The sequence below is a fragment of the Amblyomma maculatum genome, chromosome 2 (genome assembly GCF_055883805.1).
Source record: "Amblyomma maculatum isolate TAMU_Amacu chromosome 2, ASM5588380v1, whole genome shotgun sequence".
Lineage (NCBI taxonomy): Eukaryota > Metazoa > Arthropoda > Arachnida > Ixodida > Ixodidae > Amblyomma > Amblyomma maculatum.
In genome coordinates, this window is record NC_139345.1 from 156,667,834 (window position 1) to 156,739,922 (window position 72,089).

The 72,089-nt window shown below is 48.4% G+C and overlaps 1 protein-coding gene and 1 pseudogene across 1 annotated transcript; both read left to right on the forward strand.

Moving 5' to 3' along the window:
• Nucleotides 1-5,219: 5,219 nt before the first annotated feature.
• On the forward strand, nt 5,220-34,144 carry LOC146200248 (uncharacterized; annotated as a pseudogene).
• A 4,914-nt stretch (nt 34,145-39,058) lies between these two features.
• LOC146200249 (solute carrier family 22 member 7-like) lies at nt 39,059-40,624 on the forward strand. The gene has a single exon (XM_084592308.1). It carries the CDS (start codon nt 39,059-39,061, stop codon nt 40,622-40,624), a length of 1,566 nt encoding a protein of 521 aa, XP_084448434.1.
• Nucleotides 40,625-72,089: the final 31,465 nt, after the last annotated feature.

Below are 72,089 nucleotides of genomic sequence, written 5' to 3' on the forward strand. Positions count from 1 at the left end.
TGCCCCCCCCCCCCCTTCCCGATGGTAAGATGTTAGGGTATGGAAGACAAAGCGCATGGAAGAGTGAGCGTGAGGTAGAAGACGATGAAGCCGGTAGTGTTCAGCGAGTGACTGCATCAGTAAATGTGTCTGTAATACTGCCTCGTATGCGTCTATCCTCTGCGTGTCACCCTACCCCGTAACAATAAACAGCGCTGTATACAATTTTCCCGCTGTGATCGCACAAAAGCGGTGGCCCGTCTAAGCGTACCGAAGCACGGTCATGGTAGGGGTTTGGGAGATTGACGACTCAAGGCTGACTGTTAGCGAAGAAATACACTGGCAAGAAGAGCATAAACACGACCCCGCACACCAAAGAAGTTTCTCTCATAACGGCGTCGAGCAAGTCTGCCTGCCCGGGTCACTTACGTGCAGCCAGACCGGTAGGGAGTTTTCAGTGGCGCCTGTAGCGGCACGCCGCAATACTCAGGCCTCCTATAGGCATGCCTTCCAGTTTCCACCTTCTTACCATGTCTAATTTTCTGATGATTAATTTCCAGACCTTATAAATCTAATGCAAAGGCTCCTGAAGCAATTGCGCACAAATGCGGAACTTACCTATCGTTTGCTTTAATGAGGATGTGGATTTATTGCCCAGAAGGCATTTCTTCCACTTCGCAATGTGACTTCGTAAGCACGTCCCGTTCGGAAACATACTTGAAGCAGCAAAACTTGAACACCGCTGGACCCTAGGCGCTGTTGAATGCGTCAAAGTTCGCCAAAATGTTCGAAAGGGGACTTGCCATGGGACTGAGACCGGTCCAACAGAGCTGACTACGAACGCCAATAGTATCTCAAGAGGTGTTGACAAGCCCGCTTTAGAAATTTCAGCTGGCCCAAAGCCGCGAAAGGCAAAATCCGCGAGGGCTAGCGTTAACACTGTTCAATTCAAAACTTTATGACTGTCAAAAGGAGTGTGAACATCTTCCGACTGAATCGCGAGAACAAATTTTATGACAAAGAGAGTTTTACAAAATAATTACACCAGTCGAATGAAAATCGAAGCAAGCAAAACAATTTTCCCCTCATGAAATGCTGACGCCTTTTTGTGCGAATAAGGAGACGTTTTGAAGTGGGGTTTTCAGCTTGTTTGGTAAAAAAGCTCTGGTCTGGACGTCATCATTGAACTGCACTGTTTCCACTATATAGCGGGTGGATATGCAAAGTTCTAGCCAAGTTCTCATGGTGGTGTAGTCTGTCCAACCATGATATCAATGCCACCAACACCATTTATCTCGATAGTTTTCCCAGTGTTCAAGTCGAAGTTTTGAGGTCCTTACAGCCCTTTCAACCAGTCGTGACATTTTATCGTCAACCACATCGCCTTCTTGCGGTTTTCTGAAACGAAACATAGTCCCAGTATGGTGGCGTAGTATGAAAATTTGACTAAAACAAAAATTGAAGTATACTCTAATTCTACACGTCGTTTGTAAACACTGTGAGCGGTCTGCAAACGTTAACGGTTAGAACCAAGAAAGCAGTCTTTCACGCGTTTTTAGCAAGTTAAAGTGGCGTAACATGCACACGAGCAGCAAAAATTAGGAAACAACAGTTTGCTGTTACATGCATTGGTACAACGTCATTATTATATATAATTGATAATTTTCAAAATTTCCAAATATTTCCGGGAAAAATTCGCATTTTTTCTCTAAAATAACATCCCTACCTCTAATATTCTTTTGCTATGATCTGGCTGCATTTCAAAAGGAACGCTCTTTCACGGCCACCATAAATAATCTTGCTACTTTTTGACAAGCATTGTGGTTGCTCGATTGTGTCAGCCTCTTTCTGGTAATATGAAATAACATCCGCCGCCTCGCCGCACGCATACTGCAGCCGATAAGCACTGCGTGAGTCACATAGAACGTGTTGATTTCTCAAAGCATGCAATTAAGCAACGCGCCAGATGACCCCAGGCTCATCTTTGGTTCTGCACCCTAGTTTATACGTCGCTGCACCTAGTTCGTCAAGAAAGAAAGCCCTTCGCTGCCGCACATGTACTCTCATGCCTCTGTACGCCATAATCATTCTCCGAGACCATACCAGCCAAGAGGATGTTTAGCTACGGAAGATCTCTGTAGGTATTACCACCACTCTTCGCGTGACTTGGATGTGGTCTCAGTTTCACATTTGTTTTCATTGAGTGCCCTATAGGTAAGTGCGAATATATTAAAGCCGTTATGAGTTGCTTTCTATCACAAAGACCAGCACAGAAGCCTACCAGAATCCAGCATCTCATCGAAGATCGTCCGGTTCTGCGTCTACTATCGCAAATTGAATAGTGTGACAAACAAAGATTTCTACCGTTGCCGCACATAGATGACTCACTGGACGGATTGAGATGCGCTAAATGTTTTTCATCTATGGATTTGAAAACGGCTTTTGGCAAATCGAATGGACAAAAGATACCTAGAAAAAACCACTTTTGTCACTGCGAATGGCCTTTATGAACTTTCCTTTTGCTTTAACCTTTGTGTGTCATGTATTTTCTTGCATATTTCCGTGTCATCATATTGTGATCATGTTTTTCCTAATTGCTTCTTGTATATTTAGCACTTTTACATGCCGCCACGTTACTGTTCCGATTTGTTCATTGTTACGTTACCCCCCCCCCCCCCTATGTAATGCCCACTTGGGCCTTTAGGGTAAATAAATGAAAAAATGAAAAAAAAAGAAAAAAAGTACTCCAATTTCGCTTGTGCTATGCCCCAGCTACATTCTAAGAGATGATGGTCACCATCCTCACTGGTCTCAAGCGACAGAACCGTCTTGTGTACTTGGACGACGTCGTGGGTTCTTCAGAAACGTTTCAGCGACACCACCGATGTCTTCGAGCTGTCCTGGTTCTGCCTGACCGTACACTGAAGCCCCAGAAATTCTCCTTCGGGCATACAGAACTCGTGTTTTGGTCATGTTTTGAGCGCTGATGTGCTGAAATAATTTCTGTGGGACTGACCAGCACAGAAGCCTGCAAGAATCGAGCACCTGAAGGCAGCGGTTCTTGTACAGATCAATCCTTCTTTACCCCGCCAGAGCAGTGGTTAGGGCGCTCGACTACTACACCCAAAGATGCGGGATCGAATCCCGTCTTCGGAGGCTGCTTTTCAGTGGTGGAGGCGAGAAGGTAGGCAACCGTGTGCTCTGCGATGTGAGTGCGCTTTAAAGAACCCTAAAGGGTCGAAATTTTGGGAACCCTCCACTACGGCGTCCCTCAAAGCCTGAGTCGCTTTGGGACATTATAACAAACCTATTCTTCTTCATATAGTCTCTCGACGCAGGGACCACATCATCGCTCACTATGGGGCTTTATGAAATCAACGTTTTGTAATTTCCTGTTCATAATATCATTCTTCATCATCGATCTCATTCATGCCTGAAGCAATACTGCTCTAACAAGAGACACGGTTGTTGTTGCGGCTCGTGGCACTTACCCAAAAACCCCAGGTGGTCGAAATTTCCGGAGTCCTCCACTTCGGTTTCTCTCATAGCCTGAGTTGCTTTGGGACGTTAAACCCCTCAAACCAACCAACGTACCCAAGTGGGGGCTGGACAGGCTCAGTCAGGAGGATACTCAGATAACTAGATTCAAACAAACGAGTGCGGTTAGTGTTATGCATCATTAAATTAATATACAGCGAAGTCGAAACCTTACCCTTTTCGTCTTCTGTACAGTGTTGGGCGATGGGTTGTAGGTCCCTTAATGGCCAGTGCATGCCACATTCACCAGTGCCAATTTCGCCAGAGTATGGCACTCCGCGGCGCGTACTTATTATATCGGGAACTGCGCTGTCAAAAGGAAACACCGCAGGCAAGCGCGCAGAGTTGACAGATTGCACTTTCGCAGTTGGTGGCGATTAACAAGGCGTGCTGCAGCCTAGGCCTGGGAGGTAGGGTACGGATAGTGCTAAAGGGACTAAGGTGTTCAGGCTAAAACTCATGTACTAAATATCGGACAAACGCCTTGCCGTCTTGGTCGAATCTGTCCGGAACCGGTTCAAAGAGGCGGTTTCCAGCACAAAGTTAAGGCACGTGAAATTAACACTACATAGAAACGTGCCCTCAAAAAATTGTCCTTCCATGCAATGTTTTTCCCTGATAGAGTGCCTTCGAATGTTGCAAAACATATGGTACCGTGGTTGTTCTGCTGCTATCAACATCAATCCCGCATTACGCTTAGTAATGGGCGCGTGGTTTTACAAAGAAGAAAGAAGCCCTCGCAATGGCTGCTCATCAGGGACGACCACCCTTGCGACCTTTGCACAGGAACAGTGATAGCACTAAAGCTGCAAAATCACCACCAACGACGGAGAGGCAGCTGCCCTATGGAAGTGGTATGTTCCAGCACTTGATTCTCTTCAGTACGACCATCACACTCGGTACCTACGGCCTGCACTGCGATAGCTTCAGTCTGACCGCCGGAGTCATGGACCACTGGTGCGGACGGCCCGACGCCTTCGCGAACCTCAGCCTCCTAGAGTGGAAAAATATGGCTATCCCCCTAGACGAACGAGGACAATTGAGCCATTGCTTGATACGCGACCCACCAGACGCTGGAGATGCGGCTAGGATGGTCCCGTGCTCTTCATGGGAGTTTGACGTGGAACATTTTGGCAAGAACATCGTGAGCGAATGGGACCTCGTGTGCGACAGGCGCTGGCTCATCGAAGTAGCTAGGCTCGTTTGCACCGCCGCTACTCTGGCTTCACTGTCTGTAGTTGGAACGCTCGCTGGCAGACCGCGTTGGCCGTAAGATGACCGTTTTCATCACCATACCTGTGGTACTCATAGCAGGCACTGGGAGCAGTGTACCAAATGATTTCCATTTCTTTGTCCCCGCTCGCGCCGTCGTCTCGGCTTCGACGATCGCCCTAATACCACCTGTGTTAGCTCTCTTTTACGAAGTCACACCTGCTGCAAGAATTCCTGCGTACGTTACGGTGGCCACGCTGCTCTTGGTATTGATGACTCCTACCACGCTGTTCTTCGCAGAGCTCTATCGAGCCGGTTCGGCGGCACAACAGCTTATTCTGATAATTCGAACCTGCCTACTTCTCCGCATGTACTACTGCGTCGACGAGTCACCGGTATGGCTTTCAGCGACAGGGCACGTGAATGAAGCCGAGCGCACTGCTTTGCGCGCAGCAAGCCTCAACAAGGTGCCGCTTCAACATTGCCGCGACATGATGCAGAAGTACCTGCAGGCCCAGACCGAAAACCGGGACTCACCCGGAAGTGACAGGCTCTTCGACTCGCATCTCGGGGCACGCACAGTTCTTCTTGTTTATATGTCCACAACATTATGCTTTGCCTATGACACATTTGTTATTAACAGTTCAGGAGGGCCCGTGAGTGATACCGTCATGGCCATTGGCTACGTAGTAACATTTGTCGGTCTCTTGCTAGTTATACCGTGTCTTGTTCGTTTCGACTTCAGAAGGACCGTCGTCGCCTCAGGATTCCTGTTTGGAACACTGTTGGCAGTTGTCTTCATCGCGCTTAAAGAAAACGAAACATTTAAGTGGAATAGTCTCGTAGTCCTGATGCGCGCGGCGGCAACCATCTGCTTGTCGTCCTTTCTCTCACAAGCGGCCGGCGCGTACCCCGTCACAGCACGCAGCAATGGTGTGGCTTGAACTCTCGCATTCAGCCGCGTCGGTAATACTCTGGGCCAGACGAGCACGGCACTACTCAGAGGCCGACACACTGATGTGAGACTGGCCATCGCGGCTATGGGGATGGCGCTGTTCGCCGTCTGCACCCAGGTTTTGCCGTACCAGGAAACTTGGGTGCTGCAAGGGCTACGCAGTTCTGGCATCCGATCTTACGCCATTCCTGCACCAGACACCGCGTGCCTCATGCAGTACATATTGCTACAGCTACCAAAAGAGCCCGTCAAGCATCGAATTACAAATGAACCGGACAAGCTATCCCCGCCTCCCGCAACGCACTTGAAGTACTCAATACGGAAGTCGCTGACGGTTTCCTTGGGATAATCTGCATACTGTTCTTGTTCGTCTATGAGCGTGTCGTTTTATTCTTATTCAACTGTAGATGCTTCTATTTATTCCTTCAATGTGAGCCACTCATTCTGTCTCACTTTTTACTACTGGCCGATTTTGTCGATGTTTTCTATTCATCCCTGGTGAAACATACCGTATCGCACTAAACGGGTTTGAACTAGTGTTGTATTATTCCGTGTAAATTTCACGCCGGTGTGACCAGCCCTGTAAGAAGCTTAAACAGGTTTGTGCCGGACAGGTCATGTCCGGTATTAATCTCAATCAGGACGGTCCGGTCTGGTATGGAGCTAATACAGAATGGACCATTTACAGTATCCATCTCAAAGTAAAAGATCTCAGTCTGATATGGATAAGAAACAGGGCGGACCAGTCCTAAATTGAGTTCATATACAGGACTGGTCACGTCCGGTTTAACTGAAGCCGGACAAACTCGTCATGAATGTAACTTGTACAGGAGAGATTATTTCCGCTTCTCAACACAATTCGGGCGGATTGTGAAGCTCAAGCAGAATGACCACATCAGAACATGCCTGCGCGCTAAATACGTATGCAACCATATATATATTACGTTACAACGTTTTTGTATATGTGGATTACGCGTTGTTTCGCAAATACCTAGAAGATATGAAGCCGTGGATGTGTGCCCTATCAAGTACATACGCGCATCGCATTGCTTTTGCACTTGCAACAGTCGCTGCAGCTTCTACGATCTTGCGGTGCATCTCGATATCTGCGACCGAAGATGAAAAAATGTAAGCAAGAACGTAGCGTTTCGTTAGCGAGGATAACAATACGCTCGAGAATAAATGAAACACATCGCTCACCATCGTAATATGGAGAGATTAACCGGACATCGGGCGTCGCTTCCTCGAGTGTTTGCGTATGCAAAACGCTTGGCCGGAAGTGAATGCATTGACGTCGCTGTTCCGCTGGCAGTAGGTGAAGCTAAAAGAAGCAGTATTACAACTTTTGGTGCACCGTGTATTTCTGTATGTAGGAAAAAATTACATGCGTTCAAAGACGATGACAAAACACATTAGCACTAGTAAATTTCGACAATCTGAGGTTTGCCTGCAAAAAAGCGATGCATTGTAAAGTTTTGGGAGACGAATAACCCTTCATGATAGCCAGGAAAAAGATTCAGCGTGCTTAAAGGGCGATCGGTGAATTACAACCACAAATTCTACACCGCACAAAAATACACAAAGTCCTAAAGAGCAATGTCGACTGTATAAACAGAAATACAACCACCGCGACCATACCCTGCCGTGAAGTAGTGGCTAGAGTGTGTGCATGTTTATCGTGATGACCCAGGTTCGATTTACAGGTTGTGAATATAAAGATTCTTACTTGAAAGCTTTTTTTGTTTCGTTTTTCAAATGTAGTAGTGTTATTTTATAGCTCTGTATGCTTTTTCCAGGCTGGCGTCCAGTTTTTGTTTTCCCAAACGAGGGCCGCGGACCATACAGGAATTTCCGGAATCAGAGCTCCGCGTGGTTCCATGGCGGTTAAGGCGGTATTAATGAACCAAAAACATGACGAAGCCATAATTTCTGGAACTGATTCCAGGCTGAGTATTTTCGCTACTGAACAGAAGCCGGGCTGATCTGTGAAGCTCAGCTAGAATGACCATGCCAGACACGTCAGCGCCCTAAATGTGCATAAAACCAAACTTATCATACAACTAATCTGTATATAAAAAGCACGCGTCCTCCCACAAATACCTCGAAAATATGAAGACGCCGAAGTGTGCGCTACAAGTATATAGTCTCATCGCGTCGCTTTTGGGCGTACAACAGCCCGTACGATCTTGCGGCACGTCTTCACATCAGCGACTGAAGATCTGCCGTCTTCGCGAAAGTGGAAGCACGAACGTATCTTTTCGCTAGCGAGGACAAAACTATGCTCGAGAAAAAATAAAGAAACATCGCTGGCCATCGGAAGGTGCACAGATAGTCGTACACCAGGCGACGTTTTCTTGAATGTTAACATGTTGAAATCACTCAGTCGGAACTGTATTCATTGACGTTGCTGCTTCGCTGGTAGCACGCGAAGCTATAACACGCAGTATTACAAGTATTAGTCCACCAGATATTTCTGCATGTAGGAAAACTTACAAGCGTTCATAGACGATGCCAAAACACATCAGCACTAATAAATTATGATATCTTGAGGTTTGACTGTAATAAAGAAACGCGTTATAAAGATACGGGACATTTGTGAACCCTCATGATAGCCTGCAAAATTATTCAGCGTGTTAAAAGGGCGATTGCAGAATTACGGCCACAGATTTTACAGCCACGGAAAAATACATAAAGTACGAAAGAGCAAAATTAGCTACATATACTGCATCAAAATCACTTCAAACATAAAACGCCGTGTAGTAGTGGTTAAAGCGTCCGATGATTACATGATTATTATTTTTTAAATGTATTTATACTATTTTATATTGTTGCATGCTTTTTCCAGCCTGGCGACGCTTTTTTTTTTTTCCGGAAACAAGGGCCATCAACCATACATGATATTCCGGTATCAGAGCTCCGCGCGGTTTCTTTCCGGACTATCCTGGGCAGTACTGGAATTTCCTTAAATAACCAAAAATTTTGTATCCCAGATCCTGTGGAATAAACCTGTTATCAGTTTCCTGTATGAATTTTATGCAGGATTTTTCAGTAGGGATTCGTTATATAAAATAGTTTCTTTTGCTGCGATGTGTTATGTAGTTAATGACGCGTGAGCATATTGAAAGTATTCCTGCTATGTTGACCGAAAGCCTTACGAAATTGAGAGTGAATTGTTTGGGGCAGAATCCGTGACTGGCGTGATTCACGAGCACGTCGTTGGTGTTAATGGTACATTGAGATGAGATCCGGACATTTAGGACAATAAAATATATCATAGTCATTCTATTGTTAATCCCATATTGGAAACGTGTTTCCCCTTTAGGAGACAATGGACTCCTTCGAGAGCATGTACCGACTGCTCTACTAAAACTGACTTTGCAATCGGACAATAAATCTGAGCTGAGGAATGTGCCGCGTGCAGTTTTTCCAGCCTTCATCTGGAAAGCGCCTCGAAATAAAATTCTTCACCTAGGCCTAGTGTTTAAACCGCGACAAGAGCCTATGTTCATAACTTTGCACTTAGCCTCGTCCGAATAACGTATTTTGTTGCGAACCGCTTTTGCGCATTGATGCTGGCATCGTTAACCACGGCGCACTCCGCTCACAATCAGTGACAAACCGCGTCATCGCCCATTCCTTTTAAAACGCATCATCAACAGATATCTGGTCCATGTTCATGTGTACGGAGCGCCTTGTCAGCGCTGATTTATCATAAACTGCCCTCTGCAAGGTAAGAATGAGATTGTGGCACGCAAAGTATTTGCCGTTTGTAACTCATTTCCTTGTCGCTCAAGGTTTGTTTATTTAATTTCGCTTTGTTTTTAGTCGGTGTGACACAACTGTGGTCCTGACGAGGTTTAACTTTTGAAAGCAGCGGTAAATTTGCTAAATTCATAAAATAAATTTCCGAGGTCACTGCAGAATCTGCACTGGAGAAATGCGTAAGCCACAGGTTTGCTGTGCTGTCCGTGACATGTGTCAGTAATCGTCGATTCCGCGAGTGACATATATCAGGCGTTACCTTAAATCTACTTAATTTGCTCTAATTAATTACCTAAATAACCCACGTCAACCATTTTGTCATTTGCACACCATTTATTGACAATCTTCCGATGGTAACATCCTTTTTTCCGATATACTGACTAGTTCCTCTTTTATAGCTCCCACCAGATCACGTACATGAGAAAAGCGCTTACATAGCTGTACAATGCTTACGCATTAATAATCGAAGCGGAGTGGATTCCAACCCACAAATGTCTCTTGAGAAGCGGGTATTGACTCCCGTAGCTATCACTACAGCCGATAAGCCCGATTTAAGAATGGCATGGGTCCACCGACAGAAATAGATATCAAATTCTGAAAGAATAATAATATGCACTCATGCCCGGTATTACAACCACCGTTAGCATGGACAACTCAGATCATAGATGGTTATTATACGGACCAGAGTTATTAATTTATTTACGCCACATTGTTGACACGAAAGCTTCACTGGGCTAGCTGCGGCCGGTTTCGCGTGCGCCGAAGTTTGACATTCAGCCGGTCTTCAGTAGGTGCCTATAGCGGCGCGCGGCCTGCTCGGCGGTTCACGGATCTTGCGGTGCTTCATTTTTCTGCTGCTGTTTTTCACACAATTGCTTCTTCTCTACACACCTGGCAAAGATCATACGTACTGTACGTATTGCCGGTCCCTTCGGAGCACCGCGCGTGACATTGTCACTTAGCTATACATGCGCGATGCTCTGCAGCTGCTGCGCCCCAGTGGAAGATGTAATTTATTTATTTATTTATTTATTTATTTATTTATTTATTTATTTATTTATTTATTTATTTATTTATTTATTTATTTATTTATTTATTTATTTATTGCAGCCCTTGCAGGGGCTATTGCAGGGGTGGGGTTAAAAAAAAATACATACCAAAATGGCAAGATACAGAACGAACATAATTAACATGCTTTTACACGTAGTGGATATAATATCGTACAGACACTGAAAAAAAAAAAACGACAAAGACAATGTACTAATTCGTAATAAGCACAAAAAAAAAACAATCATGTTGCAGCGATGGCTGTTAAAAATGAGCACAGGGGAAGAGACCGGGTTGTGGTAGGAATTGCGTTCCAATTTTCAATTGTCCCGGGTGAAAGCTGTTTTTGAAACATTAGCACGGGCGAAGTATGGCTTTGAATTAAGGCTATGATGACTCCTGGTTGATTGGGGAATATGGGGGGTAAGCTGCTCATTAGGGGTACATTGTAAACTCAATTAAATGTAATAACGTCAATGAATCCATGTGACCGCGCATGGACAGGGGGTTAGGTTCAAAGTGGACGCGACACAAGGAGGTGAGAAATGCGATCGTGCCAATGGTACATGAACCTGATTGGTTTTCTTTGAATGCTTTCAATAATGTGAATTTCACAATGTTTATGAGGATTACAGACTGGAGATGCGCATTCAAGTGCCGGCCGAACTAAATATGCGTACATTAGTATCTTAGGAGCAGTAGGCAATGTTGTTCTCAAGTACCAAAGGCTGCTGTGGAGCACCGCTCGCTTGTGAAGGCGTATACATACGCTAAGAATTGCGGCGAGTCTGTAGTGATATGCCATGAATGAGGCAACCAGGCTCTGTGCTAGTGCTCGCTTCGCTCTTCTACAAGACTAATCTATTCATCCTGCCGATATCGCTCACCATGATGAAGCTGCACTTTGAGAAAATGAATTTGAGAGAGCTAGACGAGCGATTGAAACTTTCGAAAAGCGAGAAGAGAAGAGACTTACAAAGCGACGCAGGAAGGCGGCAAAAAAGGGTGCATAGGAACAATAGAGAAACGATTCGGTCTCATCCCCAACTACTACTGTTTTCGCTTTGTAGACCTTGACTTAGATGAATCAAGACACTGGAAATCTGGCAGTCAAGACAATGAACAAGTACAGTCCGTACAAAGCCAATTCGAGTGCGTGTATTTTTGTCGAGTTATTATGAATAGTGATATGCTGCAAAATCGGCTGCAAAGCTTGTGCTGCAATATATAACTGTTTTTGGTAGGTGTACAACACAGTGACCAAAGATAAACATACGCACACGTGATACGCAATACGCACACTGTCAGTCCCGATAATAATATTATACTAACACCAAGAAAGCACAAAAACAAGAATTTGTACACTATCTACGGAGGACAATGTGACAATGACTACCTAAAAGCAGGGTCCATGTGTTGTGCAACCTGGAGGACACCTCATATTAGTTTTCACTTGTTTCGCCTTGAACATTTATTACATGGTATAATAAAGATGTTCATATTAGTGACGATAATAAAAACGGCATTGGTTTATCCCACCTGAAACTTGGTTAAAACGGAGATAACTCCCGCCGGTACGCATTACTGATTTAGACCCCCGGATAGTGAGCCTGAGTGCTCGCGTTCGGACTCACTACACTCTGACGTTGTTCTAAATGCGAAAGCATTGGATGAGGATTAGCTAAATAACCACAAAAATAAATAAATCCTGCTTTGACCTTGTGAGACCTTGAAGTTATTTTGCCGACACCCGGCGTTCTTCGTTTCTTTCTAAAATATCCTTATACCTACTCAGACACTTAAAGTAAACAAGAGGATGTGGAACGTAGTGAAGAAAATATTCAAGCGATAGCTTCACTACGCGAAGTAAAGCCAAGGCCAACGTGTGTTTCAGATCGCCTTCAAACATCTTCGAGGTGAAGTTGGAACTTAAGCTGCAGTCACTTTATGTATCTAAGTTCCGGACAAAGGTGAAGGTGAAGGTGAAAGTCAAACATCGAATTCAAGGTCATGGTCAAAGGTCAATGAAGAACTGACGTGGTGATGTTGTTGTCGTTGTTGAAAACTTTTATTGTCCAACAGAGAAGGACCACACCGCCTGGGCCGCTCTGTCTCAGCCCCCTTTAAGGGGGAGGGGACTTAGGGGCCCAGCCGCACGGGATGGTCGCATTAGATGCTGGCCGGTTTGGTTTTGCCGGCGGCCTCTGCTGCCAGTTGCATGGCGGTGAGTTGGAGCTCAGGGTCCGAGATTCGCAATAAGGTTTCCCAGGCTTCCCTACTGCTAACGTTTTGCGCCCTGCCTGGGGAGTAAGCGCACTCTCAAATTATATGGTCGAGGGTTCCTCTCGCCCCACACTTTTAACATTTATCGTCCTCGCAGTCCGATCGGATATGTTTATTTAGTACTGGGTTTGGGTATACTCCAGTCTGCAGGCGTCTCCACGCCATTGCCTGACCTCTATTTAACGCCGTGTTTGGTGGGGGGAAACGCCTCCGGCATTGCCTGTAGTGTTCTGTAATGTCTTGATACGAGATTAATCGCCCTTCTCTATTATGTTCTGCCTGAGCCGAGCCATCCTGTACAGCTCGGAGGTAGAGATCTCGAGCTGCACTGTGGGCCGCCTCGTTACCGCTGACAGATTCGTGCGCCGGGGTCCAGATGATGTTGATCGTCCTATCAATCACTCCTTGTGTTAAAATTTTGGTGGTGAGGGGGTTTACCCTCCCCCTACTGAAATTTTGGATTGCAGTTTTACTGTCGCTAATAATATATCTAGCTTTGGTGCCAACGCAAGCGATCGCTATCGCAGCTTCCTCCGCTATATCGGTTTCTTTCCCTAGTATGGTAGCCGCCGTGATGAGGGTGCCTCCCCCATCTACCGCCGCTATGGTCATGTATCGACTGTGTCTGTTTCCTGCCGCATCTACGTAGGCAACTTCATTTGGGGGTTTGCTCCGATATATTGTTTCTATCGCTTCCGCCCTTTTCTGTCGCCTTTCCCTATTAAACTCAGGGTGCATGTTTTTGGGTAGGGGAGGGATTCTTAGGTGCGCCCTGATTTTCCTGTCAATGTCAACCCTTTCCTTTTGCCCCTTGTCTGTGGCTTTTCCAAGGTTACTTAGCGTAGCTCTTCCCACTCGCGTCGTGCTGAGTCTTTCAAGTTGCGAGGTTGTAACCGCTTCCGTGATTTCTGAAATCGTATTGTGCAGTCCTAGGACCAGTAGCTGCTCCGTCGATGTACATGTTGGGAGGCCTAGGGCCTTTTTAACGCATTTTCTGATGAGCGCGTCTATCTTTCTCCTCTCATCTGCCTTTAGGTTCAGATATGGCGTGGCGTAGCCAACTCTGCTAATGATGAAGGCTTGTACCAATCTCAGGAGGTTTTTTTCCTCGAGGCCGCCTCCGTTACGTGAGACCCTCCTGATGAGGTTTAATGTCTGGGTCGCGTGGTTTTCTAACTTTTTAATGGTGATCGTGTTCCTTCCGTTTGTTTGTAAGTGGAGTCCCAATATTCGTATTGTCTCTACTTTTGGTATCTCCCTTCCTTCCACGTACACCTGTGGGTCAGAGGGAGGTTTGTTCCTGAGTGCCTTGTCATTTTACACGAAGATTTCTGATTTTTCAGGCGAACATTTAAGTCCTCTGTCCGCCGCGTACTTAGAGATGACATCTGCTGCCGCCTGCAGCGTTTCATTGGTATCTGCGTCGCTCCCTCTGTTGATCCAGAGATTGATGTCGTCCGCGTATAGGCTGTAATTTAAGTTGTAATTCCCAATTTTCCGCAATTCCTTCGGGAGCCCTCTCATGGCCATGTTGAAAAGTGTGGGTGACAGTACCGATCCCTAAGGTGTCCCCCTGTTACCTAGTCTGATCACCCCAGATTGTATTTCCTGGGAAGTTATAACCGCCGTGCGGTCCGTTAAGAAATTTCTGACATAGCGATAAGTTTTTAGCCCTATTCCTGCCTGCTGGAGCCCTTCCAAGATGGCTTTGTGCTTGACGTTGTCGAAGGTCCTTTTTAGGTCCAGTCCCATAATGACTTTCGCATCTTTGGTTCTGGAATTAATTATGTCTTGCTGCAGCGGCAGCATGACGTCCTGTGTGCTCAGATGGGGCCTGAAACCATACATCTCGTCTGGCCATTTCTCTTTTTCCTCCATATAATTTGAAATTCTAGTCTGAATTATGTGTTTTATTAATTTTCCTACACATGACGTGAGCGATATAGGCCGGACATTTTCCAGTTTCGGTTGCTTCCCGGGTTTTGGGATCAGGATCACGGTAGCCTCTTTCCACAGCGGTGGGATCTCCCCTTGTTCCCAGTATTTCTGCATGTAGCTGGTACGGGCCTCTATCGAGTTGTCATCTAAATTCCTGAGCATCTTATTCGTGACTCCATCTGGACCTGGAGCTGACTTGGTTTTGAGTTTCGCTATCTCCGCCCTTACTTCAGCTCTCGTGTTGGGCGCATCTAACTTCTCATTTGGAATTCCCTGGTAGTTGGGTAGCTCTCTAATTTCGGTGTCCCCTATGTATGTCTCGACGAGTTTCTTCATGAATATGTCATCGTCCTGCTCTTCGCATGCGTGTCTAACCTTAGCCATTTTGACTCGTGCTTGTGTTTTGGACGTTTCAGGGTCTATTAAATGTCTTAGGATATTCCACGTCTGCGGGAGGTTCATTTCCTTTCCATGTCGCCACATTTGTTAGTCCAAATTTGTTCACATAGTTTAAAGGCGTAATCTTCTATTTCTTTGTTATGACGCGCCAGTCTTCTTCTGAGATTTTTGTTGTTTCTGCCTTGCCTTTTAAGTCGACGTTCCATGCCCTGTTTGGCCTCCCACATGTGTAGGAGTCGGGCATCCGCTATTTCCGGAGCTTTTTCCCCTTCTAGCGTCTTAGTTGTTTTCCTGGTGTCTTTCTTTACTGCTTCGCACCAGTCCTCTATATTTCCTATCTATGTTAGGTCTCTGTTCCCCCTAATCTCTCTAAATCGGTCCCAGTCTGTGATTTTCGTCCGGAAGCACTTTTTTCTTTTGACTTTACTCCTGATTTCAACCGTGGTTTCCACTATTGAGTGGTCGCTCCCCAGGTTGAGTTCCGTATTTAGCCATTGCGTTGTTTCTACGTTTTTAATCAGGGTCAGGTCCGGTGAGGTATCGGCGGTAACGCTGTTCCCCGCCCGCGTGGGGGGTTGTGTGTCAGTCAGCAATGTTATCCCCAGGTTATGCGTGTCCTCCCACAACTGTCTGCCCTTTGCGTCTTCCTTAGTGTACCCCCACTCCGGATGATGGGCGTTAAAGTCCCCCACTATAATTAGCGGCTGGTTCCCTGCTATCTTAAGTGCCTTGTTCATTATCGCCCTGAAGCGGACCTTCCGTTGTCTCGGTGGGCTGTAGATATTGAGTAGGAAAGTGTTTGATTCCTCCTCTTTTCCTGTTAGAATTTCTACAAAGACGTTTTATATGAGGTTGTCTTCTAATTCGTGTTGGATTGTTGCAATGTTTCTCTGCACCAGTGTTGTAACTCTCGATTTGTCCCCTTTCCCACTGTGGAAGGTGCGATACCCTTGCAATTTGGCCGGGCCGCCGGTCTCCTGCAACGCTATAGCAAGGGGGGCTGATTCGCGGAGCGACAGCGTGCTCTGCAATACCGGTGGCTTGCGTCGATACCAACGACAGTTCCACTGCCAAATTTGGATGTTATTGGGCGGTCTGTCCATTATTCAACTTTGTTTTGTTCTCCTCAAGTATAGTGGTGAGACACTTGATTGTTGACGTCAGTCACGAGTATATATAGAGGTGCTCCCTGCGCCTCTGGCGGAGCTATTGCTTCACCGCTTTACCGAAGCTAAACCACAGCCAACTTTTTCTTCTCGCTCAGAGGCTGAATGAGAAGATAAGATGGCCTCTCGTGAATATCTCAAGGTCATTCACAATTACGTCTAAGGACATGGTCATCATCATTCGCCGGCGGCAAGTGGACTGCCGCCCGGTCAGCGGAGCTCCCGTTCTAATACGCAGTCTGATGCGACCGTACAAAGGTAGCCAGCTGATGTAAAAACCAATAAAATCTCGCTAACAAAGATTTACAATTAAGGCAAGGAAATTATAGTATTTGAGTCACCTTAATTCTTCCTGCATTTTTGTTTGTACCCAACAAAACAATATTAAATTTATGTAAGAGAAAATACTCCTTAATTTGTTGGTAATGGTTAGATTTGGATACAGATTCATGAATAGTATTCTATAGTTGTTCGCATGACTGACCAGAAGTCTGTACATGTCTTTACAGGGGAATGTTTGAAAGGGACTGAATGTGTGCGATATGGTTACTGAAGCGTAACGTAAAGGGGGTTCACTATGACCTACATGCATGTTATATTGAAACGACGTCTGCAGTACCCCAGGTGAAGTTTTCGCGGATCCTTGCAGTTGTGCAGCGGTAAGACGCCCGGCTACTGTGCCGGAGTACCCGGATTCGATCCCGACTGCGGCGGCTGCATTTATGCGGAGGCGAAACGAAGAGGCGTCCGTGTGCTGTGCGATGTCAGCGCACGTTACAGATCCTCAGTTTGTCGAAATTACTCCCCATCCCTCCTCCTCTTTTTCCACTTTCACTCCCACCTTACTCCCTTCCCTTACTGCGCGGGTCAGGTGTCCACAGAATGAAGTGTGACAGATAGTGCGCCTATCTCTTCCTGTGAACTAGATATTATTATTATTATTATTATTAACTTGCAGATTGAACTAGTGCCCATAAGGCTCCGAGATGCGTTCATTTGCGGAAATACTTTAGGTGCAGCGATGGCGGTCAGTGCGAAGGGGGAAATCGGTCTTGACGATGTTAGGTTACGGTATTTTCTGTAAGAGGTTGGTTTGGTTTGGTTTGTGGTGTTTAACGTCCCAAAGCGACTCAGGCTATGAGAGACGCCGTAGTGGAGGACTCCGGAAATTTCGACCACCTGGGGTTCTTTAACGTGCACTGACATCACACAGCACACGGGAGCCTTGCTTTTCGCCTCCATCGAAAAGCGGCCGCCGAGGCCGGGATTCGATCCCGCGTCCTTGGGAACAGTAGTCGAGCGCCGTAACCACTGCGCCACCCCGGCGGGGTTTCTGTGAGAGGATCTAAGTGGTTCTGCCAATACATTCTTCAGGTGTTCGCATTACCATCGAACATTCCTATCTTTTTTAGGACTGCAGATATTTTCTGTGCGGAGACAGATGAGTAAGAGCGAGGTTGGTATTCAAGATAGGGAAGGGTGGCTGTTCTTGGCTCTACGGGGCTGGGACGGTAGGTAAACGCCGCTTGCGGTGGGGGCTAGCATGCCACCGAATTTTGTATTGTAGGCCGTCATTGCACCCGCGACCACATAGGTGGTGGACGACGGCTGTTGCGACGCGCACCTTTCTCTTCCTCTTCCTTTTCGTTTTAACACGGTAGCGTTAAGGAGCTCGTGTCGCAGAAAAGCCGGTGTCGTCGGCGTCCAGTGAGCGATAAATCCCGGCATGCACTTCATAAATAAAAGGCAAGTTCCAAGATGGGCTGGGTGGGAATCGAACCTGGGTCTCCGGAGTGTGAGACGGAGACGCTACCACTCAGCCACGCGTTCGATGCCTGAAAGCGGTACAAAAGCGCTTCTAGTGAATGCGGTGTTCCCTTAGAAACATGCCGTAGAACGTTATACTGCAGTGTATATTGGTAATTATGAGCATGTTACTTACAGAAGTCGCAGTTACACGAGTAGCGAAGTACGTTTCCGCTACATTTCTTCTGCGCTCTGCGCACATGCAGAGCCATCTTGCGGCAAACACAGAAGAACCCCTCCTCGCAATGTGCGGCGCTGCCCCGACACGTGGCGCGCCACTCGCCCCTGACGTTTCGCCGTGCACCCTCACAGGTTGTAGAATCAAGGGTCTTTCCTTTCTTTAGATCAATATCTTCGCTCACCCGCTTCTCCCCTTCGGGCCGCGCGGGTACCGGTGCGAGGATGCCCCAATACCCTTGCGTTTAGTAAGTTTTCTCGACGAGGTGTAATAACGCTATCGCGTTCCACTCTTGAAGGCGAAGCTTAAGCGTCCTCCAAATCTTTTTCTCTACTTTCCCTCTTCTGTCTGCACGAGGCAGCGGAGGTGGCTCAGGTACAGGACCAGTAGCAGGCCCGTGCATGAACACCGCTAGGGGGCCAGATGGAGCGGATGCGCTCCACATGACCTCCTGCTTCGACACCGTATTATACCCGGAAAACATCAACGCTACAGAAAGTGGGATACTCCATCGGCTTCCACTAATCAAGCTGAATCTACTGATAACAGATTTTCATCTGTAAGTCCAGATTTCACCATCTTCTGGCCGTTCGCAGATCCGAAGCGGAGAACGCCGCGCTAAGCCTAGCAGCTTCGGGCCATCGGCCCGACGAAGCGCTGCTCAAGCTCACGCGGGAGCCTCCAAGGATGGCTGCTGACAACGCAGCGGCATCGACCGGAGCCACGACTCCGACTCAACAGACAAAACACGAAGAGAACGCTACCAACGACTCACAGAAGACAATCGACAGCGGAGGATGGTTCGTCGCAAAATACCAGAAATCGAGGCTGACTGCCGTTCCGGAGACCGAGACCGAAGCGGCAGGCAAACCACCACCGAGCCAGCCCAAACAAAAGGAAAATCTTATTCGCAAAGGCAAACTACCTCCACTGCCGAAAGCAGACTTCAAAATCATTATTAGACCAAAGAATGGGCTCGACATCAGCCAGCTGAGCACGCATCAGATGGCCCGGGCTATAACTAAAGCATGTGGACACCCAGACATCTGCAACGAAGGCAGCCTACTTATACGGCTGCACAACGGATCTAACATCGCCATAATCAGCACGCCAAGCAAGGAGACTGCCAAAGTTGTACAGAACATTCCGAGACTACGCTTCGGTGCAAAAGACTACGCTGTGACTGCTTACGTTGCCGCGCCGGACAATTCATGCAAAGGAGCGATCCACGGTCTGGATATCGGTACAACACCTACCGAATTGCTGTCCCATCTTAGGGTACGCACCCAAGGAGTGAAAATCCTTTATGCACGAATGCTTGGAAAATCTCAAAGCGCCGTCATAACATTTGAAGGCAAGATCGTTCCCCGCTACGTTTATTACTACGGCGGTGAGACGCGTTGCTACCTCTACCGATCATCGCGCCAAGTTTGCTATATATGCTTCAAGCCTGGGCATAGGGCGGAAGTATGCCCGACACCTGACGCCGTTGTGTGCTCGAACTGCGGTGAACCAGTCATCGAGGACGGTCATTCGTGTGAGCCCAGGTGTGCGCTGCGCAAGGAAGCGCATCCCACAGGGGCAAAGGAGTGCAAGCAACGCCTAAGAAAACCGAGGAGTCCACGGACCAGAACGAAAGAGGAAACCGACAGCGCAGCAAAGGGCGATGGCGGCACGGGCGGACGCGGCCGGGCTCGGAAACGCTGGTTCAGCTCAGATGCTACTTCGCCATCCAGGTCCAGGTCGGCGTCGCGCTCGAGATCAAGGACCAGGGAGCCACCAGAAACAAAAAAGGGGCAGCAGCAGAAGAAGATAAAAAAGGAGGAACAGAGTAAGTTGAGCTGGGCAGCGCAGCTTTTCTCTACTTCTCCCACTGTTCCAAAGAACACGAACGCGCAGGCACAATTCAGTAAAAACACTAGTGGACAACTTAACGAAGTGCAAGAACTAAGACAAACCATTCAGACACTCAGGGCGGAAAATGCTGAACTGAGACGGAAACTTAACGACCTTATAGAAGAGCTCAAAGCCTAGAGAACAGGGCAGACCGACACGAACGCGCGAACAGATGAAACTCAGCCAGCCACCATAGGGCGGCAAGAATTCGCAACTACCATGGCAGCCATGAACAACTCACTAGCTAATCTTAGTAATCTCATTTCTAACATCCAAGCAGAGGCGCAAAGAGATAGAGAACGCCTAGTACAATTCACGAGCATGAAATCCAGAGGCAAACCCTATAATAGGCCATTGACCGAGCATGGCGAGGCACCGTAAGAGCTCGGTCAAGTTGGAAACCCTTGAAATATGGCAATGGAACTGCCGCGGGATCAGCAAAAAGCGGGGTCTTCTTAAACAACATATCACAAATTGTACAGTACCGCCAGATATAATCGCCCTACAGGAAACCGGCTGCTCACCCACTCTCCCGGGTTACTCAGAGGGGCAGGGGGAAAGCAAGGTCGCCACGCTGGTTGCCAAAACTATCACCGCAATCAGACACGACATCGACGGAACGGACATTGATCACGTTCTTATCGAAGTAATTACCCAAAAGAGAAGCCAAAAAAGCATCTTCCTGCTTAACGTATACGGCTCGCCCAGCCAAAAGAACGCTAGTTTCAGCTACCTGCTGGGCAAGGCAGAACAAGCAGCAGGCAAGAGGGGTCTTCTCATCCTTGGGGACTTTAATACCTGGCATAAAAGCTGGGGCTATGTCAGAGAAACTCCGAAAGGCAAGGATCTAGTCAGAGAAGCTGATCGCAGAAGCCCCAGCTTAATCACAGATCACACCCAGCCAACGCGAGTAGGAAATAGCATCAACCGCGATTCGTGCCCAGACTTAGCGTTCGTCAAAGGAATAAGGCAGGCAAAATAGGAAAACGACGGGGAGACGCTAGGCAGTGACCACTGCATCTTGCGCATCCAGATAGAAACTCTTCCGATCAGGAAAAATTATGGCCAAGCTAGATCACACAGTGGGAAGCCTATAGAAAGACCAGGGCGGAGTCCGAGGATACAGAGATCAAGGACATTAAGGATTGGGTAGAGGGTATCAAATCCGACTGGGAAAAAGTCACTAAGAAGGTCACTCTCACCAACAAAACACCCAACGTGGATAAACATCTCTTACACCTCTGGGATGCTAGACGGGGGTTGCTAAAGAGATGGAAAAGGCAGAAGCACAACAGAAAGCTCAAGCTAAAGATCGCCGAGGTCACAAAACAAGCCGAAGAATATGCGATGGAGCTCTCAAAACGGGACTGGGACCAGAAATGCAACGATCTACAGGGGACTCTAGGTTTGGCCAAGACGTAGGCATTGCTAAGGGCTCTCGTAGACCCAACTAAGACCAAATGTGAAAACCATAAGACAATCGAAAGGATCGCGCACCAATTCCAAGGTACAGACCGGGAACTGCTAGAGAACACCAAGCAGCGATACATCGGTGACGAAACGGGCGCCGACTGCAGCTCGCCATACACGGGAGAAGCAAATCCCACTCTTGACGGACCCATTACTATAGAAGAAGTCAGACACGCTGTTATGTCTGCCACAAAAAACACCATCCCAGGCAAGGATGGCATTACCAACGCCATGATTAGGAACTTGGACGAGAATTCAATCCACAGATTTACTGAATTCATCAACACACACTGTGAGTAGGGGATCATCCTGAAAGACTGGTCTCATGCGGAAATAGCAATGATTCCTAAATCCGGAAAAAATCCCAGCCTGGAAAATTTACGACCCATTTCATTGACGTCATGTTTGGGAAAGGTATACGAAAGAATTGTGCTTCAGAGGTTGCAGACCCACCTGGAGGACAATGACCTCATGCCGCACACTATGTTCGGATTCCGAAGACATCTATCAACACAGGACATCCTCCTGCAGATCAAGGAGGAGGTGCTTAACACGGTCCCGAAATACGGAGAAAACATCTTGCTCGCGCTCGACCTCAAAGCGGCATTCGACAATGTCAGTCACAGGGCAGTGCTAGACGGGCTCTGCAACTTAGATTGCGGGCAGAGAATACACAGCTACGTGAAAGCCTTCTTGAGTAACAGAACCGCCACCATTGGAATAGGCGGCATCAGGACAGACACCTTCCCGACCCCCAAAAAGGGAACACCGCAAGGCTCAGTGATATCCCCTATGCTCTTTAAAAATGTTATGATCGGCTTAGCAAAAAAACTCGAAGAAATTGAAGGAGCCAGACATGCTATCTATGCTGATGACATCACGATCCGGGTGACCAAGGGATCCTTAGGAGAAAAGCAAGACTGTCTGCAGAGAGCAGCAGACGCTGTCAACGCATACGCTCGACATTGCGGCCCTGAATGTTCTCCGGAGAAATCTGAGGGGCTCAGAGTCCACAGAAGAGGGTACGATCTGCACAACTCCATAGACATCTACATAGGGGAAAAGAAGATCCCGGAAGTGTCGCAAATAAAAATCCTAGGCATGCGGATACAAAGCAACTGCCGTTTAGATCAAACAATCAGGCAGCTAGCAAGTATCACCGCGCAGATCACGCGAATGATAGCAAGAATCTCCAACAGAAGACGAGGCATGTCCGAGAAGGACACATGTAGGCTAGTACAGGCCCTCGTTGTAAGCCGAATTGTATATGACGTCCCCTACCAAATTCCGCTCGAACAGGAAAAAGAACAACTGGAGGCAATCCTGAGGAAAGCCTACAAATGCGCTCTTGCACTACCGGTCAACACCTCGACCGAAAAATTAAATAAACTGGGCATAAACAACACAGTGCAAGAGCACATCGAGGCCCACCTTCTCGCGCAGAAAATAACTCATGCAGACGCAAACGGGAAGGAACACGCTAAATATACTGGGCATGAGAGATGCTTTCAGAGAAATAAACAGCACGGGCAGCATACCGAAATAAATAAGAGAGATCATTAAGGTCAACCCGATTCCGAAAAACATGCATCCGAAAATACACAAGGCCAGAAGTGAGGCAAGATCCGAGGCACACGAAAGAAGCCTCGCAGGGAAAAAAAACATATTGTACGTCGACGCGACCACATACAAAGAACGACGGGGAGCGGTAGCCAGTGTGGTTGATCACCAGCTTAAAGAAGTCATCTGCGCCTCGATCAAGAGCAACAGCATTCTTGAGGCTGAGGAAGCGACAATCGCTCTCGCTATCACCCACCAGGCTGAGGAGGCTACCACAAAAATAATTACGGACTCGCAAGAAGCATGCAGAAGGTATAGCAGCGGACGCATATCCACTGTGGCCATCCGCATACTCAAGGCAATAAAAATCAGCTTTTCGAGATCCTTCATAACGTGGACACCAGGCCATGAGACTGTCAAAGGTAACCAACGTGCCGACGCTAATGCCCGAGCATACGCCAACCGGGGGGCGCACAACGACGGGGAACCGGACGCAGTCACTAGACGTCATGGAGCCATCCTTGAACATCAAAGAGCCTTAAGGAGGATCTATCCACCTCCCCACGAAGATCTCAATAGAGAGGAGTCGGTTGCCTGGAGACAGCTACAGACTAACACATACCCCAATCTGAGTCTACTCAGTAAAATCCACCCCACTACATATGAAAATAAATGCCCAATATGCGGAGAACCCCCTGCCCATGTTACATGGGCCTGTCAAGAAACACAGGTAGCACCAATAAACACCACACCAACACCGGAGCAGTGGGAGGCTGCGCTGTCCTGTTCGAAGCCTGACGACCAGCTCAAGCTGATTGACAGAGCGCGCAAGACGGCAAAGGCCACTGGGGCCCTGGACTGAGGGCCCCACCAACGCCGGGAGAATTCCCTTTGTGTAAATAAAGTTTTTCATTCATTCATTTCTTTTTCTTCTTCCTACAGCCACAACAACAACAATATTCAAGATAGGAGATCTTGGGTTACATTCTGTCTTCATTTGTGGCGCGATTTGGGGAGCAGGTCCTGGTGGCAGTTCCTGGCCCTACGGGGTTGGGACGGTGGGCCAACGCCGCTTGCGGCGGTGGCTAGCCAGTCACCGAATTTTTATCTGTTGTAGGCCGTCATTGCACCCGCCACCGCTTCGGTGGTGGTGGACGACGGTCGTTGTTGCGGCGCGCGTCTTTTTCTCCCTCTTCATTTTTTCCTTCTCTATTTTCTCTTCTGTCCGCACGAGGCAGCGGAGGTGGCTCAGCTACAGAGTCAGTAGCAGGCCCGTGCATTTTCTTTTCATTCTTCCTACAGCCACAACAACAGTGATAGCGCGATTTGGTGGATCATCGCTTAGCTGAGTTGGTATGTTTATTGTAGGTAAGCGCGCTGTGTGTATTTAGGCTGATACTCTCCAAGTCTTATTTTCATGAGTGAACTCGTTTGAAATGAACTGGCTGCCCGTAGTGTACGCTGCTTTTGGCATACTTTGCACGACTACAATACAATTACAGGTGCTGCAGGCGATCGGCTTGCTTTCGACAGACTGTTCTTGTTAAACTGTCCACCTGAAAGGATCTTGTGACGATAAGAAATTGTACAATTAGACTACGAATGTCAAAATTCGCATGCATACTCTTAGCATTGATATTATTCTTGTTGATGTTCTCCACTGCTGTACCAGATTTGGAAAAGGCTGGTGCAAGAACACAACATTGTGTAAGAACAGGCAGTCGATGCTACTTGTCTTAGGATCCCAATGCAAGAAATCCATAGACGTGGTTTTTGTTAGCATTCGAGTCAGATTTTCAAGCTTCACGTGGAGCCAGTAATTTACAAATAATTTTAAAAATTTGCTGTGGTTTAGCTTCGATCAAACCTAGTGTGGAGTGATAGCTGATTTTAGTCAGTGTTGTTGCTGCCGGTGTTGACGCAGAAGCGGTAGTGCTGACGGTCACCTGTGCTATTCGTCGCTCACGCCTCGCAGCATCGCCGTGGAACCGTTTCTCAAGACATTCCTCATGTTCCGGCGTTTACTTTAGCCGCTTCTCTTATCATTGGCATACATTTCAGCTCGGAACACAATGTCCTCCGGGTCGTCAGATGCAGCCAACCAACGAACGTAACGAGCACGGCTGCTCGGTTGGTCTTCCTCCGAGTCCATGGCGCGGCTACAGCCGATTCGCACGGCCCGTCTATATATATACTCGAGATTGACAACAGGGATCATGTATCTCGCCACGCAGCTTCTCATGCGTTGATGTGATAACAACTACTTGCCACATCACTGATTTAATGAAAACTACGATGAACATTAAGCTGTCTTTACAGAAAAGAACACAACTGACAGTTCACAAGTACTGACCAGAACGAGAAAAAGAGAAAACACACAATCAGCCAGAACTCGTATATTTCACATGGGCTACTTGGGGGGAAAGAAGTGAAACGCTTTGAACTACCCCAAATTACACCAATAAAGGCGTAGTTGACATCAAAGTAATAAGATATAGCTTAAAAAAAACAGAAATATGTCCCATACTCATTTCCACATTGTTATTTGGGGGGAATGTGGTAAACTTTACACAGCACAAAAATTTACAGAAAAACACACGCAAGGACAAGCAGAGACAAAAAATACAGCAATATACAGAAATGTAGCTTCTACTTTTGGTCAGTTGTATTATTTAAGGACAAATGAGATGAACTTCAGAAAGTGGTAGAGCACCCACTGCAATATAAAAGGCACCATAGGCGTAATTATACAACGGCCACAACCAATCAGGATCAAGAAAATACAAGAACGTGGGTATACGTTATTCTTAGATGGCTGACTCTAAAACGAAATGAGATATTGAACTGCACATAACGTTCCAAAATACAAAACAAATTACAACTTGAAGGCATCTGGGCTGAAAGTATAACTCAGCATGGAAATAGAGACATGAAAACAAAGACTGACATTTGTACCCTCCCATTGCTCCAAAGCATTGTTGTTGCCAATTTCGGCGCTGCTCATTAAACATTTTTGGCTCTAAGCTGAAATGAATGAAAACCAGCTCTTGTACTCTATGTCAATAGAGCCTTGGTGTGCATGCTGCTGAAGTCAGAGCAGTTCTTGCCACAAACGGCAGTGGAAGGTGGAAAGTCCAGAAGACGATATGCAACTGCAGTCAAATGCTCACCAGTGCAGAGGCCCGGTCACGGTGTGGGCTGTGGGGCATGATACACTGACTCTTGATGTCATTTTCCGGGGAAAGTGGCTGAGTCGGTCCTTCACTCTGCAATGCTGACAAGCATATTTCCCAAGTTTAAATCGAGGCCATCGGTAACTTACGCTGTATTACTGTGACAAGCTGCCTCACATATAGAGTGGAAGTTATGGGATCATCTGGCTCACATACTGAGCGGAACTTATGGGATCTCCCTGCTCCTCCTAGCATGCTTTGAATTGACATTCGGGGCAGCAACCGCGCGTCCTTGACGCGGCCATCGCGCAGCTATCCAAGAGTATAAAAAGGCCTACCGCAGCAGGCTCGCGGCAGTGTGCTCTGGTGTGTCTTCCGGGCCTCTCTCGCGGCAGCTCTGGGAGAGCATCTTGTTTTTCACCCAGCCCTCGATCAACTCATCGTTTCTCCTCTGATGCGGCCGCCCCTACCGATCAACTCTGCGCCTTCGACGCCTCATCTAACAAGAAAGCCGTGAGGCCACAGACTGTCGGATGCTTGATTATTGTTTTCGTCTTTGATTAAACCTTGATCTGACTTGGTATTTTTACGCGGTGTTTTCTGTATAACTCTTGTCCCTACTTATTATATCTGGAATACTTGGCTTGTTATTTTTGTAGTATTTATTTATCGCAGTGTTTCGTTCATTGTCGGGGTTTTATTCTTGTAATTTACAGAGACGCCTTTTATCGCTATCATGTCATGGCGTTTTATCTTTTATTGTATTCTTTTATTATGCAGTGTAATGTGGACAGCGGTCAATATATATATATTCAATTGTTTGTAAAAGAAATTGACTTTCTTCAACTTATTCCTCAGCAACACACCGACACACGTACTTCACCGTTTGGCCGGCCCAACTGTTATATGTATTTTCAAATCTCATAGAGGGACAACTGGTAACCGTAAAGTGGAAACCGCGTCTCTGTTTACCGTAAAGGCGGGAGTTTGAGGCTTAATTGGCGTCCGTGACAGGACTGTTCAATTAAGTGGCGGTGAAAGAGAGAGAGGAGTAGGTCCAAATTTTTTTGCTGCTGTGTCCTAGCTCTGCATAGCATTTCCCACATAAGATGGCCGAAGCAGAGTTAAAATGTCTTGCTCAGTATGGTGGAACTTTTGGCTTTGAGGGCCAAGAGCTGCTCAAATACGTAGACCAGGAGCGAGGTAGTCGCAGAGAGGAACGCTATGAGGAACGGGCGCAGCGGAAAGAGCAGGCAGAACTCGAGTCTAAGCTCCGGATGGCGGGTATGAAGAAATAAAGGGAACTAGAGTCGCAAAAGGCCCAACTGCGGATAGCGGAGATGGAGAAAGAAGACGAGTTACTGATGCTCCGACGAGACCTACTCAATGATCCGGCAACTGATGCCATAATAGCACTAGATAGACAAGGTCAGAAATGAGGGAGGGTCAAGTTGCTCGGCCCGAATGTATAAGCCCGCACAAACTGATGCCGGTTTTCGAGGGCATGGATAACCTTGACGCTTACCTCATGCCTTTAGAGCGCGTCGCTGAGAGTCAGTGTTGCCCTCACGACCAGTGAGCTACAGCTCTTAGTCTGTGTTTAAGCGGCGAAGCGCTCAGCGTTTTTAGTCGCATGTTTGCGTCCGAGCGCGTTTACTACAACAGGCGCCGGCAGGCATTAATTATTCGCTTCCGTATGACAGACGAAGGGTTCAGAGAAAAATTCAGGTCTGCTAGTCCCCCGAATGAGCAAATGTGTTCACAGTTCGTGACGTGCCTACAGAACTTCCTAGACAGATGGATAGAGCTGTCGGATAACAAGAAATAGTACGCAGACCTCTTTGACCTGATTCTAAGGGAACAGTTCCGGTATAACTGCACCACTCCGCTACATATGTTTTTGAAAGAAACGAAGGACACATCCTTCGCGGAAACAGTAGCAAGGGCAGAAAAGTATGCGGAGGCGCATGGCTAGTCGAACTTCTGAAAGCCAAGCACCCTAAAGAATAAGGCAGAAAACGCAATCTCTAAGACTACCAAGAGAAAGGGAACGCTGCTTCAAAACTCGGACGCAAAGAGCAGCGATGAAAATAAATGTTTTATTTGTGCGCGCATGGGACACCGCCCCGAAAATTGTCGGGCCGCCACCTTCGACGGTCGAGGACCGCCGAAGAAATGCCATGTGTTTCAGGAGAGACCGAACGATTGGGATCGCTACCTGGCTCCACCCACGTTCGCATACAGGGAAGTACCCCCAAAACGACTCGGCATTTTCGTGAAATGTGCGTGAAGTTTGGCTGTATTTTGAAAGCTTTGGACTAATGCAACCATCCCTGATGAGTTGCGAACTACGTACGAGTATGTGCTTGCTTTACGGGACAGACCGGAGAATACACGTAAATTTGCCCGCGAAGAGCTGGACAGCCGCTACTACGACATCAAGAGCCGCAAGATCTCACTCAAATCGGGAGAGCAGGTTCTTATGCTTCGTCCCACATAGCACAATAAGCTGCTCACGCAATGGAGGGGCCTTTACAGTCATCAGCCGCAGGGGCTATGCGACTATGAAGTGGATTTAGGCCATGACTCAAAAATAGTCCATATAAACATGCTAAAGAAATACCAGCAAAGGAAATATCAGATTACATGAGCCGGCTGGGTTAGTTGTTCAGACTGCACTACTACCTAGTTGCATTGTGTATTGATTGGCGTAATGAAATACTAGGTGATATGCTTGTATATGTATGCTTGCTTGATTGTTATTGATTATCAAGAACTTGTGACATGTGCTCAGGACATGACTGACGAACTAGAGTGTTGTGGTGCTGTGCAGGTTCCGATCAGTGCGTATATCGTACGCATCATGGACCGTAGTGGGTGGCGAACGTTCTTCGGTGCATCGAAAATACCCAATCTACTGCACCCCAGTGCGGGGCGCAACCGCAACCGCTGCAACCGACCACCTCCGCGACTCCGACGCCTCATCTAACAAGAAAGCCGTGAGAATTCTTTTTGCCACAGAGTGTCGGTAAATTGAATATTGTTCTCTACTTTGTTTAAACATTGATCTGATTGAGTAATATTACGCTGTGTTTTCTGTGTAACTCTTGCCCCTACTTATTATACCTGGAATAATGGACTTGTTATCTTTATAGCGTTCTTTTATAGCAGTGCTTTGTTCATTGTGTGGTTTTTTGTCTTATCATTTACCGAGTCGTCTTTTATGACTATCGTGTCGTGGCGTTTTATTTTCATTGTATCCTTTCTTTATGCAGTGTAATGTGGACAGCGATCTATAAATATTCAATTGTTTGTAAAAGAAATTCCTTGTTGAACTTATTCCTCAATCATACATTGACACACGTACTTCACGGGTTGACCGGCCTAACGTTTAGCTGTGTTGCCAAACCTCATAGCGGGACGACGGGTAACCGTAAGGGGGATCCCACACCTCTGTTAACTCCATTTCGGGGGTTTTCGACAATCACAAAACGTTTTTTGCACGCCCTGCAGACGTAGACGGCGTCCTGTGTAACTCCGATCAAGTAAATTCGCATCCGTATGTACTGGATTGAAGATGAATTTGGCGTCAATTAAGAATAATTTCCTTGATGGTTTCTTTCTCGCTTGCTGTCAGTGAGAAGTTGATGAGTACTCTTCACTTGTGTGATTATATGGAACTAGAGCTCGTGGATATTTGATGAGCGATATTCGTGAGATTCGCTTCCAGAAATTTTATGCGCACTTGGGCTCACCATTTTGAAAGTGTTTTGCAAATCTGACCAGAAGTGGTCTTCATCTAAAACGACTGGTCTTACTTCTCATCATCCTTTGCACTTCGAGGATGATCGCAGTTTACAAAGCTACTTGATTTGTTCGAATACATGCGAGAAACGTAGCATTGTCTGTACAAACTGTTGTCGCATGCAGTTTGAAGGTGGTCTGATTTCACTCGGGACAGCTTTGCGGCCTCATTGTAAGGTGTGCTACCAAGTCAGAATTCTTGACGTGCTTAATGATCACTTTTTTCTTACTAGGTTCAGGAATATTAATAAGCATAACTATGTCGCACGAGAGAAAATTGCTTGGGCACAACACGTCAACATGTTGGCGGTGAGGTATGAGGCCTTGCTAGCGCCCAAACTACCTTCATGTTCAGGAATTCTCTCTCTCCAAGGCAAAACCTTTCTGCCTTTCAAGTGTTTCTGATACCTTGGAAAGGTTTCCTTTTATATACTTTCCATTGTGTCTACGGTCTCGCATTTCCACAGCACTGTTCCACGGAGAACGCATGCAGCCCAATTCGCGCATTTGTGTTCAGCTTTCGGTAAACAAAGAAACGCTGTCCGCACAGCTAATTTTCTCTTCAGCTTGTGTAATATGCGGAGATATTCACTATTCAGCCTCCAAAAGTTTTCCCATATGGAGTGTTTCGACGGCGTCAGAAATTCCGGCCGGAGAAATTTAAAAGCCTCCCGTCAGTAACACTTCTGCATAGGCGATAAAGATGTACCTCATTGCAGTGCATATCGCTTGTGCCAGGACTCCGTCTAGTGTTCTTTGGAGCTTTGGCCTGACTTAGTAATGAAATATTTCTCATGACGCTTTCTGCTATGGAGTAAAACCTTAAAAATTGGCTGCCTGCGCGGCTGCAGCATGCGCTCCTCCCCTTTTGGCTAAATTCTGCAGAGGTCACCTGTCGCGACGCCATCGTGGTGTCCTGATTGAGCGTACAACTCAGGCTGCACACAGTTTCTCTTTCTTCGTGCTGCTGGCGCTCAATGTTCTCGTCTACTCTGGCTCGCGGCGAGTACAAGCAGACACCTGACGGCTGCACCGCGCACCTGTTATGTGCATAGGTGCACAGTTTTGTGATATTTGAAGCGCAGGTCAGCTGCGTAAAAAGCAGGATGCACTTTGCTTGTTTGCCAGTGACAAGTCTTGCTTTGTTCAGATGACACATACGTCTTTCCATATGCGGATGCAACATCAGTGCAATAGGCAAGCACTATACAGCAATAAATGCAACAAAATAGGAAGGATACATGTCCTACGGAAGCAAGGACGAACAAGTAGACGACGTGCCACACACATGTATTTCTAGTATTTATGCCTTCGCGCCTATTGCATATTTGATTGTATTAATCTATAAACTTGGTATTAATTTGCAATGTTCTCTATACAGTAGCAATCCCTTCATAAATTACCACGTCAAGTGCTCTGCAGCTTTAATATTGAATATATGTTTTTAGCAAATTGTGCAAGAACCATTAAACAATTTTCTGAGTCCCAGTAGTTTTTACACCGGTTTGTAAACCGGTCTGAGTGGCAGACAAACTTCAATTTGCAGTTACTCGGCCCTTGTAAACCGGCGGCGCGTGCGAAGTTGCAGCGGCTGAGGTGAAGATGACAGTCGCCGGCCACCCTATATTTATAAGGTTCATTTGTACACATGGAGTAGCAGCTGTGACCCTGCAGAGTATATTGTTACGTTATTGAAACAAAGAAGTGCGGCGCTAGCGCGTGGAAGAGAGAGCGTGAGGAAGAAGGTGATGAAGCCTGTGTGTGGCTGTGTGAGACACACAGCCACTGTGTGTCTCAGTGGCTGTGTCTGTGTAATACTGCCTCGTATCCGTGTATCCCCTGCGTGTCATCCTAACCCCGCAACATTTTGGTGGCAGCGATAGAATGGCGCTCACTCCTGCTCAGCGCCGAGCGCCATACGAAACTGTCGGTAGATCTCTGCGACCCAGACAACTATACCAGCTTATATGCGCGCGCCGGCAGCGTCCTGGGGAAAGCCTGAAGGACCTCGCCGCTGATATCGAGCTAGCTGTTGGCGTTGCAGTCTCGGCCGGGGGCGCCTCAAAACGCCATAGCTTTGATCGGCACAGAGGCCTTTCTTGACGCCATCGGGGATCCCGAGGTCCAGCGCCAGGTACGTTTCGGGTGCCTTGAATCGATCCCGGCCGATTTGATTCTCGCTATCGAGGCGACAGGCCAGTTGCGCAAGCGCGGTGCAGATCAAGAGGCGTACTTACAGAGGCAGCTGGCAGCTGGCCGAACGGGAGCACGACCTGGAGGCTGAGCGCCAGCGCTCCCTCTCGCATACGGTCAAGGTGAAGGAGCTGTGGCAGGAGTTGGACGAACAGTTGACCAAGGTGCAGCAACATGACGAGAACTTCAAGGCCCAGCAGAAACTTGGTCAGGAGCGGTCGGCACAGTTGCAGCGGCGGAAGCAGGAGCTCGAGGTTGAGCGACAGTGGGCATGCACCTCTGTGCGTGAGCGGTTACGTTCGCGAAAGTAGGAGCTGGAGTACTCCTACATGAAGACCCTGAAGCGCGAGCGCCAGGAGGTAGAGGCACGCCTGCATCAGGCCTACGGGCATGCCAAAACCCTGGAGGATGTGTGTGCTCACCTGCGGCAGCGGCTCGGCCAGGAGGCCCATGAACTGGCTGCCCAACGCTGTGCCTCCGAGGAGAAAGTGAAGGAACTCACTAAGATGCACCAGATGTAGCTGTATGCGTAGCGGGACGAGTAGCGACATCACCTGAATGCTTTGAGCTGCGTTGCGAGGAGAAAGGTCACCTGGCCGAGGAGTTGCGTGCCCACCTGTCCGAGGTAGTTGACACCCACAGCCGTGAGGTCAGCGAGCTTTCGCGCAAGAAGGCGGAGGCCAAGGGGCCGAGCAGAAGCTTACTCAGGTCCGAGAGGCTGCTGTCGAGCAGCTGCACCGGGAGTTGTACGACCAAAGCGCCAAGAATGACGTGCTGCGCACCAAGAACAGGGAGGTGGTGGAGGGCATGCGGGCAGACGAACAAAAATTCCAAGCCCAAGCCATGGTGTAAGTACAGAGCTAGAGACGCTGAAGACCAGGCACACGAAGGAAATCAAGTGCTTGGAAGAGAGGTTGTTGGCCTAGTGTAAGCGGAAGGAGCGGAAGCAGCTCGAGCGGTTGTTACCTGCTCTCAGGGGGATGGTAGGCTTGCCCACTCGCAGTGGCTGGTGTGCTTTGAGAGGGAGCTACGGGAAAGGTTCAAGAAGCAACAGCTACAGCGTGGTATGGGTAACCGCCTCGCACAGGAGTGTGGTTCCTCCACTGCAGGTGTGGAGCGCCTGCAGCAGCTCACCAAGATGAGATCAACACTCGGGTGGACACATGTGTGTCTGGTGAGCGGAGCGTCCAAAAATCGATATGCTCATTTTGAAGGCTTGTATAGCAGTCTTGGTTTTCGTCCTAGTGGTTGCAGAAAAGGTCTCATGTGCTGACATAGACCTGGCGCTCATTGAATGCACCGTAATGAGAGCCAACTCCGGATGTGGGCAAGTCTAAACTGACGCTTGAGGTAGAGGGGCGTCGAGGGAGAGACCAAGGCCGCAGAGGGAAGCAGTGTTGACGATGACTAAAGAGATCAGTCCGTCAAAGTGGAGAGCGAGGGTGAAGACTGCCTATCGAGCAAGGAGGGTCAACAGGAGGACGAGGACAAGAACAAGAAGCCGACAGTTGAGCCGGACACGGCGCCCACGCTAATAGAGCTGGACATTGATGCCATAGGTATCATTGTCCAGCTGAATTTTTTCAAGCTCAATCAGTCCAACTTCAACCAGGTGGTCAACAACATGCTCTACATGCTCCTCAACTTCTACGCGCCATGTTGTGAGCACTGCGTGAAGTTGGAGCCTGAGTACGCCTGCGAGGCCACCACGTTCAGGCGGCGGGACCAGCAGGGGTGGTTGGCCAAGGTGGACACCGCGGTCGAACAGAAGCTGGCCAACCGCTGAGGCTTCAACAAGTACCCTACTGACGTCCTCTAGCACTTGAGTAACCTGACCGAATATGAAAACACCTGTTTGGCCGAAGCGATCATCGATATGATGGCGGAGAAGACGGGCCCGCGGTTTGCACCACCAGCGGAAGCATTGCTCGAGCTGAGCGCCGTGAACTTCAGGCTCACCGGCGCCAACGCCAAAATCATGCTGGTCTGCTTCTCCGGTCCGTGCTGCGGCCACTGTCACCTCAGGTACCCAAAGTTCGAGCGGGCGGCGCGATGCCTCAGGGAGTACGGCATCCCATTGGGCAAGGTGGATGCCAGCGAGAAATGGCGCCCTGCGCGCAATGACTGCAACTCGCTCACTTCAGTGAGCTGCCGTTGGCGTGGGACCGCATTACCTGATACTGCCGTGTCCACTGGCCCGTCTTCGACGGAATTCGACTGTGAATTTTTGAACTTTTCCGATTGATGTGTTGGTGTGACCCCGTGTGTTATCGGCTATTCCCTGTGTAGTCTGTGTTCTCGCGCGCGTGTGTGTGTATGTGGTTGGACACGTTCAGTGCATTTCCTGTCACCCTGCCCCCCTCCCACCCCTTCCCCCCTCCGGTGGTAAGATTTTAGGGTATGGAAGATAAAGAAGTGGGGTGCTAGCGCGTGGAAGAATGAGTATGAGGAAGAAGATGAGGAGGCCGGTAGTGTTAGGCGAGTGACTGCATCAGTGGCTGCGTCGGTAATCGTCTATCCCCTGGGTGTCATCCCTACCCCGTAACAATATATAGCGCTCTATACAATTCTCCCGGTGTGATCGCACAAAAGCGATGGCCCATCTAAGCGTACCGAAGCGTGGTGATGGTAGGGGTTTGGGAGGTTGACTCAAGAATGATTGCTGGCGAAGAAATACACTGGCAAGAGCGAGTAAGCACGACCGCGCACACGAAACAAGTTTCTCTCACAGCAGCGTCGAGCAAGTCTGCCTGCCCTGGCCACTTACGTGGAGCCAGACAGGTAGGGAGTTTTCAGTGGCGCCTGTAGCGGCACGCCGCGATACGTAGGCCTCCTATAGGCATGCCGTCCAGTTTTCACTTTGTTGTCATGTGTCATTTTCTGGTGATTAATTCCCAGACCTTATAACTCCAATGCAAAGGCTCTTGGAACAGTCGCGCACAAATGCGGAACTTTACCTATCGTTTGCTTCAATAAGAATGTGGATTTAATGTCCAGAAGGCATTTCTTCCACTTCGCAATGTGTCTTCGTAAGCACGTCCCGTTCGGAAACATACTTGAAGCAGCAGAACTTGAACACCGCCGGTCCATAGGCGCTGGTGAACGAGTCAAGGTTCGCCCAAATGTTCCAAAGGGGACTTGTCATGGCACCGAGTCTGGTCCAACAGAGCTGACTACGCGCGCCAATAGTATCTCAAGAGGTGCTGACAAGCGCGCTTTAAAAAGTTCAGCTGGCCCAAAGCAGTGAAAGTAAAAATCCGCGAGGGCTAGAGTTAACACTGTTCAATTAAAAAAATTATAACTGTCCAAAAGAGCGTGAACGCCTCCCGACTGAATCGCGAGATCAAATTTTATGACAAAGATTTTTACAAAATAACCACACCAGTCGAATGCAAAGCGAAGCAAGCAAAACATTTTTCCCCTCATGCAATGCAGACGCCTTCGTGTGCGATTAAGAAGGCGTTTTGAAGTGGAGTTTCCAACTTGTTTGGTAAAAAAGCTCTTGTCTGGACGCCATCATTGAATTGCATTGGATTAGACGTGATTGCTTACGCTATAGAGTGGGTGGATATGCAATGCAGACGCCTTTTTGTGCGATTAAGGAGACGTTTTGAAGTGGGGTTTCCAGCTTTTTTGGTAAACAATCTCCGGTCTGGACGCCACCATTGAATTGCACTGGATTAGATGTGATTGTTTCCACTATATAGCGGGTGGATATGCAATGCAGACGCCTTTTTGTGCGATTAAGGAGACGTTTTGGTGGGGTTTCCAGCTTTTTTTGTAAAAAGGCTCTGGTATGGACGCCATCATTGAATTGCATTGAATTAGATGTGATTATTTCCACTATATAGCAGGTGGATATGCAAAGTTCTAGCCTAGTCCTCATGGTTTGTGTAGTCTGTCCAACCATGATAACACATTTATCTCGATAGTTTTCCCAGTGTTCAAGTCGAAGCTTTTAGTTCTTTACAGCCCTTTCAACCCGTCGTAACATTTCATTGTCAACCACATCGCCTTCTGGCGGTTTTTGAAAGCGAAATATAGTCCCAGTAATGTGGCATACTATGAACACTTGACTAAAAAAAAACTGAAGTACACTCTAATTCTAAACGTCGTTTGAAAACACTGGGCGGTCTGCGAACGTTAACGGTTAGAACCAAGAAAGCAGTCATTCACGCGTTTTTAACAAGTAAACGTCGCGTAACATGCACACGAGCAGCAAAAAGTTAGGAAACAACAGTTTGCTGTTACAATACATCGATACAACGTCGTTATTATATATAATTTATAGTTTTCAAAATTTCCAAATATGTCCAGGAAAAATCGCATTTTTTCTCTAAAATAACATCCATACCTCTAATATCCTTTTGCTATGATCTGGCTTCATTTCAAAAGGAACGCTCTTTCACGGCCACCACAAATAATCTTCTTGCGATGTTTTCACAAGCATTGTGGTTGCCCGATTGTGCCAGCCTCATCCCGGTAATATGAAATAACATCCATCGCTTCGCCGCACGCATACTGCAGCCGATAAGCACTGTGTGAGTTACATAGAACGTGTTGATTTCTCAAAGCATGCAGATTAAGCAACGCGCCAGATGACCCCAGGCTCATTTTTGGTTCTGCGCCCTAATTTATACGTCGCTACACCTAGTTCGTCAAGCAAGGAAGCCCTTCGGTGCCGCACATGTGCTCTCGTGCCTCTGTACGCGATAAACCTTCTCCGAGACCATACCCGCCAAGAGGATGCGTAGGTACGGAAGATCTCGGTAGGTATTACCGTTATTCTTAGAGTGAGTTGGATGTGGTCTCTGTTTCACATTTGTTTTCATTGAGTGCCCTATATGTAAGTGCGAATATATTAAAGCCGGCATGAGTTGCTTTCTATTAACAGACCAGCAAAGAAGCCTACCAGAATCCAGCATCTCATCGAAGTTCGTCCGGTTCTGCGTCTATTATCTATATGTTGCCGCGCATCGATGAATCACTGGACGGATTGAGATGCGATAAATGGTTTTCATCTATTGATTTGAGAACGGCTTTTGGCAAATCGAAATGGACGAACTATACCTAGAAAAAGCCGCGTTTGTCGCTGCAGATGGCCTATATGAACACAAAGTACTCCCATTTGGATTGTGCTATGCCCCAGCTACATTCCAACAGATGATGGTTATCATCCTCACTGGTCTCAAGTGACAGAACCGTCTTGTGTACTTGGACGACGTCGTGGTTTCTTCAGAAACATTTCAGCGTCCCCTCTGACGTCTTCGAGCTGTCCTGATTCTGCCTGACCGTACACTGAAGCCCCAAAAGTTCCCCTTCGGGCATACAGAACTCGTTTCTTGGTCATGTTGTGAGCGCTGATGGGCTGAATAATTTTCTGTGAGACTGACCCGCACAGAAGCCTACAAGAATCCAGCACCTGATGGCAGCGGTTCTTGTACCGATCAACCCTTCTTTACCCCGCCGGAGCAGTGGTTAGGGCGCTCGACTAGTACACCCGAAGATGCGGGATCGCATCCCGGCTTCGAAGGCTGCTTTTCAGTGGTGGAGGGAGGAAATTCGGGGACCCTCCACTACGGCGTCTTTCAAAGCCCGAGTCGCTTTGGGACAATATTACAAACCAATTCTTCTTCATATAGTCTCTCGACGCAGGGACCACACCATCGCTCACTATGGGGCTTTATAAAATCTGACAACGTTTTGTAATTTCGTGTCCATAATATCCTTCTTTATCATCTATCTCACTCATGCGTGAAACACTACCGCTCTAACAAGAGGTTGTGGATGTGGCTCGTGGCACTTACCCAAGTTGGGGCTGGACAGGTTCAGTGAGGAGAATACTCAGTGAACTAGATTCAAACTAACGCGTACGGTTAGTGTCATACATCAATAAATTAATTATTATACAGCCAAGTCGAAACCTTGCCCATTTCGTTGTCTGTACAGTGTTGGGCGATGGGCTGTAGGTTCCTTATTGGTTAGTGCATGCCACATTCACCAGTGCCAATTTCTCCAGAGTATGCCACTTCGGCGCGCACTTTGTATATCGGGACCTGCACTGTCAAAAGGAAACACCGAAGGCAAGCGCGCAGGGTTGACAGGATTGCACTTTCGCAGCTGGCCACGATTAAAATGGCGTGCTGCTGCTTAGGCGTGGGAGGTATGGTACGGATAGTTCTAAAAGGGCTAAGGTGTTCAGGCTAAAACGCATGTACTAAACATCGGACAAACTTCTTGCCGTCTTGGTCGAATCTGTCCCGAACCTGTTTTCAAAGATACGGTTTCCAGCACAAAGTTCAGGCACGTGAAATTAACATTATATAGAAAAATGCCCTCAAAAATTGTCCTTCAATGCAATGTTTTTCTGTGATAAAGTGCCTTCGAGTGTTGAAAAACATATAGTCCCGTGGTGTTTCTCCTGCTATCAACATCAATCCCGCATCACGCTTATTAATGGGCGCGCGGTTTTACAAAGAAGAAAGAAGCCCTCAAAATGGCTGCTCATCAGAGACTACCACGCTTGCGACCTTTTCACTGGAACAGGGATAGCACTAAAGCTACGAAATCACCACCGACTACGGAGAGGCAGCTGCCCTACGGAAACGGTATGTTCCAGCTCTTGATTGTCTTCAGTACGACCATTACACTCGGTACCTACGGCCTGCACTGCGATAGCTTCAGTCTGACCGCCGGCGTCATGGACCACTGGTGCAGAAGGCCCGACGCCTTCGCGAACCTCAGCCTCCTCGAGTGGAAAAATATGGCTATCCCGCTCGACGAACGAGGACAGTTGAGCCATTGCTTGATACGCGACCCGCCGGACGCTGGAGATGTGGCTAGGGTGGTCCCGTGCTCTTCATGGGAGTTTGACATGGAACAATTTGGCAAAAACATCGTGAGCGAATGGGACCTCGTGTGCGACAGGCGCTGGCTCATCGAAGTAGCTAGGCTCGTTTGCACCGCCGCTACCCTGGCTTCCCTGTCTGTAGTTGGAACGCTGGCGGACCGCGTCGGCCGCAAGATGGCCGTTTTCATCACCATACCTGTGGTACTCATAGCAGGCACTGGGAGCAGTGTACCAAATGATTTCCATTTCTTTGTCGCCGCTCGCGCCGTCGTCTCGGCTTCGACGATCGCCCTAATACCACCGATGTTAGCTCTCTTTTACGAAGTCACACCTGCTGCAAGAATTCCTGCGTACGTTACGGTGGCCACGCTGCTCTCGGTATTGATGACTCCTACCACGCTGTTCTTCGCAGAGCTCTACCGAGCAGGTTGGGCGGCACTACAGCTCATTCTTATGATTCCCACCTGCCTGCTTCTCCTCATGTACTACAGCGTCGACGAGTCACCTGCCTGGCTTTCAGCGACAGGGCACGTGAAAGAAGCCGAGCGCATTGCTTTGCGCGCTGCAAGCCTCAACAAGGTGCCGCTTCAACATTGCCGCGACATGATGCAGACCTACGTGCAGGCCTATACCGAAAACCAGGACTCACCCAGAAGTAACAGGCTCTTCGACTCGCATCTCAGGGCACGCACAGTTCTCCTTGCGTATATGTCCACAGCATTATGTTATGCCTATGACACATTCGTTATTAACAGTACAGGAGTGCCCGTGAGCGATACCGTCATGGCCATTGGCTACGTAGTAACATTTCTCGGTTTCTTGCTAGTTATACCGTGCCTTGTTCGCTTCGGCTTCAGAAGGACCGTCGTCGCCTCAGGATTCATGTTTGGAACACTGTTGGCAGTTCTCTTCATCGCGCTTAAAGAAAGCGAAACATTTGGGTGGAATTTGCTCGTAGTTCTGATGCGTGCGGCGGCAACCATCTGCTTGTCGTCCTTCCTCTCACAAGCGGCCGGCGCGTACCCCGTCACAGCACGCAGCAGCGGTGTGGCTTGGACCCTCGCATTCAGCCGCATCGGTGATACTCTGGGCCAGATGAGCACGACACTAGTCGAGGGCCGACACACTGATGTGAGACTGGCCATCGCGGCTATGGGGATGTCGCTGTTCGCCGTCTGCGCCCAGGTTTTGCCGTACCAGGAAGACTGGGTGCTGCAAGGGCTACGCAGTTCTGGCATCCGATCTAACACCATTCCTGCACCAGACACCACGTGCCTAATGCGGGACACATTACTACCGCTACCCAAAGAGCCCGTCAAGCATCGAATTACAGATGAACCGGACAAGGTCTCCCCGCCTCCCGCAACGCACTCCAAGTACTCAATACGGAAGTCGGTGACGGTTTCCTTGGGATAATCTGCATACTGTTCTTGTTCGTCTATGAGCGTGTCTTTTTATTCTTATTCAACCGTAGATGCTTCTATTTATTCCTTCAATATGAGCCACTCATTCTGTCTCACTCTTCACTATTGGTCGATTTTGTCAATGTTTTCTATATCAGCCCTGGTGAAACATACCGTATCGCACTAAACGAGTTTTAACCAGTCCTGTATTCTTCCGTATAGATTTCATGGCGGTGTGACCACCCTTGTATGAAGTTTAAACAGGTTTGTACCGCACAGGTCATGTCCGGTATTAATTTTTAGTCCGGACGGTCCGGTCCGGTATGGAGCTAATACAGGATAGACCATTTCCTGTATCCATCTCCACAGGACATCCCAGTCCGATATTGATATGAAACAGGGCGGACCAGTCCTGTATTGAGTTTATATACAGTCATGTCCGGTTTAATTGAATACGGACAAACTCGTTATGAATGAAACTGGTACAGGACCGAGCATTTCCGCTTCTCAGCACAATTCGGGCGGATTGTGAAGCTCAACCAGAATGACCACATCAGAACATGCCTACGCACTAAATACGCCTGCAACCATACATGTATACGTTACAACCTTTTTGTATAAGTGGATTACGCGTCGTTTCACAAATACCTAGAAGATATGAAGCCGTGGATGTGTGCCTTAGCAAGTACATACGCGCATAGTATTGCTTTTGCACTTGCAACAGTCGCTGCAGCTTTTACGATTTTGCGGTGCATCTCGATATCTGCGACCGAAGATGCAAAAGTGTAAGCTAGAACGTAGAGTTTCAGTAGTGAGGATAACAATACGCTCTAGAATAAATGAAACACATCGCTGACCATCGAAATATGCACAGATTAGCCGGACATCGGGCGTCGCTTCCTCGAGTGTTTACGTATGCAAAACACTTGACCGGAAGGGAATGTATTGACGTCACTGTTCCGCTGGCAGCAGGTGAAGCTAAAACAAGCAGTATTACAAGTGTTGCTGCACCGCGTATTTCTGCATGTAGGAAAAATACATGCGTTCAAAGACGATGACAAAACACAATAATTGCGACATTCTGAGGTTTGCTTGCGAGAAAGCGATGCATTGTAAATATGTGGGACACGAATAACCCTTCGTGATAGCCAGGAAAAAAGATTCAGCGTGTTTAAAGGGCGATCGGTGAATTAAGACCAGAAATTCTAAACCCCACAAAAATACACAAAGTACTAAAGAGCAATGTCGACTGCATAAACAGAAATATAACCACCTCAATCACATCATGCCGTGGTGTAGTGGTTAGCGTGAGCGCAATCTGATTGTGATGACCCAAGTTCGACTTACAGCTTGTGAAAGTTCTTGCTTAAAAGATTTTTTTTATTTTCCAAATGTAGTCATGTTATTTTATAGCTCTGCATGCTTTTTCCAGCCTGGCGTCCTGTTTATTTTCTCAAACGAGGGCCACGGACCATACAGGAATTTCCGGAATCAGGGCTTCGCGTGGTTTCATGGCGGTTAAGCCTGTATCAATTAATCAGAAATAGGGTGAAGCCATAATTTCTGGAACTGATACCGGGCAGAGTATTTCCGCTTCTGTATAGAAGCCGGGCCGATCTATGAAGCTCAACCAGAATGACCATGCCTGACACGCCAGCGCACTAAATATGCATGAAACCAAACATATACAGCTAATCTATATATAAAAAGCACGTGCATTTCCACAAATATCTCGAAAATATGAAGCCGCCGAAGTGTGCGCTACAAATATATAGACGCATCGCGTCGCTTTTGGGCGTACAACAGTCGCTGCAGCTCGTACGATCTTGCGGCGCATCTTCACATCAGCGACTGAAGATCTGCTGCCTTCGCGAAAGTGGATGCACGAACGTATCTATTCGCTAGCGAGGACAAAACTATGTTCGAAAAAAAACAAACATCGCTGGCCATCGGAAGGTGCACAGATAGTCGTACACCAGGCGACGCTTTCTTGGATGTTAACATGTTGAAATCACTCAGTCGGAACTGTATTCATTGACGTCGCTGCTCCGCTTGTAGCACGCGAAGCTATAACACGCAGTATTTAAAGTATTAGTGCACCGGATATTTCTGCATGTAGGAAAACTTACAAGCGTTCGTAGACGATGCCAAAACACATCAACACTAATAATCTATCATATCTTGAGGTTTGACTGCAATAAAGAAACGCATTATAAAGTTACGGGACATTTGTGAACCCTCGCGATAGCCTGGAAAAATATTCAGTGTGTTAAAAGGGCGATCGGTGATTTACGGCCACAAATTCTACAGCCATGGAAAATACACAAAGTACGAAAGAGCAAAATGAGCCACATATAGTGTATCATAATCACTTCAAACATAAAACGCTGTGGAGTAGTGATTAATGCGTCCGATGATTGCGTTATTATTTTTTTGTAAAGTAGTTATGTTATTTTATATTGTTGCATGCTTTTTCCAGCCTGGCGACGCTTTCTGATTCGGAAATGAGGGCCATCAACCATACACGATATTCTGGTATCAGAGCTCCGCGCGGTTTCTTTCCGAACTTTCCTGGGCAGTACAGAAATTTTCTTAAATAAACCAAAATCTTGTATCCCAGATCCTGTACAATAAACCTGTTATCAATTTCCTGTATGAACTTTATGCAGGATTTTTCAGTAGGGATTCGTTATATAAAATAGTTTCTTTTGCTGCGATGTGTTATGTAGTTAATGACGGGTGAGCATATTCAAAGTACTCCTGCTATGTTGACCGAAAACCTTACGAAATTGAGAGTGAATGGTTTGGGGCAGAATGCGTGACTGGCGGGATTCACGAGCACGTCGTTGGTGTTTAATGGTACATTGATATGAGATCCGGACATTTACGACAATAAAATATATCGTAGTCATTCCATTGTTAATCCCATATTGAAAACGTGTTTCCTCTTTAGGAGACAATGGACTCGCTCGAGAGCATGTACTGACTGTTCTACTAACACTGACTTTGCAATCGGAGAATGGATCTGAGCTGGGAAATGTGGCATGTGCAGTTTTTTCAGCCTTCATCTGGAAAGCGCCTCGAAATAAAATGCTTCACATAGGCCTAGTTTTTAAACCGCCGCAAGTGCCTGTGTTCATAACTTTGCACTTAGCCTCGTCCGAATAACGTATTTTGTTGCAAACCGCTATTGCGAATTGATGCTAGCATCGTTAACCACGGCGCACTCCGGTAACAGTGAGTGACAAACCGCGTCATGGCCCATTCCTTTTAAAACGCGTCATCAGCCGATATCTGGTTCAAGTGCATGTGTATAGAGCGCCTTGTCAGCGCTGATGTATCATAAACTGCCTTCTGCAAGGTAAGAATGAGATTATGGCACGTATTTGCCGTTTGCAGCTAATTTCCTTGTCTTTCAAGGTTTGGTTATTTCATTTTGCTTTATTTTAATAGGTGTGGCACAACTGCGGTCTTGACGAGGTTTAACTTTTGAAAGCAGCTGTAAATTTTCTAAATTCATAAAATAAATTTCCGAGGTCACTGCAGAATCTGCACTGGAGAAATACGTAAACCACAGGTTTGCTGTGTTGTCCGTGACATGTGTAGCTGTAAATTTTCTAAATTCATAAAATAAATTTCCGAGGTCACTGCAGAATCTGCACTGGAGAAATACGTAAACCACAGGTTTGCTGTGTTGTCCGTGACATGTGTCAGTGCGATTCCGCGAGTGACAGATATAAGGGAGAGAGATTTTGAAGCTAGGAAACCGATCATCGGTTTCCGTTGCCAAGAGCCTGGCCATATAGTGATCGGTTGCCGTAAGCCAAGAGCTACCTTTTTGTCTCCGTCTAATGGCGACAAGTCGCGAGTTATGCAGCCTTTTCGGGGAGAGCAAGCGGAAAAAGTAAAACCGCTTAAAGTTCGCCTTAACTCGGCTGCTAAAAAGGACGTTGTCCGCCTATTAGACGTTTGGCCTGCGGAGTTACCGGGCGAGCGTGCCTGTGAAATGCAGCTATGTAAAGAGTGTAGCGTATGTTTGCCCAATGCCTGCGACGAGATCGCGGAGGCATTTGGAGTTCCTCAGACAGAGGCAGCAGTCTTGAAAAACCTGCCCGAACATTATCCGCACGGGTTTCATCACACAGAAATGCGGCTTAAAGAAAATGGCCTTTGTTTTGGAGACAACGCTGTTCAGGATCTCACCCGCTTGCGGCCTCAGGATAGCGCAGTGCAAGCGAGGCGAGGGAATGAAGAGGGCAGAAAGGACGCTGAAAGCGAAGGGGACTTTTATAGTTACGAGAAAGAGCGAGAGGTGACCAAAATTGACTGTGCGAGGGAGGCTGGTAGCTTAACCTGTGAAGGCTCTGCTAGAAATAGTGACGCGCCAGTGGAAGTTACAGAAGGGCAGATTCACTTAGCGAAGACCACACGGGAGGGTTTCAAGGCAGAGAAGAAAGCTCAGGTCGCTTTAAAAGCCGAGTTGAGAATCTAGATGTTACGTAAGCGAAAGGAATCGTCACCTGAGCGCTTTGAGTTGCTTGCGCGTCGCGTGAGAACACAGGTCAGTCGCAGATCAGCGTGTTCAAGACCCCTCAGCATTTCGAGTATGCTTTCCCCTAGCATGAGACATGCAGTTAGCTGTCCTTTGTCGGATGCCATGTGTCGTTTGCTGAGGAGGGTGCGTGGCTGTCGCGCGAAAGAAGCACAGGATAAGCGCGCGAAGCAGGTATCAAAGCCAGCTACGGTGCTGGCAGAGTCAGGCTGTAGAGGTTTTTGTAGAACTAAATGTTCAAAGAAAAGGTCTACTTGTGTGTCCGGACACCACAGTAGTCTAATGAGAGGTGACACGAGGAGGCTGCGAAAAAGGGCGTTTAGCTGTCGCGTGAAAAGAAAGAAAGCTAAGCGCGCGCAGTGGAGGCTAAAGCCAACTTTGGCGCTAGCAAAGTCAGGCTGTAGGCGCTTTTGCAGATCTAAACGTCCCAGGCCCCTGGGCACTTCAAGCATGTCTTCTTCTAACATAGGACACTCAGGTCGTTGTCCCTTGAGAGGAAACATGTGTCGCTTCCTACGGAGGGTGCGTAGCTGCCGGATGAAAGGCGCACAAGCAAAGAGCGCGCAGCGTCGACGGAAATCACCTACGGCACTATCAGCGTCAGGCCGTGGAGGCTTTTGCAGATCTAAAGGTACAAGGCTCCTTGATACTTTGAACACTGCCTTTAACTGGATACATTCAGGTTGTTGCCTCTTGTCGGGCTACATGTGTAGCTGGATACGCTGGGCAGGCGGAGCTCGCGAGAGGGGAGCCCAAGTGAAGTGCGCGCAGCGAAGGCTAAAGTCAAACGCGGCACGATCGAAGTCCGGTCGCAAAGTCTTTAGCAGAAGAGGTACAAGGCCCTTAAATTCTTCGAGCATGGCTGCCTGTACCTCGAGGTTGCAGGTATCGCTAGGTACGCAAGGCAGGCAGAGCTCACGGGAAAGGAGCTCAAGAGAAGTGCGCGTCGCGAAGGCTAAAGTCGAATGCGGCACGATCGAAGTCAGACCGGAAAGTGTTTAGCAGAATAAAATGTGCAAGGCCCCGTGCTATTTGGAAAATGTCTACGTTTACATCGAAACACCCAGGGAGTTGTTTCGTAAGGTGTGACACGTGCGGCGAGCTGGGAAGGGACCATAACTGTCGCGTAAAAGGAAAACTTGCTAAGAGCGCGCAGAAAAGGTCAAGGCCAGTTACATCACCGGCAAGGGCTCGAGGGTTTGGTGAATTCAAATGTCCTGGGTTCTCCTTTCACCCGAGACAGTGTAGTAGTGGCTCAGTCACAGGTGACAGGAGCAGCTTGCTACGAAAGAGACGCCGGGGCCGCGTAAAATGGCACTGCAAAATAACCGGCAGGAAGAAGAGGGATGCCGCATGTCACTAGCCCCTATCTTGTATCCGGCTTTCCAAGCGCGGGCTACTCTTCGGAAGCGTACAGTTCCGATGCGAAAGTCACATTAGCGAGCTGACGCCTTCAAGGGTTTCTCAGATCTCGGCTTCTAGTTCTACCGTAGGATTGCGGCCGCCAAGGGCGCGGCTGAAGCATTGACTTGAGAGGGGTGAATGGAATCAGGGAAAAAAAATCATCCCCGGCTAGTCAGACTTTTTGAGGGTTCCTGACTACTCACCCTTCTGAGCTGCCGATAAAAAAAAGCGAGTGAGCGCAGTGTGTGGGTCGTCCCCACTTGACAGGTTGACAATGGAGGGGGAGCATCCCCACGATGTTTGTGAGCGTGCAAGGAGTGCGTCTGAGAAACGAGGCGCTTGTCTTGTTTCAGCTATTCGAAAATTGCAATGTTGCGTGCAGGGTCGTGCCCGCTGGTAGAAATAGCCTTTGTTCGTTTATCTGCCATCTTAACATGTATGTTTCATTGGAGCCTAGCTTTGCAGGAGTTTGCATCTGGCATGCGCTAAATAAAAGGGCATGATAATGCCAACGCTGATGGCCTCAGACAAAGTTTCCCTAGGCAATGCCTTCTTGTTTGGCATTACTCTTTTTTGAATTACCCTTTGAACACCTGCAGCTCCCCCATCAAGATATGTTCTAGCAGGAAGTGGCTTTCTACGGCATTTTTCATGTTACGACATGGGTCAAAATCTTAGCTAGCGTATTCGGTTTCGAAGTGAACTTGCTCTGTGGTTTCTTGTTTTCTCTAATATGGTTTCTTTCGAAAGAGGACTCGAAATTATCGGGGCAAAATTTGGCTTGTTTCTTTTTTGTTTTGTACAGGCAATGTCGACTAGAAAGCAGCCTGGCAGTTTTCTAAGTTGGTTTAGCGCTTGCTATTTGCGGTGTTTTGGGCCTTGCGTGTCTGAGACTGTTAAAGCAGTCCAGCGAGCAAGCAAGAACCAGAGGGCCAGGTTTGATACGTGGCTGCCCCGACCAGGCTAATTAGACTCCAGGTATCTTCGTAGAGCGGCGTGGGCTGCCCCACTGCGAGACCTCTTCGGGCGGCGGGCGAGCTGTTGTGACCGGGGTTTCGGCCTAGGTACGCGCAGACTGCAGCAGCTGAAAAGGGAGGCGTACTTAGCGGACGCCGGCGAGTGACCGGCGCCAAAGGCAGTGAGGCGGCGGCTATGGCAGCGGAGTGACGCATTGTTTCTGGCTGCGGCGGCCAACCCCTCCCGCCTCCCCTCCTACGGGATTGGCGCCACGGCGGCGACAGCAGGGAACCTATCTTGTGCCGAACGGGCCAGAGGCGCACCATCGAGCAGCCTTTACGGTTGACTCCGCTCGCCGAATTCTTGAAGAAGGCGGATGACCTTCTTGAAATTACGCGGGGAAATGACCGCCGCCAGCGGGCGACTTCGCGGGATGTTTCACCTTGGTGCAGAAACTCCATCGCTCGAACAAGATCGTCATCGACATTGGAGAAGTTTGCCCTCACCGGCGGAAGATGTTCAAGGAGGTTCACCCTCGGCAGTGGGTGGCACCTCGAGTGATCTCTTGTGCTCACTGATTGGACTGCACAAATTGAACTCTGTTCCCCAGCTAGAGAAGTGGGGATAACCAACCGTATTTAAGCGGTGGAAATTGTCTCCACCGAGAGCACCGTTTTCTTCTCTTGACCTGTAAAGATCCCACCATGTAAAAAGTTGTATAAAACGCTCTTTTTCCCATCTCCTTCCTGGCGGCCTCTGCTCCGTCGTCTCGGCTCCTCGTGGTTTGACTGCGGTGAAGCGTAGGCCCCCGAACCCCAAAAACATCAGAGGTGAGAAATGCGATCGTACCGATGGTACATCAACCCGATTGTTTTTTTTTAATGCTTTCGATTATGTCAATTTCCCAATGTTTATGGGATTACAGACTGGAGATGCGTATTCAAGTGCCGCGCGATTTAAATATGCGTACATTAGTATCCTGGTCCCTTCTGGAGCATTAGGCGATGTTCTTATCAAATACCCAAGGCTGCTGTGGAGCACCGCTCGCTTGTGAAGGCGTATGTATAAGAATTGCGGCGAATCTGTAGTGCTATGCCACAAATGAGGCAACCAGGCTCTATGCGAGTGCTCGCTCCGCTCTTCTACAAGACGAATCTATTCATCCTGCCGACCTCGTTCACCTGAAGAATCTGCACTTAGAGAAAATTAAGTTGAGAGAGCTAGACGAGTGATGGAAAAATCATGATAATAATAATAATAATTGGTTCATAGGAAGGGAAAGGTGCAGTATCTGTCACACTTAGTCTGTGGATACCCGAACCGCGCCGTAAGGGAAGGGATGAAGGCGGGAGTGAAAGTGGAAAGAGAGAAAGGGGAGCCGTAGTGGAGGGCTACGGATAATTTCGACCACCTGGGGATCTTTAACGTGCGCTGACATCGCACAGCACACGGACGCCACTTCGTTTCGCCTCCATCGAAACGTAGCCGCCGCGGTTGGGTTCGAACCCGGGAACTTCGCACAGTAGCCGGGCGTCTTACCACTGCACCACCCCCGAAAAGCGAGATGAGACTTGCAAAGCGATGCCGCAAGGCGGCGAAAAAAAGGTGCAATAGGGTAGAAGACAAATCTATTCGTCCTGCCGAACTCGTTCACCTTGAAGAATCTGCACTTAGAGAAAATGAAGTTGAGAGAGCTAGACGAGCGATGGAAACTCCCGAAAAGCGAGAAGAGACTTGCAAAGCGACGCCGCAAGGTGGCAAAAAAAGGTGCCATAGGAACAATAGAGAAGCGATTCGCTCGTATCAACGATTACTACTGTTTTCGCAATGTATACCCTGTCTTAGCTGAGTTAAGCCACTAGCAATCTGGCAGTCCAGACAATGAACAAGCACAGTACGCACAGAGCCCATTCGAGTGCGTGTATTTTGTCGAGTTGATATGAACAGTAATGTGCTGCCAAATCTGCTGCAAAGCTTGTGCTGCAATATATAAGGCTTTGCTTTTGGTAGGTGTCAAACTCAGATCACTGCCTTGTCGTGGCGGAGGGGCTTGCGAAACTCGATGAAGTCGTGAGCTCTGCTGTGTAGGGTCACCCAAGATAGACAGGTCACGGCACAGAGTTCTGACAAAATGTGATTCACTGGAGAAGGCAATGGCAACCCACTCCAGTATTTCCTGTCAAGAAAACCCTATGGCCAGTCACAATACTATTAATGATATGGCCCCGGAAGATGAGCCCCCCAGGTTGGAAGGCGTCCCACATGTTACTGGGGATGAACAAAGGGCGATTCCTAGTAGCTCCAGGACGAATGAAGCGGCTGGGCTAAGGCCAAAAGGACGCTCAGTTGTGGATGTGTCGGGAAGCGACCGAAAAGTCCTATGTTTTCAAGGAGATATATCACATAGCAACATGAAATGTAAGATTTATGACGCAAGGTAAATTGGATGTCGTCAAGCGAGAAATGAACAGATTGAACATTGATATCTTGGGTATCGGCGAGCTCAAGTGGACCGGAATGGGAGAATTTAACTCCGGCGACCATTATGTCTTTTATTGTGCTCACGAATCCAAGAGAAGGAATGGGGTCGCTCTCATAGTAAACAGAAGAATGGGCAAAGCAGTGCTAGGGTACAACCCCAACAACGACCGAATGATTTCACTTCGGATCCAAGGTCCCCCTTTCAACATAACAGTTATCCAAGTCTATGCACCGACCACTACTGCTGAAGAAGCTGACGTTGAGAGATTTTATGCGGACCTACAATGCTTTTTAGACCGCACTCCATCATCAGACGTCGTTTTTCTCATAGGAGACTGGAATGCTAAGGTCGGGAGTGAGTGAAGAAATATCCGGAATTATAGGCAAGTTCGGTCTTGATGAGCCAAAAGAAGCTGGGCAGAGGCTAGTAGAGTTTTGTCAGGAGAACAACCTGACCTTAGCGAACACTCATTTTCAACAGCACAAAAGGCGCTTGTACACATGGACTTCACCGGACGGTCTGTACAGGAATCAGATCGATTATATTCTTTGCCGGCAGAGATGGAAAAGCGCTATACAAGCAGTAAAAACAAGGCCTGGGGCCGATTGCGGCACCGATCATCAGCTTCTTGTTGCCAAAATTAAGCTTCGATTGAGCAAAACGCAGAAAACTAGAAGGCCTTTCAGGTATGATCTGGATCAAATTCCATTAGAATATGCTGTGGAAGTGAGGAATCGATTTCAAGAATTAGATCTAGAAGACAGAGAGCCCGAAGAGATGTGGACTGATGTTCGTGATATAACACAAGAAGTTGCTACTAAAGTAGTTCCAAAGCAAAAGAAATGCAAGAAAGCAAACTGGTTATCTGAAGAGGCTTTGCAAATAGCTGAGGAAAGGAGGATGGCAAAAGTTATGGGGGAAAGAGAAAGATACAAGATTCTCAATGCGGATTTTCATAAAACAGCAAGGAGAGATAAGAATGTCTTCCTGAACATACAGTGCCAAGCAGTTGAGGACAACAGCCAATTAAGGAACACAAGAGCTCTGTATAAGACAATCAAATATATCAAAGGAAGCTTCTGTGCTAATCTGGGCGTTATAAAGGACAAACGAGGCAAGGACCTCACTGAAGCCTCCGAGATAAAGAAGGGGTGGCAGGAATACACAGAAGAACTGTACAAGAATGACCTGAATGTGCAAACCGAACATAAGACGGTTGTGATTACTGATCTCGAGCCGGGCATCCTGAAGAGTGAAGTTGAATGGGCCTTAGCCAGCCTTGCTAAGAACAAAGCTAGCGGAATTGATGGCATTCCAGCTGAGTTGCTTCAAAACCTCAACCATGACGCTGTTAACATTCAGCATACATTATGTCAGAAGATTTGGACAACCCTGCAGTGGCCACAGGATTGGAGGAGGTCAGTTTACATCCCCATTCCAAAGAAAGGCAGTGCCAAAGATTGTTCCAACTACCGCACGATCGCGCTTATTTCGCATGCTAGCAAGGTGATGTTGAAAATACTCCAAGGTAGGCTGCAGCAGTATGTGGATCGGGAGCTTCCGGAAGTGCAAGCTGGGTTTCGCAAGGGAAGAGGAACTAGAGACCAAATTGCCAACCTTCGCTGGATCATGGAAAAAGCAAGAGAGTTCCAGAAACCCATCTACTTCTGCTTTATTGATTATGCGAAAGCGTTTGACTGTATAGATCACAGCAGATTGTGGCAAGCTCTCCAAGAGATGGGAGTTCCAATTCACCTCATCTGTCTCCTCAGGAACCTATATGAAGGACAAGAGGCCACAGTCAGAACTGGCCATGGTCTTACTGATTGGTTTCCGATTGAGAAAGGAGTGAGGCAAGGCTGCATATTGTCGCCCTGCCTATTTAACCTATATGCAGAATGCATCATGAGGAAGGCCGGTCTGGACGAGTCTTCAGCTGGAGTGAAGATTGCTGGAAAACGTATCAAAAACCTTAGATATGCGGGTGATACCACTTTAATGGCAGAAAGTGAAGTTGAACTCGAGAGACTTCTGATGAGCGTACAAGAAGAGAGTGAGAAGTTTGGGCTTAAACTGAACATTAAAAAGACAAAGATCATGGCGTCTTGCCCTATCAAGTCCTGGAGCATCAATGGACAGGAAGGGGAAGCTGTGACAGATTTTCTCTTCTTGGGCTCCAAGATTACCTCGGAAGGAGACTGCAGCCATGAAATTAGGATACGCCTGCTTCTGGGAAAACGAGCAATGGTTAGCCTTGACCGCCTAGTAAAGAGCAGAGACATTAGTATGCCAACCAAGATCCGTATAACTCGTGCTATGGTCTTTCCAGTTGTGATGTATGGATGCGAGAGTTGGACTGTGAAAAAGGCTGACCGCCGAAGAATTGACGCGTTTGCATTGTGGTGCTGGCGAAGACTCTCGAGAGTTCCTTGGACTGCCAGAAGATCAAATCAGTCGATATTGTCGACCATAAACCCTGACTGCTCATTGGAGGGTCAAATTCTAAAGTTAAAGCTCAGCTACTTTGGTCATCTGATGAGAAGAGAGGAGTCACTGGAGAAAGATTTGATGTTGGGAAAGGTTGAGGGTCGCCGGAGAAGGGATAGGCAGCGAACGCGATGGTTAGATGGCATCCTCGAGGCACTGTAGATGAAGTTATGTGATGTTAGGAAGATAATGAGAGACCGGAAAGCGTGGCGTGACATGGTCCATAGGGTCACGAAGAGTCGGACACGACTGAACGACTGAACTGAACTGACAAACTCAGAGGCCGAAGATAAACATACGCACGCGTGATACGCAATAAGCACACTGTCAGACTCAATAATAATATTCTACTAACACCAAGAAAGCACAAAAACAAGAATTTGTACATTATTTACGGAGGACAAGGTGACAATGACTACCGAAAAGCAGGGTCCATGTGATGTGCAACCTGGGGGACACCTCGTATTACTATTCATTTGTTTCGTATTGAACATTTATTACACAGAATAAGAAGGATATTCATATTAATGAAGACAATAAAACGGCATTGGTTTGAATTTCCTAGAACCAGCTTAAAACGAGCGATAACTCCCACCTTGGTTGCTCAATGGTTAAGACCCCCGGCTAGTGAACCTGAGTGCTTTGGTTCGGACCCACTACGCTCTGATGTTGTTCTAAATGTGAAAGCATTGGATGAGTATTAGCTATATCACTACAGAAATGACTAAATCCTGGTTTGACCTCGAGAGACCTTGAAGTTATTTTGCCAACACCCGGCGTTCTTCGTGTTCCTGTCTAAAATATCCTTATACATACTCAGACACTTAAAGTAAAAAAGAGGAGGTGGGACCTAGTGAAGAAAATATTCAAGCGATAGCTTCACTACGCGAATTAAAGCCAAGGTGAACGCGTGTTTTAGATCACCTTCAAACAACTTCGAGGTGAAGTTGGAATTTAAGCCACATCCACTTTATGTAGCTAAGTTCCCACCAAAGGTGAAGGTGAAAGTAAAGCATCAAATTCAAGGTCATGGTCAAAGCTCAAAGAATTACTGACTTGGGAAGTAGTTTAACATGTGAGCAACTGCATGGTGAGACACATGATCGCTGACGTCAGTCACGAGTATATATTGCCACCTGATGGTTTGAGGTGGTGCTTGAAAGACGAAGAAGTTGGAGACGATGCCACTTGACGGTTTGAGATAGCGCTTGAAAGACAAAGAAGTTGGAGACTCGCGCGCTTCGGCTATCCAGGACTGTGGACTCTTGAGCCTGTGTCTTTGTGTTACCTTTTCCCGTGAACCTCTGTCTTGACTGTGTGTCTCTGCCTTTGTGGCCGATTCCCATAAATCCCTGTCTTCGTGACAGTTTTGGTGGAGCCGCTGGGTAATTGTTCTCTCAATCTCGCACACCCCTCTGCGAACCAACGACACCGAGCTTTTCCTGTGGACACGCCAGTTCACCGCGTCAGCCGGAGGAATCTAGGCCTTCCTCCTGAACACGGGCCCATGGAGTCCACTTCAACAACGAGCGTCCGGCCAGCCACGCAAAACACTACGTCGGTCATGCAAGGTACTCCTGTTTACCTTCAAAACCCCCCAGTGCCGAAATCGTTCTATGGCACTGCGCATGAAGACGTTGAGGATTGGCTAATTCAGTTCGAACGAGTCGCATCCTTTAATCAGTGGGACGACAACTTAAAGCTACGGAACGCCATTTTCTGCCTGGAAGACCATGCTTTGACATGGTATGAGAACCGAGATGGCACATTAACATAATGGCCTCAGTTCCGCCGTTTTATCATAGAGGCGTATGTCAGCCTGGATAGGCGCGAACGAGCAGAACGTGCTCTACAATCTCGGAAACAGATGCCAAACGAGTCCGTCATGATGTATGTTGAGGACATGACGAAGCTATTTCGACGTGCGGATCCCAACATGTCTGAAGACAGAAAGCTGCGACACCTGATGCGTGGGGTTAAAGAACAGCTTTTTGCTGGTCCTGTACGTAGCCCAACAACTACAGTTACCTCATTTTTAACAGAGGCGGTCACCATGGAAAAGATCCTACACCAGCGCTCGGTGGTCTACGACAGCCCAATCCTCGCTACGACTGCTGCCAAGCCTCTTACAGCTGCTGTAAGCAATACTGATCACCTCCGAGATCTTATTCTGCAATTGTACGCGAGGAACTACAGAAGGTTTGTGGCACGCTCCAACCCAGGGGTGATTCTCTCGCACATATAATCCGCGAAGAGATTCAGCAAGTCACGCAGCCATCTCTGAATGTTGCTGAAGCTCAAAGTACCCCTGTTCCTCATTATCCTCGTCCGACTTACGCTGACATTCTCCGACGCCCAATTCCCGTCCAAGCTCCGTTGTCTACGTTACCACCAACCCAGTGCATGCCCGTCCAACAGCCAACGCAATACATTCCTGTACAGCAACCAACGCGGTGCGAGCGGCCACCGCGATCAAATATTCGACGAACGGACGTCTGGCGGGCCCCTCGGAGTCGCCGCCTTTGCTACCACTGCGGGGAACCTGGTCACATTTTCTGGTGGTGCCCTTATCAGGAATTCGGACCGGAGGGTTTTTACACCAACGCACCTAGACGCACGTTCGGACAACTACCTCGTGACATTGGAGACAACCTCGCACAAGAGAGCCTCTGGATGGCGCGCCGACAATCCAGGTCTCCATCCGCACGTCGGCCATCCCCTTCAACAACTGGTGACTTCCCGCGAGCACCGCCTGGTCGCTCGCCAAGCCCCCCCCCCCCCCCCCCCCCCGCCCGAGAAAACTGAGTAGAGCGACCTCCGGGGGCGGGGCCGCTAAATGTCAGCACAAAGAAGTCCCCCCAATGAGAACAGATATGGATTTTGGAGCAGAAACGACAGTATTTGGGTCGCGAGACAGGCTACCGCTGGACATCCCTGTGTGCATTGATGGTCATTACGTCAGCGCTTTAGTGGATACCGGAGCAGACTTTTCGATTTTGAGTGGGAAACTGGCAGCGCATCTTAGGAAGGTTATTACACCATGGTGTAGCATGCAGATACGCACGGCTGGGGGCATGTAATTACTCCTATTGGACAGTGCACGGCTAGAATCCAGATTCGTACGTCAACGTTCGTTGCCAGCTGCGTCGTTTTCCGGGAATGTTCTCGTTATTTGATTCTCGGTGTGGATTTCCTGCGGGAATATGGCAATATCATCGACCTCCGACAGCAAACGGTACCGTTCTCAACGGAGAAGGCGGCTGTAAGCCCCACCGACGGCCAACGCACGTGCGCTCTACGAGTTTCAGCCGAGTGTGTTTTAGTGCCTCCCCACTCCAGCGTGTTTGTGAGTGTTGTGTGCGACGGGCTTCGTGACGGGCCGATAATAGCTGAAGGCAACCGCTCGCTTTTATTTTCTCATGGCATCTGTGCAGCTCGAAGTTTAATTATTATGAGCAATGGTCACTCTGAGCTTCTCGTCACGAACTTCACGAATAAATCTCGCCAACTCTATCGTTCTACTGCCATCGCTTTCGGCGAACTGTTAAACGATAAAGTTAAATTGGTTCACAGGAAGGGAAAGGCGCAGTAACTGTCACACTTGCTCTGTGGACACCCGAACCGCGCCGTAAGGGAAGGGAGGAAGGTGGGAATGAAAGTGGAAAGAGAGAAAGAGGAGCCGTAGTGGAGGGCTACGGAGTAATTTCGACCACCTGAGGATCTTCAACGTGCGCTGACATCGCACAGCACACGACGCCTCTACGTTTCGCCTCCATCGAAACGCAGCCGCCGTGGTCGGGTTCGAACCCGGGAACTCCGGCACAGTAGTCGGGCGTCCTACCACTGCACCACCCCGGCGGGGCAACTGTTAAACGAAGTTTCCGAATGTTTTGCGTCTGACATTATTGATACAACGATGTTAGCAGTGACCTTTCTGTCTGTCAACAACGCGACCTGCGTGCCTTACTGCTAGAGTACGCCCCGTGCTTTGCCTCATCGAAAGTCCGGCAAACTTCTGCCACCAAGCATCGCATCTTAACGTCTGACGATGCTCGACCTATTCGACAGCAGTCGTACCGTATTTCGGCCAAAGAACGTGAGGCAATTCGGACACAAGTCCAGGAGATGCTAATGATGATGTTATTCAGCCAGGCCGCGGAAAGTCAGCGGCACTTTCGTCCCGTCTAATTCTCCCAAGCGGGGGCGAAAGGAGGAAAGAAAAAGCTGAGAGGAGGACTTCTCCCTCGCGCCTAAATTTTACCCTCGCACTGACGGCGCCGCCGACTCCGCTGCGTGGCTTTCTTCGTCCTCGCGTGAACCGCTGCAACCGTTACGACTCCGCTCGTTTTGAATTAGAACCGTCGTCTGCGTCGGTTGTCTGCGTAGCTTAACGCTGTGAATTCTCTGCGTGTTGGCTTATCGGCCAAAGTCGCGATTTTTCGTCGCAGTTTTTTTTTGCTCTGTGCATCTCATTCCTGCTGGCTCTTCGCCCCTTCGTGCGACGAGAGACTTGTCTGCGTGCAGCTCCAGTTCCATGGACCCATATCGTCTCCAGATTGTGCTGGCCATTACAGTCGGCAATATCTGCTGCGATTCGTGTTGTTGAACTTGTTACCTTCATTTGCTGTGCAGAGACGTAAGTGCATTTCGAAGAAGACGGTTCTTCCAGGAAGGGTAGTGTAAATTTTTAATCATGCATTTTGGTTATGTTTAGCACAGTGACATGTGATTACCTGTATCAAATACCTACCACGAGGTAGCTCGAACGCAGGTATTTGCTCTATGTTTCTACATTGCTTTAATGGTATGGAATGCGTAGAATGATTATGTGCATCATTTATTTAATTTCATATGAACTGTACACATGATGACAGAAGCAGTGCCGGCAAACTGGGTTCTTTCGTAGTGATAAAGCAAGCATGCAAGATTACAATGTTAGCGCAGAACACAGAAGAAATAAATTGCAGTAATACGGAAATTTGAGCTAGTTGGTACATGATTGCTTGCAATTGCAAGCGCCTGTCCTTGTCTTTACTCTCTCGTTGTTTTTCTCCGTCGCAGCGCTCGTAATTTGCAACACAGAAGACTACTGTAAACTTTCGGCTATGTAAAGTGTGTGTGTGTGTGAGGGATACCTCTTCGCATCTTTTCATTTTCTGTTTCACGCGCAGTTAATAAAAATGGGAAACGATATCTGCTGTTCGCTGTGCTGTTTCTTGCTGCGGTCGGGTACGCTTGCTCGCGAGCGCCTGCGTCCTCGAGAGCGCTATGCTTGTGGTTTTTCTTTCCATCACACTGTTCCTGCCGCGAGCCGGTGGTGGTGGGGGAAACGTTTAATAAAATATGCAGTTTCATGAAGGTTGCTCTGGGGTCAGGCTTAGTGCCCTTCCCCTCACAAACACTAGGTGGAGTTCCTAGTACGGGACCCCAGTGGCTTCCGCTGCCGCCATTGCTCTTTTGACCAAGGCCTTTTGGGCTTTCAGGTCGGAGCAGGCGAGAAGGGTCGCTTCCCAGTCCTCCCGGGTGGTGTTTTGGTTAGGTGCAAAGGCAGGGTTGGAGGGGCACGGCCACACAATGTGGAAAAGGTCCGAGGACATTTTCCCGCAGTGCGGGCACTCCCCGGAGAAGGCACTGTCAAAGTGTTTAAGTGACGCCGGGCACATCATGGTATTCGTAAGGAGGCGAAGAAACACGCGTTCATCCGCTCTTGTTAACCCTTTACACGGATGGGGGTAAATATTGTGTCTGTTTTGGTACAGCTGCGTAATTTCTCTGAAAGTGTAGGCTGGTGTAAATTCTTCTGAGGAGGAAGGAGACGAGGTTGCCCGGTTAGATAGCGCGCGGGCGGCGGCATCTGCTGCCTCGTTTCCTTCTAGCCCAGAATGGGCCGGAGCCCAGACTATGAAGCGGCGGGATGGACTTTCCACGTACGAACTGTTTTGTAGTAGTCGGTAGGCCAGGTCCGAGCTGTCTTTTAGTAGCCGGTAGGCCAGGTACGGGACCCAGCCCTGTTGAAAGTTCCTACACGCCCCTCGCGAGTCCGTTATGATTGTTTTGGAATCAGATTGTGGTGCTGCTAACGCGATGGCGACCTCCTCTGCCTGTGTTACGCTTCGGGCTTTAAATGTGAGCCCGTTTACCGTTTTGGACTCGTGGATCACTGCCGCCGTGTACTACCCGCCTTGGTGCGGGCCGGACGCGTCAACATAGTACACTCCGGGTTTCCCTTCGTAGTGATGAGCTAAGGCGTCTGCCCTGGCCATGCGCCTACCCTCGTGGTCGTCCTTGGACATATTAGTAGGGAGTGGTTTTACGTGCAGGGCGTATCGCCACTCCTGGGGAAGCCTTACTCTTTCCTCGGTTACAGTCGTGTGTTGTATGTGTAGACGGGTTAATAGGCGACGTCCCGACGGTGTCTGCGATAGTCGCGTGTATTGACTCGTGAGGTGGGCGTCTCTCAGCTTATCGAACGAGTTCGTCATACCCAGACCTTGGAGTCTCAGGTTCGACGTGGTTATAGGGAGGTCGAGGGCTTTCTTCGCTGTTTTGCGCGTGATCACCTCGAGGATGTTCTCGTCGTGTTTCTTGAGGTGGAGATAGGGGGTGGAGTACAGGATTCTGCTTGTTACAAAGGCATTGGCCAGCTGTAGAGCATCTTTGCTTCTCAGTCCCCCTTTTTTGTTTGAGACTCTGCGGACACCTCGACCCACCTGGTCTCCCACCTTTTTTTTTACCTTTTCGAGTGTGGTCGTCGCTAGCTTACGCTGGTGAATGAAAAGACCCAGTACTCTAATTTCCTCTCTCTCGGGTATTGGTTCTGCCCCGCCGGGGTGGTGCAGTGGTAAGAAGCCCGACTACTGTCCAGAATACCCGGGTTCGAACCCGACTTCGGCGGCTGCGTTTCGATGGAGGCGAAACGAAGAGGCGTCCGTGTGCTGTGCGATGTCAGCGCACGTTAAAGATCCCCAGGTGGTCGAAATTACTCCGTAGCCCTCCACTACGGCTCCTCTTTCTCTCTTTCCACTTTAACTCCCACCTCCCTCTGTCCCTCCCCCTACGGCGCGGTTCAGGTGTCCACAGACACAAGTGTGACAGATACTGTGCCTTTCCCTTCCTGCGAACCAATTATTATTATATATTATTGGTTCTGATCCAAGTCGCAATTCTATCTTGTCTGTGCATTTTTTGGAGGAACGAATATGGACGAATTCGGATTTTTTTGGTGAGCACTGAGGGCCGCATTTTTTCGCGTACTTCTTTACAGCGGTGGCTGCCTCCTGCAAGCTGGCCTCCATTTCTCTGAGAGAGCCCTGAGTGGCCCATATTGAGATGTCGTCCGCGTACAGCGCGTACTGCACACCCGAGACTTTCTTCAGGTGGACCGGGAGATTTTTCATTGCCATGTTGAAAAGAAGCGGGGATAGCACCGCTCCCTGTGGTGTACCTCTCGTGCCTAATAGAAAGGGACCGTGGGCTGCGTTCTGGACCCTCACGTAGGCCTGTCTCTCTGAGAGGAAGCGTTTTATATACTCGAACGCGTTCTTTCCACACCCCGTCTCCGAAAGGTGTGTCAGGATGGCCTCGTGCGTCACATTATCGAAGGCTCCCTTCAGATCTAGGGCCAGCACTATCTTATCCCCATTCGGATATTCTATTGGATTTAATATTTCTCTGCTAAGCTGTAGCAGGACGTCCTGAGCCGATTTCTTTGACATGAAGCCATACATCGAGTCGGCGAAGACTCGCTTATTTTCAAGATACTCGGAAAGTCTGTCTCTGACCATGGTTTCCATCAATTTGCCTACGCACGACGTGAGAGAAATGGGCCTGAGGTTATCCGTATCTATGGCATTGCCTGCCTTTGGGATGAAAGTTATGAGTACCGTCTTCCATTCGGTGGGAAGAGGAACTTCGCCCGTCCAGATCGAATTGAAGTGTTCTAGCAGGGATGGGTACGCGTGGTCTGGTAGCTTTGCTAGGAGTTTTACCGTGATCCCATTTCTTCCTGGCGCGGTTCCGCGTTTCATTCTCGCTAGGGCTGCCTTGAGCTCGTATAGTTTGAAAGGTTCATCTAGCTCAACATTTTCGTCTCCACTGTACCTGTAAGCTTCTCCCCTTGGGTCTTGGGTCGTGCTCAAGTACTGGTCTCGGAGCTTCAGCGCTAACTGGGCTGTATTTCCTTGAAACGCGTGAAACGTTCTCTGCAGGTGTTTCTGCGACTCTCTGCGCGTCTGGTTTGGATCTATGAGAGCTCGGAAGAGACGCCATGTGTTTTTGCCCGACATCTGCCTAGCTGCCGCGTTGCACCTCTCGACCCAGTTAGCGTCCGCGAGTTGCGCCGCGTATTCTGCCGCCTCTTTTGTTATCGCCGCGATCCCGGTTTTTAGCTTGCGGTTATGTTTCTGCCTGCGACATCGTTTAACCATGCTGCGTCTGGCTTCCCATACGTGGAGGAGGTGGGTGTCCACATCCGTCACCGCTTCAGAGAGCTTTACCCGCGTTTCCGTCGAACGGAGACTGGTCAGCAGCTGTTTGGTCCAGGCTTGGTATCCCTGCTCCTGGATAGAACTAACATTATATTTTTTCTAAATTTTGCCCAGTCCGGCATCCTAGTCTGCCCCGTCGGTCTGGTAAGGGGTTTAGCGCGGATTGTTATGTTGATCAGACAGTGGTCACTACCGAATGTTTCCTCCGTATTCGTCCACTCCACTCGCCTCGCGGTTTTTGCCGCGCCACGGCAGAACGATGATGCGGTAGAAAATCCACGGGCAGAGCGTTCTCCCGGAAGCGGACGCACGATAGCGCGCGACCCGCGCTGCTTGAAGCAACCTACCGACACCCCCTTCAGCGCACCGTTTTTTTGGACCGCTCCGCTATACGGCCTCCCCCGTCAAGTTCATTTTTTACGCGCCCCCTCCCGCTATAATGGGGAGTTTGGCGCTAGCGTCGTCATTCGTGGCCCGCTGGGAGGTATAGAGAGTTTGACACCCCTGATTCAGCCGTCTCAAAGTCCGTGGTCGTCGCCAGTCGTGTTGATTAAGAAAAAGGACGGCACGCTGCGTTTTTGCGTTGATTACAGGAAACTGAATGACATCACAATAAACGATGTGTATCCGTTGACCCGTATCGACGATTCGCTCGATCACGGCAAGTTTTTTTCCTCCATTGATTTAAAAAGTGGGTATTAGCTGATAGAAGTGGATGTGCGCGATCAGGAAAAGACTGCCTTTGTGACACCAGATGGCCTATATAAATTTAAAGTATTGCCTTTCGGTCTGTGTTCAGCGCCAGCGACGTTCCAGAGAATGATGGACACCGTACTTGCGGGTCTTAAATGGCAAATCTGTTTGGTTTATTTGGACGACGTCATCGTGTTTTCAGAAACGTTTGACCAACATCTTAAGCGGCTGCGAATGGTATTGGAGGCTCTTCTCTCGGCTGATTTGACACTCAAACCGGAAAAATGTCACATTGGATATCAGCAGCTGAGATTTCCCGGTCATGTGGTTAGCGCTGACGGTGTCTGGCCTGATTCTGACAAAACAGCCGCTGTAGCCAATTTTCCCATCCCTACCACGAAGAAAGCAGTCCGACGTTTCTTGGGCCTGTGCGCGTACTATCGCCGTTTCATTGCCGATTTTGCCAAGATTGCAGAACCATTGACGCCCCTGACACGTGATGACGTCCCGTATGTCTGGTGTTTCGAGCAGCAGGAGGCATTCACCGAGCTGCACCAACGGCTGCACAACCCTCCCGTTCTTGCACACTTCGATGAGGACGCTGCCACCGAAATTCACACCGACGCCAGCATTGTCGGTCTGAGTGCTGTTCTGGTCCAGCATCAGCAAGGCGAGGAAAAAGTGATCGCTTATGCCAGCCGCACCTTTTCTCGGGCAGAATCAAGCTATTCAACTTCTGAAAAGGAGTGTCTCGCCGTCGTTTGGGCGACAATGAAATTCTGACCTTACCTCTACGGCCGTAAATTTAAAGTAGTGACAGACCATCATGCTTTGTGTTGGCTAGCTAGTCTTCGAGATCCATCTGGACGTCTTGCACGGTGGAGCCTTCGTATGCAGGAGTTTGATTACTCTATCGTTTATAAATCCGGACGTAAACATGAAGATGCTGACACACTGTCTCGATCACCCGTGGAGCTGGCCCATGACAGTACGGATGAAGACGCCCATTTTCTTGGCATTATTAGTTCCTCTGATTTAAAGGCCCGGCAACGGACTGATCCACACCTCAAAGCTGTGATCGATCATCTGGATGGATTTCGATTCTACAGTATCTCGAGTGTTTGCTAAGAACTTGTCATCCTTCTGTACGCGCGACGGAATCCTCTACAAGAAAAGCGCTGGCAACAGTGACCGAGCCTATCTTCTAGTCATCCCTGCAGATCTCCGCGATGAAATCCTTCATGCTTCCCATGATGAACCCACCGCTGGACACTTGGGCTTTGCACACACTCTTACCAGAGTGCGCCAGGCCCACTACTGGCCCAAACGTACCGCCACCGTTCATCGATATGTTAGACGTTGCCGCGAGTGCCAAGCGACGGAAGACACCGCCATTGAAGCCAGCGGATTTTCTGCAGCCTATTCCCCCACCGCTAGTACCATTCGACCTAATTGGTATGGACTTTCTCGGCCGTTTTCCTCTATTGTCAGCTGGCAATAAGTGGATTGTTGTGGCTGCAGAATATCTGACACGTTACGCAGAAACTATGGCGGTGCCACGTGCAACATCCTCCGAAGTAGCACAATATGTTTTATGACGCAGATTGTCCTCCGCCATGGCACCCATTTATACGTCATCACTGATCGTGGCAAGGCATTTACAGCGCGTCTTCTTGAAGTTTTCCCAACTAAGCCAGACACATCACCAAAAGACTTCTGCTTACCATCCTCAGTCTAATGGCCTTACTGAAGCGACTAAACAAAACAATAGCAGACATGCTCGCCATGTACGTGGATGTGCGGCATAAAACATGGGACGAAATATTGCCTTATGTCACAACTCGATTCACTCCGTTTCGCCTAGTATACGGATGTGATGTGCAGACCATGCTCGACGCTATGCTGCCATGTGCGGCTGACGACCAGCTGCTTACCGCTGACGCAGAAGAATTTACCAACTATGCTGAGGAAGCTCGCCAACTCGACCGTAATCACATTACAAAACAGCAAGCAACAGATGCACGCCGATATAACGACCGACATCGCTATATCGTGTTCCAGGCTGGTGACAAAGTCTGGGTGTGGACACCTGTCCGGCGCCCAGGCCTGTCAGAAAAACTTCTTAATCGTTACTTTGGATCTTGCAGAGTTTTGCGTCGCCTCTCAGAAGTTACGTACGAGGTTATTCCAGACAGAACTGTACCAAGTTCTAGTCGACAGTGCTCGTCTGACTTAGTGCATGTGCTTCGCATGAAGCCGTATTTCAGCCTCTGAAAGTCGTATTTGCCATCCGGATCAGCTCTTTCTGTGAGCTTGCAGTTTTGTTTCGAGGGGGGGGATAATGCCACCTGACAGTAAATATACCTGACGGTTTGAGGTAGCGCTTGAAAGACGAAGAAGTTGGAGACAATGCCCCCTGATGGTTTGAGGTAGCGCTTGAAAGACGAAGAAGTTGGAGACTCTCGCGCGCTTCGGCTAGCTAGGACTGTGGACTATTGAGCCTGTGTGTTTGTGTTGCCTTTTCTCGTGAACCTCTGTCTTGACTGTTTGTCTCTGCCCCTGTTGCCGATTCCCATAAATCCCTGTCTTCGTGACAATATAGAGGTGCTCCCTGCGCTTCTGCCGGAGCTATCGCTTCACACTAGGCTTTATCGAAACTAAACCGCAGCCAAATTTTTCTTCGCGCTCAAGATGGCCTCTCGTGAATATCTCAAAGTCATTCACCATTACGTGTAAGGATATGGTCATCATTCGCCGACGGCAAGTGGATTGCAGCCCGGTCAGCGGAGCTTCCGTTCTAATACGCACTCTGATGCGACCGTCCGAAGGTAGCCACCTGATGTAAAACCAATAATATCTCGCTAACAAAGATTTGCAATTAATACAGGGAAATTATAATATTTGAGTCACCCTAATCTTCCTGCGCTTTTGTTTGTACCCAACAAAACAACACTTAATTTATGTATGAGAAAAGACTCCCTAATTTGTTGGTAATGGTTAGATTTGAATACAAATTCATGAATAGTATTCTATAATTGTTCGACTGACCGGAAATCTGTACTTGTCTTTACAGGGGGATGCTTGAAAGGGACTGAATTTGTGCGATATAGTTACTGAAATGTAACGTAAAGGGGGTTCACTATGACCTACACGCATGTTAAATTGAAGCGACGTCTGCAGTAATACAGGCGAAGTTTTCGCGAATCCTTGCGATGGTGCAGCGGTAAGACGCCCGACTACCGTGCCGGAGTACCCGGGTTCGGACCAGACTGCGGCGGCTGCATTTGTACAGAAGCGAAACGAAGAGGCGTCAGTGTGCTGTGCGATGTCAGTGCACGTTATAGATCCCCAAGTGGTTGTACTCACACGCCCTCCACCACGGCTCCTAGTTCTCTCTTTCCACTTTCACTCCATCTTCCTCCCTTCTTTTACTGCGCGGGTCAGGTGTCCACAGTGTGAAGTGTGACAGACAGATACTGCGCCTTTCCCTTCCTGTGAACCAACTATTTATTATTATTATTATTATTTACCTGCAGATTGAACTAGTGCGCGTAAGGGTCCAGGGTGCGTTGAATTTGCGGAAATACTTTAGGAACAGGGATGGCGGTCAATGCGAGTGGGGAAATGGGTCTTGACGATGTTAGGTTACGGTTGGTTGGTATTCAAGATAGGGAAGGGTGGCTGTTCCTGGCCGGTGTTGGGCTGGGACGGCAGGTAAACGCCGCTTGCGGTGGGGGTTAGCCTGCCACGGAATTTTATCTGTTCTAGGCCGTCATTGCACCCGCGACCGCTGTTGCTGTTGTTTTTGTGGCTGTAGGAAAAAGGAAAAGAAAATGCACGGGCCTGCTACTGGCTCTGTAGATGAGTCACCCCAACTGCCTCGTGCAGATATAAGAGAATAAATAATAAATTGGTTCACAGGAAGGGAAAGGCGCAGTAACTGTCACACTTGTTCTGTGGACACCCGAACCGCGCCGTAAGGGAAGGGAGGAAGGTGGGAATGAAAGTGGAAAGAGAGAAAGAGGAGCCGTAGTGGAGGGCTACGGAGTAATTTCGACCACCTGGGGATCTTTAACGTGCGCTGACATCGCACAGCACACGACGCCACTTCGTTTCGCCTCCATCGAAACGCAGCCGCCGCGGTCGGGTTCGAACCCGGGAACTCCGGCACAGTAGTCGGGCGTCTTACCACTGCACCACCCCGGCGGGGCGCAGATATAAGAGAAAATAAAGAAGAAAGAAAAAGTAGAGAGAGAGAGAGAAAGACGCGCGCCGCAGCAATGGTCGTCGTCCACCACCACCGAAGCGGTGGCGCGTGCAATGACGGCCTACAATATATACAAATTCGGTGGCTGGCTAGCCTCCGCCGCAAGAGCTGGTGGCAGTTTCTTGCCCTACGGGGTTGGGACGGTGGGCCAACGCTGCTGTGCGATGTCAGCGCACGTTAAAGATCCCCAGGTGGTCGAAATTACCCCGTAGCCCTCCACTACGGCTCCTCTTTCTCTCTTTCCACTTTCATTCCCACCTTCCTCCCTTCCCTTACGGCGCGGTTCGGGTGTCCACAGAGCAAGTGTGACAGTTACTGCGCCTTTCCCTTCCTGTGAACCAATTTTTAACGCTGCTCGCGGCGGGGGCTAGCCAGCCACCAAATGTTTATCTGTTGTAGGCCGTCATTGCACCCGCCATCACGACGGCCGTTGCTGCGGCGCGCGTGTTTCTCTCCCTCTTCTTTTTTTCTGCTTTTCTATTTTCTCTTCTGTCCGCACGAGGCAGCGGATGTGCGAAACGAAGAGGCGTCGTGTGCTGTGCGATGTCAGCGCACGTTAAAGATCCTCAGGTGGTCGAAATTACTCCGTAGCCCTCCACTACGGCTCCTCTTTCTCTCTATCCACTTTCACTCCCATCTTCCTCCCTTCACTTACGGCGCGGTTGCGGTGTCCACAGAAATCAAGTGAGACAGTTACCGCGCCTTTCCCTTCCTATAAATAAAAATAAATCAGGCAGCGGATGTGGCTCAGCTACAGAGCCAGTAGCAGGCCCATGCATTTTCTTTTCCTTGTTTCTGCAGCCGCAACAACAAGTGGCGTTGGCCTACCATCCCAGCCCCGTAGGGCCAGGAACATCCACCCTAGGTGGTGGACGACGGCTGTCGCGGAGCGCGTCTTTCTCTTCTTTTTCTTTTTTCTCTGCTTTCTCTCTTCAGTCTGCACGAGGCAGCGGAGGTGGCTCAGCTATAGGACCAGTAGCAGGCCCATACATATTCTTTTCCTTCTTCCTACAGCCACAACAACAACAACAGCAACAATATTCAAGATAGGAGATCTTGTTTAGAAAACGTTTTATTATACATTAGACGTTCACATTCGACATCCACATAAGCGGCGAAAAATTACCAAAATGGGAAATACACATGATTAACAACAAATGAAAGTGCACATAAGATACATCCTAAGGAAAAATACATCACAAATCAGTATTTACATTCAGAATAAAATTTGGCAGTTCGTGATGATGACAACTCTGAATGGCAATATACATGAAGGTATAAACAGTGTAGAATAATGTGCCAAATAAAATGGATATAAACATATAGAGCAATCGCATGTACGGTATGTATTGCACATGTGAGTTGCGATGTGAACATAAATATTTACATTATATTACGGGTACCAAGGTGGGTTAAAAACCACCCGTACACGTCCATCCGACACGGAAACAAAAGGGCAAGACCATTGACGAAGGAAATCTCTCTCCCCAAGGTAGAATAGTTCCTCAGCCAGAAAGATTACGATCTCCTTTCATTGACGTGCCAAGAGAGGGAAAAGCGTACGTCGGCGCAGGCTCGATGTAACAGCCTCACAACCATTGCGCCATAACGCTAAAGCGCTAGCTACAATCAGCAATCGTGCAAAGCGACCGCGAGGACACTTACCATTTTTCTGAAATCGGTCAATACCTGGACTTCTGAAACCTGCATGAACTGCCCTCCAAAAAACACGAGCAACGACGCATTGCTGGGCCATGTGACGATTGGATTCCTGAAGTGGGCAGTTGGGGCACTGCGCAGTCCGCACAATGCCCTATCGTTGCAGCCGATCTCGTGTAGGAAGCCCCCCCCCCCCCCCCCCCCCCCCTCCAAAAGCCACATAAAGTCACGTAAATGCCCTGGCAGAAACGAAGCTGTGAGTGGTAACCAACAAGTGGAGTCCGCCCTTCGCCAACGTTCCGCAAGCACCAGCGGAAGTATAACGTTCCCATTGACTCCACTACTCTGTTCGTCGAGATGTCTAAGTCAGGGCTCACGTGGCGGGCGTGGCGACGGAATGCCACTATACATGAATAAAAAAACAGGCACCCGGAACACCTGAGGGCCCCTGTTGAGTGGTATGTCAGGGGCAAGCTCCCTCACACTTATGCCTAAAAAATAGAAAGCAAGCACCCGTGCTGGGCACTCATCATCGCAGCAAACGAAGAAGGTAGCGTAGAGCCAGCAGCCCACAGCAGACTGACAAAGAAGGGAAGGCAAACCCACCCTTCGAACGTGGCTGGCCGAGTGCCGCACGGCACACTAGTTTATTGCGACCTGCCCCAAAAAAATGAACTTACAGGAGACTGAACGGAACGTAAAATTCTGAGAGGTGGATGCGCTACATGTGCGAGGTACCATATTCGCCCGCAGAAAACAGTGTGGACAAGGTAGCGTTTCCCCAACATGGGTAATTCGAAGGCACTGGCTGTAGTCACCTTGCTGCGCACCTCGTTTAAGACGGTAGTCCACACCGAAGCTGCTTTCCCACGTGCCTCATAATCAATGCCAAGTATGCGGATGATGTCACTGTGCGTAATTGGTAGGACACCATTAAGGCGCGCTTCTGGCCTGTCAATTAAAAGATATTTACTTTTTTCAAAATTGATAGCAGCCCCAGACACTTTGCCGTATCTGTCAAAAAGATAAAGGCAGCGCAGCAGGCTCGTTTCATCACGTAGGTACAACGTAATATCATCCGCGTAAGCAGTCACACGCAGCGTCTGACAGCCTGGGAGAGGGATGCCACGGATACTTTGGTCTGTAATTATTGCTCTCGAATAAGGCTCTAAGCTGAGAGCAAGCAAAAGAGGCGAGAGGGGACAACCTTGCCTGACACCTCGGGTCATAGGGAAAGGGGCACTTTCCCACTTATTCATCGCCAGTGTGCTTTGACTGCCATCATACATGCTTTTAATTAAACATATGATTTTTTGCGGAAACTGAAAAGCATTCAGAACGCCGAATATGTAGCCATGTTCTAGCTGGTCAGAAGCTTTTTCTTGATCTAAAGAAACAAGGATACCACTAGTGTGTGTAATCCCTGTGTGTAATCAATAATATCTCGAGTGGCATACGACAACCTATGTATTTCCGTGCCAGGAACTGAGCACACCTGATGACAACCAATTAGGGAGGCCATCACACCCCTCAAGCGCCGAACTACGATGACTGCGAGAGCTTTGTAGTCTACGTTTAGAAAGGTGATTGGCCTTCACTCTTCTGGACGAGATGACACAGGATCACGTTTTGGGATCAAAATTATTGTCCCTTTTAGAAAACTGGCCGGAAAATGTAAATGCTCAAAGAACTGTCGAAGGACATTGGTCAGTGTTGGACCGACAACGTCCCAGAAACCCAAATAAAGTTCCACAGGAAGCCGATCAGGCCCAGGCGCTGACTCGCGTTTCATTGACTCTAAAGCTGTCTTTACCTCTTCTAAAGAGTGAAGTGCACAAATCTCATCCTGCATCTCCGGGTTGACCAGCGGCAACCCAGCTAACATTTGATGCTAACATTGGAACGCACGTGAGCTGCAGCGTCTGGTTCAGCATTTTGCGCTTCTTGATGCGCACGAACTCATGCATGGGTCACGTTTCTGCTGCACATGGCGTCGTGGTTCACCTGCGAGCAGGCTAAACCGCGCATACGTGCCGCAGTATCTTTCAACGTATGTGTCGGCTATGGATGTTGTGACCTTGCCTCAGACACCCATTCATATTTCTGAGCACCGGCCAGTCATGCTCAGCCTTTCCTTTCCTAGCGCTGGCTCATTTCGTCCGTGGAGTTTTGATGTGCGTGTACTACGCGATTCGCGTTCGCGTGAGAGCTTGTCGAGAGCTTTACGCGTTTCACTTCCTGACAGTGCTGAAAATGAATGGGACACGCTCAAATCAATTTGGCGCATGCTCACTTAGGTAGAGGGTCGTGCACTACGTCGTCGAGTGTCTCAGGAGCTGGTAGACACGGCTGCGAAGATGCGCGCCTGGGGCGAGGAGTTACATAGCCGGTATTAGTGCCTTATAGGAGCCTCGTCCCTTTCAGCGGCGGCCTGGCGTGGAAGGCGTAGTCCATCTGCACATCCTGAGGTGCTTCGATTTATGCGGAGAACTCAGCATAGCTCAGCATTGAGCGGAGCGCCCCACTCTGCGTCCTATCAAACTAGGGATTGTACGCGTTTCTTGACGCACTTCAAAGTAATGGCGTGTTCAGATGCTACCAGCGGCAACCCAGCTAACATTTTATGTATTGAACATCAACATGTGAGTCTATGACACAATTAAAATCACCCACTGTTATTACTTGACGGCCGTCTAAAAAGTAAACATCCAACCCTTTAAAGAAGTTATTACTAAGGCTGGAGTCCGCCGGAGCATAAATGTACAAGATGCGCAACCTTACAGTCGAAAATAAGCAATCGAACGCTAGCACACGCCCAAACCCGTCATAAGTGAAGTGATGATCGCGCAAAAGGGATCTGTTTAGCACCACAGTTCCTACGCCACTCGAGCGTGAAGTGGCGAAAGAAAAAAAGCACTCCAAATGATAATCGCGCTTAAAGGCCAATACTTCAGAAAGAGTAGTAAAATTTGTTTCCTGAAGACACAAGATATCACACTTTGTTCTGAAAGCCAAATCTACTATTTCTGTGTGTTTTCGCGTATTACGAAACCCCTGAGCGTTTATAGAATTTTTGGATTGGAAAACATTTATTGTCCGCAATGAGCGATTTGTGGGCGCTACACTTAGATGGCCTCAAGACCGTTGCTCTCGGCGACCTTTTGAGCCCACTCAGTAGCCCGAACTTGCGTTAACGGGTCTGAGCTGGTCAGTATAGCCTCCCACCGCTCTAAAGAAGGGACTGGTAGTAGGTCCGCTGGTGGCGGCGCTTTTTTGCAGCTCCATAATATGTGATCATATCCTGCTATTTCACCGCAGTGTTTACAATTTGGATTGTATTGTGCTGGATACATGTGAGCTAATTTAGAAGGGCTGAAGAAGGCACGCGTCTGGAGCCGACGCCAGATTAATTCTTGCCTTTTGTCTAATTTCTTGTCTGGTGGAGGATATATCCGCCTTTCTAGTTTAAAGTGATTAGTGTAGTCATGAAATGAGATTAGTGCATCTCTCGAGAAATTGGGGTAATCAACCTGGCTCACTGCTCGGCTGACATAACCTCGAGCTATACTGTCAGCCAACTCGTTTCCTTTGTTCCCCGAGTGTGTCGGCACTCATATTAATTCCACCTCTTTTTGGTTCCAGTCTTTATATCTTAAAATTCGCTCTGTCTCTTTGGAGATCATGCCCCTCGCAAATTGTTTATAGCAGATTTGGAGTCGCTAATTATGGTAACCGCTTTGGTGCTGACCATCGCCATGGCGATAGCGGCCTCCTCCGCTGTCCCTGAGTAGTTTGTTTTTATTGAACCTGCCATTAATGTTTTACCCGAGTCGTTCACGCCCACGACAGCAAAAAAGTTGTCTCCTTTGTATTCCGCCGCGTTTACATAAACAGTGTATTTAGAGCCTTCTAACTTGGCCTCAAGGGCCTTTGCTCTTGCTTTTTTCCTGCCTTCATGAAAAGCAGGGTGCATGTTTTTTGGTAGCGGTTTAATAGTAATTGCGTTCCTGACTTCAGTCGGCAGTTTTACGTGTGCATTTCTTTCCGTGATTCTATCTTATAGTCCTAATTTACCCCGTGGATGTGGCGGCGAGCCTCTTCAGCTGTGTTATTATGTGCCTCGCATAGTTCCATGGTGTTATTGTAGACCCCCAGTTTAAGAAGTCTTTCCGTAGGGGTGCAGTGGGGTAGCCCCAGTGCTGCTTTATATGCCTGCCTTATGATCGTTTCAATTTTGTTCTTTTCTGCCACCCCTAGCTTGAGGTAGGGGATGGTGTACACTAATCTGCTTATCACAAAAGCCTGAACAATTCGGCACAAATCTTTCTCTTTGACTCCGCGTCTTTTGTTGGCTATTCGCCTTATCAACCTGGTTGTCATGTTAATTGTTGACTTAAGTCGAAATATTATTTGTGTGTTCTTTCCATTTTCTTGTATTATCAGTCCTAAGACACTGATTTTGTCCACTCTCGTTATCGGTGTGCCATTTAA

Bases quoted from the DNA above. Each gene is read 5' to 3' on its own strand.
- LOC146200249 (XM_084592308.1), top strand. From the start codon at position 39,059: ATGGACCACTGGTGCAGAAGGCCCGACGCCTTCGCGAACCTCAGCCTC.